At 37.3% G+C, this 72,089-nt stretch overlaps 3 protein-coding genes and 1 long non-coding RNA gene across 4 annotated transcripts; all 4 read left to right on the top strand.

Annotated features, from left to right (window-relative positions):
- Positions 1–32,302: 32,302 nt before the first annotated feature.
- Positions 32,303–34,871, top strand: LOC149407220 (uncharacterized). Its single transcript, XR_016296528.1, has 3 exons — positions 32,303–32,634; positions 33,109–34,014; positions 34,569–34,871. It is a non-coding gene; the product is annotated as an uncharacterized LOC149407220 (long non-coding RNA).
- A 4,503-nt stretch (positions 34,872–39,374) lies between these two features.
- Positions 39,375–40,848, top strand: LOC149407219 (uncharacterized). Its single transcript, XM_089619315.1, has 3 exons — positions 39,375–39,984; positions 40,080–40,698; positions 40,740–40,848. The coding sequence occupies exons 1-3, from the start codon at positions 39,375–39,377 to the stop codon at positions 40,846–40,848; spliced, it is 1,338 nt and encodes a 445-aa protein (XP_089475441.1).
- Positions 40,849–43,249: 2,401 nt separating this feature from the next.
- Positions 43,250–53,356, top strand: LOC149407218 (wall-associated receptor kinase-like 8). The gene is made up of 5 exons (XM_089612088.1): positions 43,250–43,420; positions 43,528–43,660; positions 49,973–50,873; positions 50,986–51,093; positions 51,875–53,356. The coding sequence occupies exons 3-5, from the start codon at positions 49,985–49,987 to the stop codon at positions 53,092–53,094; spliced, it is 2,217 nt and encodes a 738-aa protein (XP_089468214.1). The 5' UTR covers positions 43,250–43,420; positions 43,528–43,660; positions 49,973–49,984; the 3' UTR covers positions 53,095–53,356.
- Positions 53,357–62,604: 9,248 nt separating this feature from the next.
- On the top strand, positions 62,605–63,398 carry LOC149407217 (uncharacterized). Its single transcript, XM_089607499.1, has 2 exons — positions 62,605–63,024; positions 63,104–63,398. Exons 1-2 carry the CDS (start codon positions 62,633–62,635, stop codon positions 63,204–63,206), a joined length of 495 nt encoding a protein of 164 aa, XP_089463625.1. The 5' UTR covers positions 62,605–62,632; the 3' UTR covers positions 63,207–63,398.
- The last annotated feature ends 8,691 nt before the right edge of the window (positions 63,399–72,089 follow it).

Here is a 72,089-nt window from a genome sequence, read left to right as displayed (position 1 = left end):
AAATATTGGATAGTCTAAGTTATTTGGACCAAATATTTATTTACACATATTTACTGCTGAGTTTGGATGTTAGAAGAAAATAATAGTAGTCGACATATTTTGCAGTAAATCTGAGTAAATATTTGATAGTCTAAGATTTTTGGATCAAATATTTATTTACACATATTTACTGCTGAGTTTGGATGTTAGAAGAAAATAATAGTAGTCGACATATTTTGCAGTAAATCTGAGTAAATATCACACCGTCTAAGTTTTTTGACCTTTTCTTTATTTACACATATTTACATCTCAAGAAGAACGGCGAACCAGTTGCAGTGAAGCTTGCCATCAATGAGAGACCAAAACGCGTTATAAAGAAACCAACAATGCTACATTCACCATATTTCACGAAAGCAGGTTGATGAGAATCCAAGCAGCCAGCCTAGTTTCTCACTCAACATCTACGATGTCTAAACCGTTTATCTTGCTTTTTAATTCACCATCAGGATTTCAAAATTTATTCTATTACTTAATGATGTGTATTTTGAGATTAATGTTTGCTAACTCTTTTGGTACTTTGGATTCTTCGTTAATCCAGAGAAACATATATATGAGTAAACTTTGTCATTACTAAGACCTATATATTTTGATGTTATTGGTTAAACTGAAACATGACTTATGTAAATCTGGGTAAATAACCTATCGACGCAAATGTAAAAAGCACAATTTTGCTTCTAGGTTTTGCATCTTTCACAAAGTCCTCCTCAAGGAAATGAGCATTCGTGCTAACGAAAGTCTTATCGTCCTCGGGACTATAGAAAGTAAAACCTTTGGTTTCCTTTGGATATCCCACAAACAGGCACAATTCTGACCTACTAGCCAACTTGCTAGTCTTTTGCCTCAGCACGTGTGCAGGGCAGCCCCAAATTCGGATGCGGCCAAGATTCACTTTACGGCCAGTCCATCGTTCATAAGGAGTACCAGGAACCGTTTTGGACGGAACTTGGTTCAGAATATAGGCGGCTGTTTCAAGGGCATATCCCCAAAAGGAAAGCGGGAGTGATGAGTAACTCATCATTGATCTAACCATCTCCATGAGAGTTCGGTTTCTTCTCTCTGACACTCCGTTTTGTTGAGGTGTGCCAGGTGCGGTAAGCTGAGAAGCGATACCTTCTTCTTTAAGAAAGTCATCGAACTCTCCAGACATATACTCACCACCTCGATCAGATCGAAGGGTTTTGATCACTTTGCCAGTTTGCTTTTCCACTAAAGCCCTAAAGACCTTAAATACGTTAAAGGTCTCGGATTTGTGTTTGAGCAAAATAGACAAACCCATATCGTGAGTAATCATCAGTGAAGGTAACGAAGTATTCGTATCCTCCACGTGCATGTTGGCTGAGGGGACCACATACATCAGAATGTATTAGTTCCAGCAACTCAGTGGCTCTTCGACCCTTATCGGAGAAAAGGTCGCTTAGTCATTTTTCCTTCTATGCAGGATTCACAAGTAGGTAGTGAACCTATTGCAGAGGCTTGGAGTGGACCATCCCTCACAAGTCTCTTAATCCTTTCTAGACTGTTATGACCAAGTCTTAAGTGCCATAGGTGTGTTGATTTTGTTAGATCGGAGGATTCAGAAAGTTTGATCCTCTTTGGCTCCCTAATTAGATCATTATCTATTTCGGTGTCTAAAAGAGAATGTTGAGTGGGATAGATGTAGAAAAGAGCATTCTTCATACATGCATCAGTGACAAAAGAATTATCAGGAAACGAAATACGAATTCCATTCTTTATGAACTTTAAACAATAATCTTGCTCGAGTAGACGAGCAATGGATATTAAGTTCTTCCCAAAGGTAGGAACAAAATAAACGTTATTCAAGTTTAAAGTGTGGTCTTCAAAAGACAGCGTCACGGATCCCACAGCCTTTGCAGACACCAGGCTCCCATCACCCCATTTGAAACAAAACTCGCCTTCCTCTAAGCTTTTGGTTTTCTTGAAACCATTCAAGGAACAACAAATATGGTTAGTAGCAGCGGAGTCAAGAATCCACGTTGATACATTATCAGCTACTAAGCATGCTTCGGTAACTAGTACAATACTATGTTCCTTTGCTTTGAGATAGGCAGGACAGTTCTTTTTATCGGCTTTGTAAGGTCTATTCTTAGTTCCAGAGGCGGAGGCTTTTTGCTCAGTAGCATGTGCCTCTCCTTGATTCCTCTTTCTCTTAGTGAGACCTACAGCAGTGTGAAGTCCCTTCATAAGCTTGGTAACAGTGTACTCCAGCTTGTTTATGAAGTAGTTCATCTTGGAGGTATCAAGAGATGCGGGGAGAGTTTCTAAGATCATATCTATGATATTCTTCCCATCAATCTCAGATCCTAGGATTTCCATTTTATTTAGAAAACTAATGATCAGTATCATGAAGTCTCCAACAGGAGTCCTAGCCTGCATATGACAGTTCATAAACTGTCGGACTGCTTGTAGCCTTGTTTGACGCCTTTGCCCTCCAAACATCTCAAGGAGATTGTAGAGCATGTCAGCGGCAGTTTCGATGTCACGATGTTGCTCTTTCAGCATATTGTTCATAGATGCCAAGATATAGCACCTCACAATCTCATCGGATCGAAGCCTGGCCGCTAAGGCGTCATTGTCCTCTTGAGTTGAATCATCATTCGTCAGAGGAGGACACGGGGTGGTGAGTACCCATTTCTGCTTGTTAACGGAAGGTATTATGTCGAGGTTACGTTTCGAATCTACGTAGTTTTCGTTTTCGAGTTTGATCGAGGAAAGAAAGATAGAGAGATGGTTGAGATATTGCCTATATAAGTTGAAACAAGTTTATGATTAGTCTTTGGTTTAGGATTTAAGTTTTATTAAGACTTTTATAAAATCCAAAGGTGTTATAAACCAAACGATAATTTACTCCCTCAAGAGAAGGCCGCAAAAAATCTCCTTTTATAAGTAAATGACACATCATTAATGCTAAGCCAAGATGTCAATACATCTATTTTGACTAGCCACCTTTTAAATTGGTTTGATCACTCACATCCTTTCGCAGAGCCTCAAGGGAGGATTACTAGGGATTGAGCCTAAGTGTGCAACCAACCACTTAGTCCAAAATGTCAACTTTGAAAAACAATCCCCCAAGGGGAGGCTTTGCCATCATCGTCTCACTCTCGGACGTAGCTCATTGAGCAATGATCGAAGCAATAACGCCTTGGAGTACTCCCATTTAAGTGAGGGTCGCAAGAGCGGCTCTTTGTCCCACGTTAATTGCTTCTTTCATTAGTGTTGGGGATCGTGGGTTACAAACAACAAGTATAACCCTCCCACTTAGTTTTTGGAGTTGGTTCATCGACTCTTATAAGTTCGGAAACGGATTTCCTAGTTAGAGAGCGATAGAGCGGACAACTAGAAGAGAATCCTAGATCGATATGTTCAGAGCAGTATTAGTGCATAAAGGCACAAGGTACATACTCGATCTTTTCCTATTTTCTATTTCGGGAAAGTGCGTGAGGGAAGTGTGAACTTCAACTCACTCGAACACTAGAAAGTTTGAGATTACACATCTTTTTATTTTTCGGCTTGTCTACAAGGAGACCTCCCACTCAAATTTTCAAGAGCATATAGATTTTGAACATATGTGATACAGATATAGTTTTGAAAACATTTTGAAAATTTATTTGATTTGGATGACAAAATATTTTTCAAGTTTGAAAGTGAAAACGGTTTTTCAAAATTCAAACTAGTTTTGTAAAAATTCAATTTCAATTAAACTTTCAAAAATCAAAACATTTTAATCTTACACATCATGTTTATAATCATATGAAAAACATTTTTGCTCAAGAAAATTTTCTCATTAGAGTTCTATAACTCATGGTAGTGGGGTTTGAAAATCCGGATTTCAAAAAAAAACTGGAGTTTCAGACAGCTGCGCACCTCGGAGTAAAAACGCCATATCTGGCGGCTCCGATATCCTTTTGAGCTGAAACCGGTGGCATTGGACAGAGGACAGACAGAGCTTTAATTTTATTCAAGAATCATTAAATTTAGATTTCTGAGAAGAGAGTTATGCCACTTTTAATGCGGGTTTACTCCAGCTCGAAGAAAAAGAAATAAATTAAAGCTTGGTCCTTTTTAGGTGCGAAAAAGAATCGAGTGTAACGGAACGTTTTATGAAGGTTGTTAAAGCTTTTATTTGTGTTTTATTAGCAAGGTAATAACATGATATAAAAGAAATAACAACAAGCATAAAACGATTCAAGTAAAAATAAGAAACTAGCAAGATATCAAAACTAGTCACAAAATTTTACTCGAAAATTCTCAAACCTTTAAAACACGTTTTTCAATATAAAAAACTAAAAACTTTTAGAACTGATTCTAATGTGTTTTAAAAACATCCCAAACTCATAGAAAATCAACATGCTTTTTATTTTAAAGACAAGAGCATTAAATTAAGAAAAAATCTAAGATTACAATTCTAACTTGTCACAAAATTAGTAAACTTTCGAAAACGATTTTCAAGCTCATAATTTTAAAAACATGTACATGGTAATCTTTGACCATAGCTCTGATACCATTTATTGGAATTGATCTAGGGTTTAAGAAAAATATTAAACGCTTCGGGAAGCGACGGAATTTTAAAAAATTTCTTTACAAGTAAAAACAGTTTTTACTAACCTAGACAAAGAGCAAGTACATGTAATTAAAAACTAATATGAGCTAGAAGTATACTAACCTTTCTTGAAGCTTGAAATTTGAAGAAGCTTTTGGAAAGTTTGCAACGCTCGTCTCCCCTCGCAGCACGTCTCTCTTTCTTTCCTCGGCACCTCGAGCAACCACGAAAGTTTCTATCACTAAATCACTCGAAAAGAAGGAATCAGTGAGTGGGCACTTTTAAACACTACGACTTAAGAACGAGTCTCGAAGTCGCAGAGCTAAACACTAGGTCGAGTGAGGACCTAGGTGCCAAGACAAGAAAAAATCGAAAATAAACTAGAGAGAGAGAGGATTTTCGGCCACAAGTTCTAGAGAGAGAGTCTCTCAAATCTCTTAAACTTGGATGAATGAAATGTGAGGAAATGAGGCTCCTATTTATAGGAGAGGTCTCACCTTCTATAAGGTAGTTTCCTCTTCTATAGAATATCACATATTCATGAGCCAATTACCTATTTTCCCACTTGAGATGCTCGGCCAACATAGGCTTCAATAAGCCTTGGATTTGTTTCCTATTTTGTTCCAAGCCTTGCTTTGTCTCTCTCTTGGCCGAAGTTATGCTTTCCTTCTAGAGGAAATTTATTTCCTCTTTTTCTTTTGGCAAGTATCTTGATACATTTATGCACAAAATAAACTCTCTTTCCTTGGGTATTATGGGCGCCTATTCTCATCTAGAATGTGCTTCTAGAAGCTTCTTCATTTGTTCATGACAACATGAGAAAAGCCCATTAAGAATTTTCAATAAAATTCTTATGAAATGAAATTAATTCACAAGGCCCAATAATCAAGTTATGGCCGAGTGACTTTAAGTCATCAAATGAACTTGTCAAAAAATTTATTGACATTCATTTCATCATATGTCTCAAAAGACAAAAATACCATTTTGACTATTTTCGTTCTTGTTTTGACTTAGCTTCCAGTTTAACTATTCCTATCGATGTGATTCGTGACAGTGACCTCATGGACCCAAATGAACAAAGCTTGAGCTAAACACTTGGACTCAAAAGTTCACAAACCTTTTCCAAGTTTAGCTTAATGCCAACTGACTCCACTAAAGAGCTGACACTGAAAATCTCTCGGTTCAAATGAATTTGTTTTCTACTCAAGAATTCGACCTAATTATGATGAGCGGATCCACTGAATATTATCTATGTTTACCCTTCACGAATGTCATCAGCTAGTCGGGATTTACTAAATTACCATTTTACCCTTCTAGCTGTTATTTCCTCAACTCCTTTGTCGCTTGTGAATAAGTTAGAAACAATGTATTGACGAGGAGCTAACAAGTCACATTGTTTCATCCAAAAGAGTCAGGACTCAATTTGGACACTGGCCAGTTCATTTATTCACACTCCAAGGAACAAAGCATTAGGTGACATACATTGCATTTCAGCAATCTTGTACATGAATTCCATATCTATGAGAACTTCATAAAGTTACTCATGACATACTCACAACTTAGTACTTCACCAATAGGCCTTGTTCGGAATCACATAGTGAGTCCGAACTTTGACTTTCTCAAATGAGAATACTAAGGTGTGAAATGGCATGTCTCATTTCAGGATTAAGGTAAGCATGATGCAATTCATACATAGTGACTTCGAGACACAAGAGGTTAAATGGTTTGTTCTTATATTGTCTCTAGAAGTGCACTGGTCAATTCAGTACCTTCGGAAGATACCTAGAAGAACTATAGAGTCCCAAACTCTCAATGCCTCATAACCAGACATCATAGATTCTTCTAACAATCATACTGAGGTCAATAGTCTTTTGACCCTAAGATTGCGAATATATCGTTTTAAGCAAACTACGAAGAGTTTGTTCATGCAAATCTACATTTGTCTCTTCGTAAGTTGTTAAGTTTGTTTATGGACTAAAAGACTAAGGTTTTATCATAAAGCTTCAAACAAAGAAAGAATGAATGAACGTTTCAACTTTATTATTAATGAATAAGCAATTACAAGCAAGAGTCTTCGTAAGACTATATGACATCAAATGTACATAAATAGACACTACTACTCTTCTTGTGGGCACCATTGACAACACATACTTCTATCCATAGTTGCAGCTCTCGATTATGAGATCTGGCAAACGGGTGTCAAGACTGCCTTCCTGAATGGTAATCTTTACGAACGCATTTATATGGCTCAACCAGACGGTTTCATGGAAAAATGTCAAGAGACCAAGATTTGTAAGTTGCTTAAGTCCATTTATGGATTAAAGCAAGCATCTAGGTCTTGGAATATTAGATTTGATGAAAATGTGAAGAGCTTCAGTTTTGAGCAGTCAATAGATGAGCCGTGTGTTTACAAGTTAATACACGAAGACAAAGTTGTGTTTCTGGTACTATATGTCGATGATATATTACTCATAGGTAATGATGTGGGTAAGTTATCTGAGGTTAAGGTCTGGTTTGCAAAGCAATACGATATGAAGGATCTAGGAGAAGCCGCGTACATTCTGGGGATCCAATATTTCGAGATCGGAAGAACCGAACTTTGTCGCTCTCTCAAGCATCTTATATTGATAAGGTGATGGATCGCTTCTCGATGCAAGACTCCAAGAAGGGCCAAACACTCTTTAGGCATGGAGTCTCACTCTCTAAGGACCAGTCTCCCAAGACTGCACAAGAGATTGAGGACATGAGAAAAATTCCTTACGCCTCAGCCGTAGGAAGTCTCATGTATGCTATGCTTTGCATTAGGCCAGATATCTGCTTTGCAGTTGGAGTAATTAGCTGTTTTCAATCTAACCTTGGACCCGAGCACTGGATAGCTGTTAAGCATGTTCTTAAGTATTTTTGGAGAACTAGGAACTTGATGCATACATATTCAGGTACTGACATGACTATGACGGGATATACCGACTCTGATTTTCAAGCGAATAAGGATTCCAGGAAATCCATTTTGGTATCTGTGTTCATCCTCAATGGTGGAGCTGTTGTGTTCATCCAAATGTCGATGAGCCCATGACCCTTTATTATGATAACAGTGGGGTTGTCGCTAACTCAAAGGAACCTCAAAGCCATAAGCGCTCTAAACATATTGAGAGGAAATACCATTTGATTCGCGAGATCGTGTATCGCGGAGACGTGGAGGTGAAGAAGATCTCAACGGTGGACAACCTGGCAGATCCATTCACCAAAAGGTCCTAGCGAACAAGTTCTTCGACCAGCATCGAGAGGGATTAGGCATGAAGGACTACTCCCATCTTCTTTGAGTCAAGTGGGAGTTTGTTGTCAATGGTGACCACAAGAATAGTAGTAGTCTTTACTTATGTACATTTGATGTAATAGAGTCTCATGAAGACTCTTGCTTGTAACTGCTGAATCATTAATAAAAGTTGAAACGTTATTCATTCTTCCTTGTCTGTTTGAAGCTTTATGATAATCTATAGTCTTTAGTCCTTAAACAAACCTAACAACATATGAAGAGACATATGTAGATTTGTATGAACAAACTCTTCATGGTTTGCTTAAAACAAAATATTCGTAATCTAAGGATCAAAGGACTATTGATCTGAGTACAATTGTTATGAGAATCTATGATGTCTGGTTATGGGGCATAGAGAGTTGGAGACTCTATAGTTCTTCTAGGTATCATCTGAAGATACTGAATTGACCAGTGCACTTCTAGAGACAGAATAAGAACAAACCATTTAACCTCTTATGTCTCGAAGTCACTACGTATGAATTGCATCATGCTTAACTCAATCCTGAAATGAGACATGTGATTTCATAGCTTACGTATTCTCATTTGAGAAATTCAGAGTTTGGACTCACTACGTGATTCTTAACAGGACCTATTGGTGAAGTACTTGTTGGGAATATTGCCCACTTGAAGATAATGAATAAATGATTACTAAATTCGATAATAAGATTACTTTATTAGCATTATATGATTAGTGGGTTGAGTTCTAAACAATTAGAATCAATAACAACTATCTTCCATAGCCTCCGTATCTAACTGAGTCACGTTTTGGGCATCTGAGTTCGGGCGGTGTGCTAAAACATGGTCGATGACTGATATACGCCTGGAAAGCTATATCTAAAGTCATATATGTGGAACACATAGGTGAAGGCTGATCACTATGTGGGAGCATTCTACACTTGTGGTAAGTGTACGACCTGGACAGGTCTTGGTGTAGATGTGTCGGTTAAGGACCGTTACGACACACTAACCGAGGCCACTATGATGGTCATAGTGACACTTGATCTAAATCCTGAAGTGATCATGGACACTGGGTTATGTTACTAAGCTCTTTGACTCATTCGCTAAAAGGCTATTCATGCTAATCACAGCTTATGTCTTGGGAGTTTTCTCAGAGCATGATTCGAGTGGGAAGTGATTTACAGATACAGAATCCAGCCTTCCTGAAAGAAAGTTAATGTTCACTCACCTAAGGGTTTACTCCAGAACGGATAGATTGCTAGCACTTTCGAAGTAAGTAACGTTCGAAAGAATCTTTCGCTGGGGAAGCAACAATGCTTAGGGCTGATATGTATCAAGAAAAGTATAACGGAAAAATTGACTTCTCTTGACACGGGTTGAACCTGGAGGATCTTGATCACGAACTGACTATATCAGTGGACACTCGTCACGATGAGTAAATATAATTCTAGTATAAAGGAGAGTTCAGTCTTGGCTTACAAGGTGGAGTATTTGACCAAGATTAGACGAATCGATGGACAAAAGAGAAATGACTATTTCGTCTTTTTCATGGGATTTGTTAAGCTTCTATTACTAGGTCCATAGTCCTCGATTCGGCTCTGATAAAGGCGGATAAGAACTTTCGTATAACAATGTTTATCATTATTAATCTCACTTGCTGTAATTGTGATTGACAGCATTAATTCTGGAAAACGGGTATTCGCAGAATTAAATAAATATTTATGGTAGAATTGTTTATTTATTGTTTGATCAAGTAAATAAACAATTATTAATTATTTGTTTATTGTTGGACCAAGTAAATAAATGATTAATTGGGTTTTAAGCAATTGGGCCTTGCACACATGGAAAATTCGAATTTGGTTATTTGGCACTAGGGTTTGCGCAAATCTCCTTGGCCGTGTGCCATCAAATTCGAAAATACATAATTGGTATTTACCAATATTTTCTCTTTAGTTGTTTAAATAAAGGAGAGAGAAAAATATAAGATATTGTCCTATATTTTCTCCTTATTTAAAGGAAAGTATTTAGGAGAATATTTAGGAGAATAATATATTCTCCTTTATTATCTCAGTAAATAAATTATTCTCTATTTAAATAAAAGAATAATATCTCATAGATATTGATCTGATGGATGAGAGAAAAAGTAGGATTCACTTGTTGAGATCCAATGGCCTAGATTTAATCCACTAGTGTGAACACAATAAAAGGAAATAAAATATTCTGCAAGATTCCATGAATATCTCCTTTACTACTATAAATAGGAGTTCATGAGAAGGCAAAAATAAGCAATTATTTTAAGGAATTTTTGAGAGAAATTTCGTGCATCACTAGCCTCCCTTGGCCGTGCATCTGCCTCTCCCTCCCCTCGGAAATTTGTTTCCATTCTTAGTAAAATAAGAGAGAGATCTCGAAACACCTAGTTTCGTGATCTAGTGAGATAAAGACTGTGCCCACTCATCTTTCTTATTCGTCTCGGAGATTACGTTTCGGAAGACTAAGGTGTCATCCTCGAGTCCTTCATCAAGATGACGTAAGGAGTACGCGATTGGATTGGAGCGTTCTGTAGCTGAACCGAAAATCAATGTAAGTACTCGTTTACTCTTATATCGGTTGCTTGACGTATATGCTCTCGTGAATTAATTAATTAAACATAACTAGATCTTGTTAATTATATCCATAATTTAATTAGCTTATGATGAGCGTAATTAATTATTTTTCCGTATTAATATGGTTATATGGTGGAATCATCTCCAACGAGTCGCATCGGAGCGATTGTTCGTGTCCGATGCGCGCTCGATCCACCGACAAGTGGTATCAGAGCTAGATGTTATGATTAATTAATCGATTCGTTCTTGTAATTAATTTAAATATGGTTTGAATGAAATTATATGTGGATGTGAATTTCATGCAATTCAATATATGATATGTGAATTGTGATTCGTGGTTTGATCGTAGAATATTTGATTCTCGCTTTTCTAGATTTTTTGTAAACCCGAAATTCAAAGGGTATAGGTTTTATGTAATTATTATTATTATTGTTGTAATCCGATGGTGCGACGTTCTTGATCACGACGATCGGCGAGAGACGGACACAAAACGAAGAAGCATGACGGACGAAGAAAGCCTCCACGACTACGCCACAAGAAAACTTGTCACAAAATTTTGTGACAAGTCTCGGCGGTCCTCTTCGTGCCGGGCCGCGCCCTCGTGGCCGCGGCGGTCCGGTGCAGCCTCAAATCTAGTCTTGACCTAGGTCAAGATTAGAGGATTCGTCCGGGCCTCAGCCCGGAAACCCTAGTGGGCCCACGGGCCCACTCAATAAAAAAAAAATTTACCGAAAAAAAAATTAAGTTTTTAAATGTTTTACTTAATTAATTGTATGGGCTGAGCCCTAATGATTTTTATTTAAAACATTACAAAATAAATGATTATGATATCGATTTATTTTAAATGGGACATTAGAATGGGCTCTTACTTAATTAATTTTTCGATAAAAAAATTAGATAAATTAATTTTAATGAATGGGCCCAATTGAATCCATGGGCCAATATGATTGGGCTCATCTTGATTTACTTTATAGAATCAAATAGGAAACGATCAATCCGAATCAAACCATTCTTGCATGCTCTTGCTTGTTTATTTAATTACTATGCCATGCTTGTATGCTATAACTTAGATCATGTATCGTATGATAATGGTTGTCATGGACTTTCATTCATTAAAATTGTCTAATTGGATTAGGATAGTTAATGAATGAGTTGAACGGATCGGAGAGCTCTGTCACCAAGCCGATAAGAGGCTAAGCTGAGAGGTACTTAAGAAGACCTAGTGTCTCACCTTCTCTTCTGGGAGCTTTTTCCGTGATGGAATACTTTTAGGATAATCAAGACTAGATGTCACGAATTCCTAATCACTAAGCTATATCGAAACATCTATTTTTAAGGGTAGCTTAGAAACACTCGAGTTTTTAATATGACTTAGTTAACTCGAGTGGATCACCTAGATTAAAGTTAATGCTAGGAAAATTAAAATACTGAAAGTATATTGAGTCGTAGGTCTCCAACATTGACACAACACCGTGAGGATGAAAGATCCCCTTGTGACCGGCGGTTTTCTAAACATGGTGGTCAGTTCCATTCGGAAGGGCTTTTCTTATTCCAATACCAAGGTTGTGTCTCTGACGATAGGTGGGAGGGTTGATCTCTACGTGTACTAGTGCGTATGAGCTAGATTTCTTTCACTGAAATGTTGGGTTGACTCATGCATGAACCAACCGGTGGTTGCTCATGTGGCCAAAGATTCCTATAAAATTGGTAGTTAGTGAGCATAATTATGAAGGTGCATGTACTATGATTGCTCACTAATCTGAGATGGTTCTCATTTTCACTAGGTGCACTCCGTTACGTCACCAGAGTGAAACGGACTGTGGCTATTAGTCGAATTACCTTGGAATATAAAAACTGGGTTCTTTTGATTAGTATTTTATCCTGTGCATGTTTGCATTATAGTTTTTATTTCCTAAATTATATTGATAGTTGTTTCTTTTCATATTGTTAATAAATGTACTTTTATGTTTTTAGTAATCATGTCGAACCCTATTATGGCCCTGTTGTCGAAAGACGTCCTGACTGGAGATAACTTCTCTAAGTGGAAGTCGAATCTCAACATTGTGCTTGTGAGTGAAAGCATTCGCTTTATCCTCACTGAAGACAGACCTCATCTTCCTGCTCATGGTGTCTCCAAGAACTTGAGGGAGGACTATGACAAGTGGACTACTGCCAATAACAAGGCGGTGGCCTACATGCTCGCAAGCATATCTGATGCATTACGAACTAAGATGGAAGGGAAGGAGACCGCTGTGGAGATCCTTGACTCGTTGCAACAAATGTTTGGGATGCAAAGCGAGCAAGCCCGCATTGAGCTCACCCGTAAGTGCACTAGCACTAGGATGACTGCGGGAACTCCGGTGAGGGATCATGTCATGAAGATGACTAACTACTTCACCGAAGCTGAACTCCATGGGGCACAGATGGATGAGGTTACTTAGGTGGGAATAATCCTGAATTCCTTTTCGAGTGACTTCATACAGTTTACGTCCAACTACATCATGAACAAGTTGACGTATGGACTGTCTCAGCTGTTGAATGAACTACAGACTTTCGAGTCTATCACTCGACATGGGAAGAACAAAGGGTCAGCTCTCTATGCTTACAAGAGTTCTTCGCCTAAAACCAAGAAGATGTTGACTTCTGGTGCTGAGTCATCTAAGGCACGTCCGAATACTTCAAAGGGGAAAGGTCCCGCTAAGAAGGAAAGGAAGAACTTCAAGAGAAGTGGAAAAGGAAAAGAAAAGAAGCGAGAAAGCATTGGTAAATGTCACCACTGCAACACTGAAGGCCATTGGAAGAGGCATTGTCCTTTGTACTTAGCTGAGCTTGAGAAAAACAAGAAGAATGCTGGTATGGTACCTTAAAATTCATGATTAAAGATATCCTAAAAATGTTTTGAGGATAATTATTCATGAGCATACTTCTTTTCTTGTTGCAGAGCAGATCTGATGGAGCACACGTGTGTAGACGAGCTTGCTAAACAATGTCGGATTCAAGCCCGAATTGTAGAGAAGCTCATGCTCCGTTTGAAGATCTAATTTCCCGCTAGTTTTATTACTTTCATTTTTGGATTTATTTTTGAACATGGGATGTGTCATTTAATAATCCGAGGTTTTCTGGACTGTAGCCTTTATGGTTATTCCAGAAAGGATGAATCTTTCTTTCTTTATGTTTTATTACATTATTTATGAACACATGGTTGTGTCTTTAAATATTTCCTTCTATAATTGAATGCCTTGATTGCTTTTATGATATCTGAATATGCATGAATGTTTATGTCCTTATGAAAAAGATATAGAATATGAAGGTCACGTTTTTCCGTTCATATGCTATATAGAAGCACAATAAATAAATATAAATATTTTCTAAGTTATTATCTCTGTTAGAATTTAATTAGCTTTTATTGCTTCATTAAATTCTTATGTTGAATATGTTTTATTGTTTAAGAACTATTTAGAGCTTTGAAAACGTCTAAATAATTATTACCATTATTAGACAATGACTTGTGCGAATAATAAGTAATAAAGGAGGCACAACTAAGAGTCAGTGTTGATGATGAATTAAATTAGTGGGAGCTTCCTTAATTGGAACCTGGTCACTAATATTCGTATTGATTGAGTGGGAGCATCCTTAATTGGAACCTAGCCAGTCTAAAATTCAATAATCGAGTAAGAGCAGCCTTAGCTGGAACCTAGCTACTCTTATTCATTGACTTAGTGGGAGCATCCATAAATGGAACCTAGCCACTAAATAACCAATATTATTGAGTGGGGGTATCCTTAATTGGATTCTAGTCACTATTGTTCAATAAAATAGTGGGAGCTTTCTTTAATGAAATCTAGCCACTTGTTGTTCAATAAATAGCAACATCCTTCATAGGATTAAACCCATAATCGAAGATGGCATCCTTAACCGGAATGTATATGCATTATTCAATAATTAAAGTGGAAGAGTAATCAATGATTACCTTGCCACATAAATTAATGAATTGAAAGGAAGGATAATTTTGAATTATCTTGTCGTTAAAATCAATAACCTAGTGGGAGCATCCTAGAATGGATCCTTGCACTCTCATTAACAATAAACTTTCCTTAATGGAAAGACATGATCTTGAGATATCACTCTCGATCATACTAACTTGTCTAAAATTTATCAGCCCATATTTAATAGATCTACCTGTTAAGCTATTAGCTTAAAGGAATAGAGAGGTCTATAAAAGGATTAATGAAATGGTTTAAGCTTTATAAGCTATAAGGTAAGGGATTGAGCCCTTAAGGAGAGACATTATCATCAATGATACTCTTCTTTCTGATACCCCAAACCACTTCATTAGGGATCTTCAAAATTGAAGATGAACTGTCCTTTGAGGATGAAGTTCCAATAACATAAAGACATGGATCGAAGTAGTTATACTACTAAACCTTTTTAAATATGAAAGGTAGATCCTAAGTACTTAACAAACTAGTCATGATTGTACATGGATGTTTCTTATAATCGATATTTTGAGAATGATCAATAAGTGAAGCTCCTAAACAAGTGTCATGAATAAAGTCATTACTATTATAGTTTTAGACCTCATTATGACACAAATAAATTGACTGAGCTAACTGTTTCTAAAATTAAATTTAGAACGACATGCTCGTTCCATTATGTCTCAAACATACTTATTGATATAAGGTATGAGCTCAATGTTGAGACTATCAACATTGTCTTTAAAAAGGACTAATAATTAGACCTTAGACAATGTCGTATTTTCGAGAATAACTACATGTGTTGTAAACACAGTAACTTCTAGAAATAGTGAGATACTTAGTTATTTAAATATAGTAAATCCTTAAAGTCCTGTGTATATATTGAATATGAACACGACAAACAAGGATGAACTATAAATAATCAAGTAATGGAAATAGGTCAATAAAGTTCTTATTTAAACACGTTCAATAAATCACACTATAGTAAGTGGTGATGAGATCAAACCATGCAATGGTGCAACCTGTTTTGGCACCAAAGGGATGTACACCTTGATAGGGAGATTTGTTATCTATAGATATAAAGTCTGGTGTATAATCTAAAGGTATGCGAAGTGTTAATTTGTTCTAAAGTAAATTTATTTACTATGGACAATTTGACTTGACCTTAAATGGTAAGTCAAAGATCACTTGCAAAAATGCATGAACTAGAATAATGGGACATATGTCAGATCGACATAAATGATAGAGTATAGATAAAAGTGGGAATCCATATGATGGGAATCTCAATCCTGGGTCAAGGTCTAAACCGTCTACAATGATGGCAAAGAATTAAATTGGCTGAAGGAAACTTATCTTCTTTGGTCAAAGTGGGAGATTGTTGGGAATATTGCCCACTTGAAGATAATGAATAAATGATTACTAAATTCGATAATAAGATTACTTTATTAGCATTATATGATTAGTGGGTTAAGTTCTAAACAATTAGAATCAATAACAACTATCTTCCATAGCCTCCGTATCTAACTGAATCACGTGTTGAACACGTGAGTTCGGGCGGTGTGCTAAAACATGGTCGATGACTAATATACGCCTAGAAAGCTATATCTAAAGTCATATATGTGGAACACATAGGTGAATGTTGATCACTATGTAGGAGCATTCTACACTTGTGGTAAGTGTACGACCTGGACAGGTCTTGGTGTAGATATGTCGTTTAAGGACCGTTACGACACACTAACCGAGGCCACTATGATGGTCACAGTGAGACTTGATCTAAATCCTGAAGTGATCATGGACACTGGATTATGTTATTGAGCTCTTTGACTCATTCGCTAAAAGGCTTTTCATGCTAATCACAGCTTATGTCTTGGGAGTTTTCTCAGAGCATGATTCGAGTGGGAAGTGATTTACAGATACGGAATCCAGCCTTCCTGAAAGAAGGTTAATGTTCACTCACCTAAGGGTTGATTCCAGAACCGATAGATTGCTAGCACTTTTGTCACGACCCGCAGGACACCCGTCGCCCTCGGATCGCGACCTTTACCTATACTCATCTACTATCAAATCATTCATTATTTATAAACCACAATTTATGAAAAGAGTAGCATTGAAGTCATGAGCAGTTTGTAGAAAAATACGGTAAAATTTTTCTTTTCTTTTTAAAATGCTTTACAAACTACTTATGACCGCTACTCGTAAACACGGCCTAGGCCTTCAGCGCGTGTTTAAATTTTACAAAACTTTAAGAAAATACTTACTTAATATCAAAAGGACTAGAAATAGGGTTCAAACTGGTTTTAAAGAAAATAAAACCTTACATGTCTTTTCTACATGTATCCGTCCTTGCCGCAGGTCGTCATGAGATCTACGTTGACTAGCACTTTCGCTTCGCCTGAGCTTCCTTCATCTACAGGGAGGGGGGTATTGTGGGGTGAGTCACACCGACTCAGTAAGCAGGATATCTAACCTAGTGCTACATGAGATGCACGAATGCAGATGACAATAGCAGGCAACAGACTTAGAAGAATAACGATCATTCAGCATCAAAGAAATTATCTAACTGGCTAACAAGAGCAATGTCATATCGAAGTTCATTCATTCATTCAGGAATCCGTCATTCTCCGGTTTCCTCAAAATCTCATCCATCTCACGCATCCCGGCGCCTTACATCAGTGGACTGGGCCCAATCGACACTTCAGTCCGCAGCCGCTCATGAGAGATGAGTAGGCTATTCCGAAAACTCGAGCCTAGCTCTCGGAAAGCCGAAGTTTTAACATCTGGGATCCACTAGCACATGTAGGATGGCCTTAGCGCGCGTTTGGTAGAGGGAATCAAACCCTCACCAATCCCTGGTCGATCCAGGGTTCATATTTCCTTTAGGACAGGTAAGCCACCCATCGACTTACCTGAAGCCACCCATCGACTTCCCATTAAAGGGCCTTCGGGAATGCCACTCGCTACATTGCCGACAAGAGTTTGTTATGTTTTACAGGAGCTGTCTACAACCTACCTGTCTATCTTATTACAGGAGGAGATCTTATCGGGATAAAGCCCGTCATTATTATTAATTTCACTGTATGGCTCTTTAAGTATTTTAGAAGGAGTTGTCGACAGCTGTGAGGCTGGACCTTCTCCTAGAACAGTTCCTCTCGGGATTGAATCTGAAGGACACCGTCTTTCCTCCTCCTGTTGTCCTCTCATCAGGACGAAGGGGTAAAACCTATAACAGAAGCTTATCATAGCTTTAAAGGCTTCAAGGTTCTTAACCCGCTAATCGTTTAACCCTATCATTTTATTATCTTATTAGTTAGTGGCCGAAGCCTTATTCGATCATCTTATCTAACTGAGGGTTTCTCTTTGTTTTAGGATTAAACGAAGAAACATAAACAATTATTCTACTAGGCACCATTCCCAGTTGGTGCCTCAAACTTAAATCCCACTTACCCGGAATAGTTCGTCGGAGAACTTGGTGAATTCCGGAGTCTCTTTGCTTTACACGCTTCCCGAGACCTTCTAGCACGTCCTGAAGCGTCGAGAGAAGAGTTTATCGAGCTTTAACTATGATAACTCTTTTCTCGAAAATTTCAAAATCCGTCTTCATTGCCTTTGACTCGTCCGGTTCCCGCTCGTCCGTCTGAATCTCACTTGAAGAGTCAGACTATTTGGACCGTCCTCACTCTTTTTTTCCTCGCCGGAGCTCTAAAGACGCCCGGCGCTTCTCTCCTCTCGACTGGTGGCGCGCGCGCGGCTCGGTGGTGGGGCGGATAGCCGAGCGCAAGTGAAGCAGAAGAAGGGAAGAGGAAAGGATGGCGATGTGGGTTGAGCGACCGAGAGAAATGGCTCGGTGATGGTTGTCTTGGATTTTTTTTTTCTTTGTCTGGTTCTTTCGGCCGAGTGACGCGAAGAAGAAGAGGAAAAAAGAGAGAGAGAGATCGAAAATGAGAGTGAGAAAGAAGGAGAAGAAATCCACGTGGCAAGTTTCTCTTGAGCCACATGTGGACATGTGGCCCACGTCTTAAATGGCCACGTATCTCTCCAAACAGCCCCTTTTCCATTTTTTCCTTTCAATCTCATCCTTTATTTGTTGCACTTTAGTCCCTTCAAAATAAAACCTCACAAACTTGTCCTTAATTAATTGAAAATATTATGGAAAAATAACCGAGAAAATTCCCATTAATTCTCGTTACCTTGAATATGTTTAAGGGATTTCGGAATTAATTTTCACACTTGTGATTTTTAAATCTCCGAGTATGTTCCGAATAATTTTATTCGGAAAAAAAAAAATATCGAGTTTACTCGAATATTCTTATTCCGAAATTTCGTCACCCTTAAATATTATTTATTGATTTTTCTTTCAGAGGCTGACGTGTACAAAGTCGGGTCTCACAACCCCTAACCCCTTAAAGAAGTTTCGTCCTCGAAACTTAGAAAAAATGATGGGTACTTTTTCTTCATTTCTTCTTCGAGTTCCCATGTCGCTTCTTCGACATTGTGCCTTTTGCATTGCACTTTCACCAAGAGGATTAATTTGTTCCTCAAAATTTTCTCTTTCCTGTCGAGAATTGCAACTGCTGGCTCCTCGTACTGCACATTCTCTGAGATCTCCACTTTGTGGACCGGAAGAATGTGAGAAGTGTCCTCTATATATTTCCTTAACATGGAAACGTGGAAGACATTATGCAGATGAGACATTGATGGTGGTAATGCTAAACGATAAGCTACCACTCCAACGCGCTCCAGGATCTCAAAAGGTCTTGTATACCTGGGCTCAACTTACCCTTCATTCCGAATCTCATCACATCACACGTTAGGGAATCATTTAGGAACTCTTTGTCCCGAATTCATGAGAGGTCTTTAACACTTATTTACATTGCTCTTCTGAATACCTTGTTATAATTTCAAAGTAAATCGAGTATCTCGATCAGAACGATCGATGGAGGCACTCCATACATGCGTGCCATCTCGTTGATAACAAAATTTAGCTACTTTATCAACGTAATAGGTGGTTCTTATGGAAAAGAAGTGGGATTTCTTTGTCAACTTGCCTGCAATCACCCAGACCGCATCACAGTCCTGGGGAAACCCAACATGAGATCCATCATGATCTCATCCCACCTTCTATGTGGGACATCCAGGGTTATCATAACCCTACGGGTTTTCGATACTCAGCCTTAACTTGCTGACATGCTAGACGCTTCTAGACGCAAGCTGCCACATTATTTAAGTGCTTAAGAACGAAGGAAATAATATTTAAGGGGGACGAAATTTCGGAATAAGGATATTCGAGTAAACTCGATATTATCTTCCGAATAGAAAATTACTCGGAATGTACCCGGAGATTTAAAAATCTCAAGAGTGAAAATAAATTCCGAAATCCCTTAAATATATTCAAGGTAACGAGAATTAATGAGGATTTTCTCGGTTATTTTTCGAGATTATTTTCAATTAATTAAGGACGAGATTGTGAGGGTTTTTTTTTAGTCTGAAAGGACTAAAGTGCAAGAATTTGAAGGACGAAGTTGTGAAGTTTTATTTTGGAAGGATCTATGTGCAACAAATGAGGGACAAAATAGAAAGAAAAAGTTGAAGAAGGGCTGTTTGGAGAGCTACGTGTCAAAAATTGGGTGGGCCATCTGTCCACATGTGGCTTAAGGAATGGCTGCCACGTGGCTTTGGTTTCTCTCCCTCTCCCTCATTTTCGGCCACACTTCTTTCCTTTTCTTCATTTCTTCTTCGAGTTCCCATGTCGCTTCTTCGACATTGTGCCTTTTGCATTGCACTTTCACCAAGAGGATTAATTTGTTCCTCAAAATTTTCTCTTTCCTGTCGAGAATTGCAACTGCTGGCTCCTCGTACTGCACATTCTCTGAGATCTCCACTTTGTGGACCGGAAGAATGTGAGAAGTGTCCTCTATATATTTCCTTAACATGGAAACGTGGAAGACATTATGCAGATGAGACATTGATGGTGGTAATGCTAAACGATAAGCTACCACTCCAACGCGCTCCAGGATCTCAAAAGGTCTTGTATACCTGGGCTCAACTTACCCTTCTTTCCGAATCTCATCACATCACACGTTAGGGAATCATTTAGGAACTCTTTGTCCCGAATTCATGAGAGGTCTTTAACACTTATTTACATTGCTCTTCTGAATACCTTGTTATAATTTCAAAGTAAATCGAGTATCTCGATCAGAACGATCGATGGAGGCACTCCATACATGCGTGCCATCTCGTTGATAACAAAATTTAGCTACTTTATCAACGTAATAGGTGGTTCTTATGGAAAAGAAGTGGGATTTCTTTGTCAACTTGCCTGCAATCACCCAGACCGCATCACAGTCCTGGGGAAACCCAACATGAGATCCATCATGATCTCATCCCACCTTCTCTGTGGGACATCCAGGGTTACCATAACCCTACGGGTTTTCGATACTCAGCCTTAACTTGCTGACATGCTAGACGCTTCTAGACGCAAGCTGCCACATTTCTCTTCACATCCGGCCACCGATATACCCCTTCCGGGTCTTAATACATCATTTCCACGCCTGGGGAAATAAAGTAAGGAGTTCCATAAGTTCTTTGTAGCGATCGGCCACGAAGATTATCATCGGCAAGCAAATGAATCCCTCCGTGACACATTGCAATTCCATTGTTGTACAGTTGGAACTCGCCCCTTCACTTACCATGGGCGTCAAACCTCTTATCAAACAAATGCACGTCAGCAAAACGCCCTTCTTTGATCTTTATGAGAAGGGTCAGTGCAGTACTAACACGTACTAAACTTCTCCTTATCAACCATAATTGCGTTCTCTAACCCCATTCAACGTCCTTTCCTTAACAAATTATCATTACCAAATCTTTATTTCTTCGGGGGAAATGCAAGAAATGGAGTTGACATTAGACACTCATTACCTTCTGGTAATGTCCACACATTTCTATCGTGGTACACGACCATTTCCCTTAATTCCTTCAATCCATGTTGTGTCATCTATAACTCATTCTTTCAATGAGGACATTACTCAAAGGATTACCTCATCAAGTCAAGACTCACACTTCGAGAGTTTCACGTAGAGTCATTTCCCTTCAGTTCCATTAAAATGATCTTTACATGTTGTTCATGCTCCGCTTTAGTCTTCGAGTATATGAGGATAGTGTCTACAAGAACGATCATGAGTTTATCCAAGAATTCCTCAAACACGTGGTTCATCAGGTCTTTAAACGTTGCAAGGACATTGGTTTATCCAAAAGATATGAAATGGAATCACAATGTCCAACTTGTATTCACTTCGTTGTTGTCAAGGTATCTTCACCTTGAATTTTTAGCTAATGGTACTTTGATCGATTGTTGTTTTTGTTGGCTGATTGAGTAGACCATTGTCAATATAAGAAGCATCCTTAATCTTAATCGTCACTTAATTCGAGACATCACTGCCATTACGAATCTTAGGGTTCTTTTGGCTTACTTAACGTACGAAACATGTTGAGCGAAGGAACCCTTATCCATTTACCTCTTCGAATACCTCTTTGAGTTCTTTCACTACCGTCAAAATCATCTGATACATACCTTATTGTATTGGGGTATTTCGGTGAATCAATGCCATACACATCTTAATTCCTCAATCAGGTGGAAATCTGTTCCCATTGTTTGAGGATACACGCCAAAAAGTCCTTATAGCACGGGTATGTATTAGCTTGATTAATCTTGTTGATGTCGCTTACATTTGTTATGAACTCGAAAGCGTTAATCTGTAGAAACTCCAAGGTTCTTACCTCCAAATTCATCAAAAGGAACAATCTTCAGAGCAATCCATAAAGGTATTACGGCTCACTTCCAAGAGCCTGTAACCTCACCCTTGTCCATGTGATGGTTCACAATTATGTAATACTTATTAATCCATTATGAATATTACGTTATATCGACTCTTCTAGGCTTAACCTAATGAGTTGCTAGGTGTTAACCTTGAACGCAGACAAGTACGTTCTCAATTATAACGTAAATTCTGGAAGATCTTTTCCTGACTAAACATGTTACACGAAGGGTTTAATCTTCAGCACACACGCGCTTATTGCTCAACTTCACACTTCCCTTCTTTGAGTGTTCATTTGTACCACGGAGGCTCCACATTTCTGTATTGAGGTATCTTACCACTTCTTGGGTGGGACCTATAACCAAAATAATTTTCACCTCAACTGTCAAATCGTTGCTCGAAATAATTCTTTCTTGGTCAAATCTTGCAAGCGGTAGCACCACTACCGAAACTGAAATAAAGACTGAGACCTCCAAGTCTCCTTGCCATACATTTTCCATCGTGCTCTGGACTATGAGATCGCAGATCCAGAGTCTGATCTTAGTTCTACTTACTTCACCGACGTGATAACCAACTTATGCATACGCTTGATTTCCTTCGCTTGATAAGTTGAAACTAGAGCTGAAGATAATTGAACTAGTTCACTGATCTCGCATCTTTTCATTGCGTGGATCTATGTGCTCGTGGATCTTCCTTGTCGTAACCACTTCACTTTAACACCTTTTGTTAACAAAATGGCTCTCACGATTATCATCTTGTTCTCATGCATTGCCATGAAAATTCCACTAGCTTATAGGTCCTTTAGACCCACTAGTAAACGACATGCGAAACGTTATGCGCATTCTAGCTACATATAGCCAATAGCGGCTGAATATTTTCACTCAAATTCTCAACAACTGGTGGATCATGACTTATGTTAAACACTGAAGACTCTGCTTCCAGAATTACACGTCCACTGTCTCTTCCACTCAAAGGTCACCTTAGGAAAACGGTAGTGCGGCTTCTTCGCCTTTAATCCCGAAATTAGGTGAAGGGCTCATACGACTCGTATTCGACAGCTGGTCCTTGGACTTGGCCAAACTACCGATCCAGATTGAGCGATCGCATCATCCAGCGAGTTTGTTGCCCCTCTTCTCATCATGACATTTGAGCTCTCTAGTCTGTCATTCCAACGATCGCTCGACTTCAGTTACTCAAGCATCGAGGGTCACACTTCCCTCAACCTGTTTATTCAAAATTTGACCACACCAAGTGATACTAATGTACATTGGAGCGATAACACATACCCTTACACATCACTCAGAATATGTACAATCCTACATGATGGTCTCTTTAACTCGCTTCGGCGAGCATAACCATTTATCTCACAAGGATCCTCCACAAGTTCCTTGGCTATCGACTAGTCTGTTCACAGCTAGTCAAAACTTTTTCTTAAATGAGTAACCATACACTCAAAATTGTTTATACTATCATCCAAAATCATTAGGCGATCATGTCATCTGCAAAGTGATCTTCCGTTGCTGGTCAAGGGCTCTACAACAGATCTTGCTCCTCTTATTCGAAGAAGAGATCATCAATCAGCCAAGAGTGACTAGGAATGGGGTGTGGAGTTACTTTGTCATCACATATCAGGGTACGTCAGTACTACTCATGAGTACAAAGGCCTGCAACATCATGCATCAACCGATACCCCTTCTACGAGGATCTGCTCACAGTCCACGTAGGCATATGTCTCTTTCTAGACTCATTCGTTTAGCTGCTTCAACAGCTGTTGAGGAACTCCTTAATCCGCATTCCACACTCCATAGCTGATTCCCAGCATCATGGGTTAGGCATCTTGCCTTGCGCTCCCTCTTATCCAGGGTGAAACATCGCAGAACACATTGACTTCTCATTTTGGCTACTCTGCCCAAGACCTATTCAAGCCCATCACGACTCCACAGAGCTCTATGCCCGTCAATTTACATGCACGGGACTAATGAAACGGAAATAGGTCACTAGCATACGATGATGGTTTAAGGATGATTGCGTACCTCCTCTGTTGAGGGATTACTCGCGTGCAGCGTTCACTTATCGTGAACTCGGGCTCCTTGCTTCATCTAGAAGGCCTAGGAAAACTTCACATACTTCTCGTAACTAAGCGATCATATGTTCATAAGCCGACAATAAAGAACGAGGGGTACATGACCCAAAATTACTAGTCTTAGAGTCATCGAAGGTCAAGCCAAGAGATCGCTTCATTCGTAAAAAGAAGACCTTCTTGCATCCTCACGCTCTGACGCCTCACAGCTCCCCGAACAACCATTAAAACATGGTTAATACTGTAGATGCTCAAACCGTAAGTGAAGTACCCAGTCAACTGATAGATCTCACAGTCTACAGAAACGACTAAACCTGGGCTCTGATACCAAAAACTTTGTCACGACCCGCAGGACACCCGTCGCCCTCGGATCGCGACCTTTACCTATACTCATCTACTATCAAATCATTCATTATTTATAAACCACAATTTATGAAAAGAGTAGCATTGAAGTCATGAGCAGTTTGTAGAAAAATACGGTAAAATTTTTCTTTTCTTTTTAAAATGCTTTACAAACTACTTATGACCGCTACTCGTAAACACGGCCTAGGCCTTCAGCGCGTGTTTAAATTTTACAAAACTTTAAGAAAATACTTACTTAATATCAAAAGGACTAGAAATAGGGTTCAAACTGGTTTTAAAGAAAATAAAACCTTACATGTATTTTCTACATGTATCCGTCCTTGCCGCAGGTCGTCATGAGCTCTATGTTGACTAGCACTTTCGCTTCGCCTGAGCTTCCTTCATCTACATGGAGGGGGGTATTGTGGGGTGAGTCACACCGACTCAGTAAGCAGGATATCTAACCTAGTGCTACATGAGATGCACGAATGCAGATGACAATAGCAGGCAACAGACTTAGAAGAATAACGATCATTCAGCATCAAAGAAATTATCTAACTGGCTAACAAGAGCAATGTCATATCGAAGTTCATTCATTCATTCAGGAATCCGTCATTCTCCGGTTTCCTCAAAATCTCATCCATCTCACGCATCCCGGCGCCTTACATCAGTGGACTGGGCCCAATCGACACTTCAGTCCGCAGCCGCTCATGAGAGATGAGTAGGTTATTCCGAAAACTCGAGCCTAGCTCTCGGAAAGCCGAAGTTTTAACGTATGGGATCCACTAGCACATGTAGGAGGGCCTTAGCGCGCGTTTGGTAGAGGGAATCAAACCCTCACCAATCCCTGGTCGATCCAGGGTTCATATTTCCTTTAGGACAGGTAAGCCACCCATCGACTTCCCATTAAAGGACCTTCGGGAATGCCACTCGCTACATTGCCGACAAGAGTTTGTTATGTTTTACAGGAGCTGTCTACAGCCTACCTGTTTATCTTATTACAGGATGAGATCTTATCGGGATAAAGCCCGTCATTATTATTAATTTCACTGTATGACTCTTTAAGTATTTTAGAAGGAGTTGTCGACAGCTGTGAGGCTGGACCTTCACCTAGAACAGTTCCTCTCGGGATTGAATCCGAAGGACACCGTCTTTCCTCCTCCTGTTGTCCTCTCATCAGGACGAAGGGGTAAAACCTATAACAGAAGCTTAACATAGCTTTAAAGGCTTCAAGGTTCTTAACCCGCTAATCGTTTAACCCTATCATTTTATTATCTTATTAGTTAGTGGCCGAAGCCTTATTCGATCATCTTGTCTAACTGAGGGTTTCTCTTTGTTTTAGGATTAAACGAAGAAACATAAACAATTATTCTACTAGGCACCATTCCCCGTTGGCGCCTCAAACTTAAATCCCACTTACCCGGAATAGTTCGTCGGAGAACTTGGTAAATTCCGGAGTCTCTTTGCTTTACACGCTTCCCGAGACCTTCTAGCACGTCCTGAAGCGTCGAGAGAAGAGTTTATCGAGCTTTAACTACGATAACTCTTTTCTCGAAAATTTCAAAATCCGGCTTCATTGCCTTTAACTCGTCCGGTTCCCGCTCGTCCGTCTGAATCTCACTTGAAGAGTCAGACTATTTGGACCGTCCTCACTCTTTTTTTCCTCGCCGGAGCTCCAAAGACACCCGACGCTTCTCTCCTCTCGACTAGTGGCGCGCGCGCGGCTCGGTGGTGGGGCGGATAGCCGAGCGCAAGTGAAGCAGAAGAAGGGAAGAGGAAAGGATGGCGATGTGGGTTGAGCGACCGAGAAAAATGGCTCGGTGATGGTTGTCTTGGATTTTTTTTTTCTTTTTCTGGTTCTTTCGGCCGAGTGACGCGAAGAAGAAGAGGGAAAAAGAGAGAGCGAGATCGAAAATGAGAGTGAGAAAGAAGGAGAAGAAATCCACGTGGCAAGTTTCTCTTGAGCCACATGTGGACATGTGGCCCACGTCTTAAATGGCCACGTATCTCTCCAAACAGCCCCTTTTCCATTTTTTCCTTTCAATCTCATCCTTTATTTGTTGCACTTTAGTCCCTTCAAAATAAAACCTCACAAACTTGTCCTTAATTAATTGAAAATATTATGGAAAAATAACCGAGAAAATTCCCATTAATTCTCGTTACCTTGAATATGTTTAAGGGATTTCGGAATTAATTTTCACACTTGAGATTTTTAAATCTCCGAGTATGTTCCGAATAATTTTATTCGGAAAAAAAAATAAAAATAATATCGAGTTTACTCGAATATTCTTATCCCGAAATTTCGTCACCCTTAAATATTATTTATTGATTTTTCTTTCAGAGGCTGACGTGTACAAAGTCGGGTCTCACAACTTTCGAAGTAAGTAACGTTCGAAAGAATCTTTCGCTGGGGAAGCAACAATGCTTAGGGCTGATATGTATCAAGAAAAGTATAACGGAAAAATTGACTTCTCTTGACACGGGTTGAACCTGGAGGATCTTGATCACGAACTGACTATATCAGTGGACACTCGTCACGATGAGTAAATATAATTCTAGTATAAAGGAGAGTTCAGTCTTGGCTTACAAGGTGGAGTATTTGACCAAGATTAGACGAATCGATGGACAAAAGAGAAAGGACTATTTCGTCTTTTTCATGGGATTTGTTAAGCTTCTATTACTAGGTCCATAGTCCCCGATTCGGCTCTGATAAAGGCGGATAAGAACTTTCGTATAATAATGTTTATCATTATTAATCTCACTTGCTGTAATTGTGATTGAAAGCATTAGTTTTGGAAAACGGGTATTCGCGGAATTAAATAAATATTTATGGTAGAATTGTTTATTTATTGTTTGATCAAGTAAATAAACAATTATTAATTATTTGTTTATTGTTGGACCAAGTAAATAAATGATTAATTGGGTTTTAAGCAATTGGGCCTTGCACACATGGAAAATTCGAATTTGGTTATTTGGCACTAGGGTTTGCGCAAATCTCCTTGGCCGTGTGCCATCAAATTCGAAAATACATAATTGGTATTTACCAATATTTTCTCTTTAGTTGTTTAAATAAAGGAGAGAGAAAAATATAAGATATTGTCCTTTATTTTCTCCTTATTTAAAGGAAAGTATTTAGGAGAATATTTAGGAGAATAATATATTCTCCTTTATTATCTCACTAAATAAATTATTCTCTATTTAAATAAAAGAATAATATCTCATAGATATTGATCTGATGGATGAGAGAAAAAGTAGGATTCACTTGTTGAGATCCAATGGTCTAGATTTAATCCACTAGTGTGAACACAATAAAAGGAAATAAAATATTCTAGAAGATTCCATGAATATCTCCTTTTTACTACTATAAATAGGGGTTCATGAGAAGGCAAAAATAAGCAATTATTTTAAGGAATTTTCGAGAGAAATTTCGTGCATCACTAGCCTCCATTGGTCGTGCATCTGCCTCTCCTTCCCCTCGGAAATTCGGTTCCATTCTTAGTAAAATAAGAGAGAGATCTCGAAACACCTAGTTTCGTGATCTAGTGAGATAAAGACTGTGCCCACTCATCTTTCTTATTCGTCTCGGAGATTACGTTTCGGAAGACTAAGGTGTCATCCTCGAGTCCTTCATCAAGACGACGCAAGTAGTACGCGATTGGATTGGAGCATTCTGTAGCTGAACCGAAAATCAATGTAAGTACTCGTTTACTCTTATATCGGTTGCTTGACTTATATGCTCTCGTGAATTAAATTAATTAAACATAACTAGATCTTGTTAATTATAACCATAATTTAATTAGCTTATGATCAGCGTAATTAATTATTTTTCCGCATTAATATGGTTATATGGTGGACTCATCTCCAATGAGTCGCATCGGAGCGATTGTTCGTGTCCGATGCGCGCTCGATCCACCGACAGTACTAAGTTATAAAGATGTCATGAGTAACTTTGTGAAGATCTCATAGATATGGAATTCATGTACAAGATTGCTAAAATGCAATGTATATCACCTCATCCTTTGTTCGTTGGAATGTGAATAAATGAACTGGCTAGTGTCCAAATTGAGTCATGACTCTTTTGGATGAATCAATGTGACTTGTTATCCCCTCGTCAATACATTGTTTCTAACATATTCACAAGCGACAAAGGAGTCGAGGAAATAACAACTAGAAAGGTAAAATTGTAATTTTGTAAATCTCAACTAGTTGATGATATTCACGAAGGGTAAACACAGATAATATTCAGTGGATCCAGTCATCACAATTATGTTGAATTCTTGAGTAGAAAATAAATTCATTTGAACCGAGAGATTCTCAGTGCCAACTCTTTAGTGGAGTCAGTTGACATTAAGCTAAACTTGGAAAAATGTTTGTGAACTTTTGAGTCCAAGTATGTTAGCTCAAGCTTTGTTCATTTGGATCCATGAGGTCACTATCACAAGTCATTTCGAGTAGGATTAGTTAAACTAGAAGCTAACTCAAAACAAAAACTAGACAAGTTTTACGAAAATTGTCTAAAGGGTACTTTTGGCTTTTTTGACGTAGGATGAAATGAATGTCAATAAATAAGTTTTTTGACATTTTCATATGATGACAAATGAAAGATGTACTCGGCCACATTAAGAATGTTGGGCCTTGAGGATTAATTTCATTTTATAGAATTTTACTTGAAAATTCTTAATGGGCTATCCTTACGTTGTCATGAACAAATGAAGAAAAATCTAGAAGCACCTTCTAGAAGGTGTTGCACATCTAACATAGCAAGAGAAAGAGAGTTTATTTTGTGCATTGATGTATGAAGATACTTTCCAAAAGAAAAAGAGGAAATAAATTTCCTATACAAGTCATATAGGATTTCGGCCAAGACAAGAGATGAAGAAAAAGAGGAAACAAATCCAATGCCTTCTAGAAGCATAGTTGGCCGTGTGACATAAGAGAAAGAGAGGCAATATTTGTTCATGAATGTGTGATATTCTATAGAAGAGGAAACTACATTTTTGAAGGTAATCATTCTCCTATAAATAGATCCCTCATTCTCATTGTTTCTCATCTCAAAATTTTAGAGATTGAGAGCTTCTCTCTCTAGAATACTTGGCCGCCCAATTCTCTCTCTCTCTCTCTCTCTCTCTCTCTCTCTCTCTCTAACTCTTTTAATTTTTGTTTTGGAACCTAGGTCCACATTTGACCTAGCTTTGTTTTAGCTCTTCGACTCTAAGACTTGTTCTTAAGTCGTCGTGTTTAAAAGTGCCCACACACTAATTCCTTCTTACCTCGAGTGATTCATGTGATAGAAATTTTCGTGGTTACTCGAACTCCCGAAGAACGAAGAAAGACGAGTTGTGTGCGGCAGACGAGCGATTCAACCTCCATAAGCTTCTCAACGATCAAGCTTCATAAAGGTTAGTAAATGCGTAATCGCTCTTAGGTAGTTTTAATAATAACATGTGCTTGCTCTTTGTCTAGGTTAGTAAAATCGTTTTACTTGTTTAAAGAAAATTTTTATTTTCCGCCGCTTGCTAGAAGCGTTAAATCCTTTCTTAACCCTAGATCAATTCCAACAAGAAGCTCTCAATCTCTAAAATTGTGTGTTGTGAATTGTGAATGAGGTGGGGGTATTAATAGGAGAAAATCTGAGAAAATCTCATTTTCTCTTTTCCTACCCCTTACACGTCCAAGCTTGCTTCTAGAAGGCCTTGGATTTGTTTCCTCATTTGTCTTGCCTCTCTCTTGCCGCCCATATGCATTCCTTGTAGATGAAATTTGTTTCCTCTTTTTCTTTTTGGCAAGTATCTTCATACATCAATGCACAAAATAAACTCTCTTTCTCTCCTTAGGTTGGACGGTTTAGGCTTCTAGAAGGACCTTCTAGATGTTTCTTCATTTGTTCATGACAACATAAGAAAAGCCCATTAAGAATTTTCAAGTAAAATTCCATGAAATTAAATTCAATCCTCAAGGCCTAGCTAATATTCTCAACATGGCCGTGTGACATACTTTCATTTGTCATCATATGACAATGTCAAAAAACTTATTTATTGACGTTCATACCATCCCATGTCCAAAATGACAAAGTTACCCTTCAGACAATTTCTGTAAAACTTGTTTAGTTCTTGTTTTGGCTTAGCTTCTAGTTTAACTAATCCTACTCTAATGACTTGTGGCAGTGACCTCATGGATCCAAATGAACAAAGCTTGAGCTAGCATACTTGGACTCAAAAGTTCACAAACATTTTCCAAGTTCTAGCTTAATGTCAACTGACTCCACTAAATAGTTGACATTGAAAATCTCTTGGTTACATGAATATATTTTCTACTCAAGAATTCTACTTAATTGTAATGAGTGGATCCACTGAATATTATATGTGTTTACCCTTCATGAATATCATCAACTAGATGGGATTTACAAAATTACTATTTTACCTTTCTAGTTGGCATTTCCTCGACTCCTTTGTCGCTTGTGAATAAGTTAGAAACAATGTATTGACGAGGAGCTAACAAGTCACATTGATTCATCCAAAAGAGTCATGACTCAGTTTGGACACTGGCCAGTTCATTTATTCACATTCCAAGGAACAAAGCATGAGGTGATATACAGTGGATTTCAGCAATCTTGTACATGAATTCCATATCTATGAGATCTTCACTAAGTTACTCATGACATCTTCATAACTTAATACTTCACCAATAGGTCTTGCTATATCACATAGTGAATCTAGAACTCTGACATTCTCAAATGAGAATACGTAAGTTATGAAATGACATGTCTCATTTCAGGATTGAGGTAAGCACGATGCAATTCATACGTAGTGACTTTGAGACATAAGAGGTTAAATGGTTTGTTCTTATTCTGTCTCTAGAAGTGCACTGGTCAATTCAGTACCTTCAGAAGATACCTAGGAAGAACTATAGAGTCTCCAACTCTCAATGTCCCATAACCAGACATCGTAGATTCTCCTAACAATCATACTGAGATCAATAACCCTTTGATCCTTAGATTGTGAATATACTATTTTAAGCAAACCATGAAGAGTTTGTTCATGAAAATATATATTTGACTCTTCATTTGTTGTTAGGTTTGTTTAAGGACTAAAGACTATAGTTTATCTGTAGCGACTCGAAGTTTTAAGGTTAATCTTGTAAATTAAGTTAATCAAAGGACGAGGAAATTATGTAAATTAATTTTCTAAGAAGTATTTCCAGTATTTTTGGTTTTGAAATATATTAAGGTAAGGAGAAATCTCGGAATAAAATAAAGGATTTATCGAGTTCGTCGTGAATGATAAATTATTTTCCGATGAGATATTCCGGAATTTAATTTAAGAAAATAAATTCTTAAGGACGAGAATTATTTCCGAGAAACCTTGAATATATTTGAGTTATTTGAGAACGAATGAGAATTTTCTTGATTTTGAAGCTTTTAATTAAAGGTTCGATTGGTTACGGTTGAAGTCGCAAAATTTGTGACAAGGACGTGGTTGTCATATTTTTCTGGGTCTATTTGAAAAACATGTTGAGCTCGGGGTTGGTTTGCAAGAGGTGGAAAATATGAGGAGTTGGTGAGTAAATAAGGAATTGTTGCTTCATATAAATTGAAATTTCTCTCTCTCTCTCTCTCCTCATTTCTCCAGCTCCTTTCTTCTTTACGTTTTCTCTTCCTCTCCTGGTTCTCCTTGCCGCTCGACCTACACCCAAGCAGAGAAGAAAAAAAAAAAACACACAATCACAACGACGCTCGAGAAATCCTCACCACCACCGTCATCTTCTTCACCTTCTTCATCTTCTTCTCATCTTCTCCTTCCTTGAGCGCGCGCCATCCAGCCATCAAACCCGAGCACCGCGCGTCGTGGCCGAGGAGACGAGGACCGCCGCGAGCTCGCCGTGGCCGCCGCCCGAGGAAGAGACGCCGGGAAAGAGCGAGAACTCATCGTGGAGGCCGAATTTCACAGCAAATAGGTGAGAAACACACTTACCCGAATTGATTTGAGATCTAGGGTTTATACGTGAATTTGGGGATTTCGATTGTCTTAAGGAATTTCGGGAAATTGTTGGGCTTTGGATGATTGTTAAGCTCGGTTGATGTTATCTTTTGAAATTGTGAATTGAAATTGTCATTTGGATTTATTTCTTGATTTTTGGCCGAATTTCAAACGAGTTTGGGTTTGTTCATCTGAGAATTGGGGGTTTTGAGCCTTGGACGCGCTTTGATGATTTTGGATTGAGATTATGTTACAAAATTGTGTTTATGATGTGTTGTTTTTGGATTTTTGGCCGTGATGTGGTTTGGCCGTGAGATTTGGCCGTGAATATGGGGTTGTTTTGGCCGTGTGATGTTGATTTGAGATTCTGGTTTTTGGTGATTAATGATTTGAGAATGATTAACTATGGTTTGTTAGCTTGGGTTCGTAGTGGTGATTAGAATTGTGACAGGTTAATGTGTTTTGTCGCTTTGTTGTGAGATTTACTTGTTGAGGGTCTAGACTCGATATAGGCGGGCTACGCAGAGCCCACAGCGGCGGTTCGGGACGACGAAGACGCGGTCCGAGACAACGGAGCTACCGTGCGAGCGTCGATGAGACGAGACCGAGACCGGGTGAATGTCGGCGTTTCGGTTTTGGCTCGGAGGCTCGCGAAGCATCCGTTTAGGATTAGCGAGTTATTTATTTATTATGTTGTAATTTACAGAGTTTAAAGTTATTTTGTACGAATCGGTTCGAGTTAGTATGTTAGTACTTTTTTTTTTAAGTCGGTTTCGATGTAAGTTGAAAAGGAAAAAAAAATATAGATTATTCGTTATTATTATTAAGCTCGTTTATGGATTTTGAGAGTTGAGACTCGATCTTGTTTTAGTGTTCGATTTCTCGGTTATACGAGCTTAATAATAATAAGTTTGGGTACTTTCCTTGAAATCCGGAAAAAAAGGAACGATATTCGTTTGTTGAAAATTATTTTCTAGTTTCATTATGGATAAATGAAATTAGATTCGTTCAAAGTAGAACGAGCTTGCTTATTAGAATTATTTATTGGTCTTGAGATTGATCATAGTTTTTCGTTCGAGTTTACACGTTCTCGTATCGTTTGAAGTTTTGTTTCGAGGATATGTCTTTGGGTTCTACGATTCTTTTAAATCGTACGTTTGAGTTTGAGTATTGTGGATTACTCATAGGATTCTGATTCAAGATCGGTTTGATTTATCGTGATATGACTCAAGACTGAAAGTCGTTTAGAGGGTTCACGGAGTAAGTGAACGTCTGGAGTCTCGGTTGTAGTGAATGTTCAGGCTCACAAGAAGAGCGAACGTCTCGTGGACGAGCGACGTAGACGCTTAATTTCGAGGTAGGTTATTATAACCATTCTCTCCTGATTTTATGGTTTGGCCTCAAGTATATATTATTTTCGAAATGAAAATGTTTGTGAACGTACCACGAAACCCAGAACCGTTTTTAGAAAATGTGGCGGAACTTCAATTCGGTATATCCGATAATGAAGTTGAGAATATTTTCGATATTATACATATATCCCGTATTTACGAAAGGAAATGTTTCGTATATCCTGGACAAGTCGGTTTCACATACACATATTTACGGTGCGGAGAGTGCACCTTGCTCTGATCAGAGGACTGCCACGGGTTAAGTTGGCAGACGGCTCAGGAGATAGTACACGTTTTAGAAGTATCTAGGGACACATTTAAATTTCTGTCATTTATATTTCTGCAATTTACATTTCTGCAAGGTATACTTGTACGTGTATGGTGATTTACACGTGACAAGAATATTATTATTATACGGTAAGTATTATTTTCGAAAATCTTTTTAAAAATCAAACCATTACTATAGCACCTACTGAGCCTCAGGTTCACCCCTATTTCCTCAAATTTTTCTTATAATCAGGATGTGAGAAGTAGAAGGGTTAGGAAGACCTCGGGATTAAGTGTGGTCGAGAGTTTGAAGGTTTTCGCTGGATAGTCTATCAAGTGTCGAAGATTTGTTTTATTTGCGTTTTCTTTCTTTTATCTTTGGACTTGTAAAGTAAATAACTGAGTATGCACCGTGGGTTAGTTTTATAAAGTTTATTATTGTTCGATTATATTCTAATCACACCCCATCTTTCCCGGGGCGTGACATTATCATAAAGCTTCAAACATTGTAAGAATGAATGAACGTTTCAACTTTTATTAATAATTCAGCAGTTAAGAGCAAGAGTCTTCGTGACACTTTATTACATCAAATTTACATAATTAAATACTACTATTCTTCTTGTAGGCACCATTGACAACAACTTGAATTTGTCACTATCTCGCATAAAGTCTGTTAATGTCCCAGGATTATTTTGCTTCAACATGTACAGCTAAGACGGTAACTTCTAGTAGGATTGTTCTGGGTACCCCGCACGTACGCACCAAGCTCTCATATACGATATGTTCACACCCCATCTTGTCTTCACTCCTTCCCTGACTTTATGCACCGAATACTCCGTCATAGAGCTAATTGAGTACTTGTCTTTAAATACGTGACCGATGACTCATGGTGCAGCTCCTCGATGGCCCTCTGTTCGAACAACACGCGCACATGAGATTTTACCCTCGTACGACATAAACTCCCACATATTAGACCACTGCACGGCACCCCTCAACCTCCACGTGCATTTCTCGTCTTTGCATAGAACATACCATCTCTTTTTTTAAGAAGATTTCACTCTATGTTCGAAATTATTTTTCAACGCTTACATGTGGATATGTTTCTTCAATTCAAGTTTGTTTCCAAACTGCTGCCCAATACATATTTCTTCTGAGCTACCTGTTACTTTCAAAGGTTAGTTAAACAATAACTTAACAGATTTTACTTGAAAATTTAAATCCACTTGAGATCTAAATTATCTGTAGAAGAATGACTTGGATAATGACTTGGTTCTTCCTTCACAACATCATTGGCGGTGAACTCGGGTGCTTTCCATGAATAAGGAACGATAGGTGATCCGATTATCGGAGGCTCACGCTGACAATGACCCGATGATTCACAACACAACGACCCGTTGATACTGTAAAAGTTTCCACAAACTCTTCATATTCTTCTGGATTGACGAATACTTCAAATTCTTCACTTATACCATTGTTATCTCCATCATCTCTGTCACTATTCTCTTCATCACCTTTGCCACCTTCGTATTCATCACATTCGCCACATTCGTATTCATCACCTTCGTCACTATTGTGTCCATCATATTCGTCACTCCTGTGACTACAATCTCTATCACCCCTGTATACTTCGTCACCATTTTCGGCACCCTTGTACTCGTTAAACAAGTCATCGTCACATCCATCGTCTTCGTTTTCAATTATAGGATCATTTTTTTTATCATCGATAACAAGAGTATTCTGTCTCTTCTTCGGTTCATTGCGAGACACCTTTTCAACTTCCACATCTTTCCCTTTACATACTCCTCGATACGCAATAGGCACAATGATCTGTTTCGGTACCAAACTTATACAAAGTGGAAATCTATTACGATATCTGTGCTTCATAAAAAACGAAACGTCACCATTGTCCTTCAAAACAGCATGAGCCAACAGAATTGTACCCATTGTGTATGAGACTTTGAGTTTTTAAATTGATCGCGAATCTATCTAACTCGATCTTCTTGTATATAAAATCCACTAACTCCGTGTATGTTATCTCTTTCGGAACTGCGAATGCATGCGTATCTGCATTGGTGAACCTCCATACGTGTCATTCCTTCTCACAAGTGCCGTTAACCATGATAAAAACTGCAAAAAAAAAACAGCCAAACTATGTAAAATTAGCTTATCCATCGTACATCATCGTACAGAATCGTACAACATTGCATCGTACATCATCGTATAGCATCGTACAGACCATAATTTTTTTTTTTTCCAAATTTCATCGTACAAAAAAGTTAAATCTCATCATACCATATCGTATACCATCGTACAAAAAAGTTAAAGCCCATATTTTTTACTATGTTTTTCATATTTGATCGATTTTTATCACTACATTCTATCATATACAATCAAAAGTTATTTAAAATGATTAAGTTAGTAATCTTACCCATGATTCCTTGATATCCACTTAAGTAGATAGGATTTGAGAGAGAGAGAAAAAATTAAAGTGTTAAAATGAATTAATTTTTATGAGTGGATGAGTTATATAGAATCAGATGGGTATTTTTGTCCGTTTTTTGTACAAAAGTCTATTTTTGGATATTTTTCTAAGTTAGGGTCTAATCTTGATATTAGTTCAATTATTAAGTCCAATTAATGAAATTTCTCTTTACAAAACTTAAGTTTGCTATTGGCTATTTAGCTATTGACTCATTTCATGCTTTTTAGCTATTTAAGAATTTTAAACTTTTAGAAAAAGTTATTTTTATTAAACAACTAGAAGAAAGTTAACATCAGTATTCTAAAAAAAATATAAAGTTAAAAGAGCTTTAAAAAAAAAAGCAATAACAATATTAACCCTTAGATATAAGTAATATTGTACGATCTATTGAGTAAAAATATATTATTAACATGTGATACTCACAATTCTGTAAATTTTAGTTTTTCACTGATCGTTTCAGACAAATTATTGGCTATATTTGTAAATGTATCTTCTATTAATCAAAGAACGCTTTATGTATAGCTTCTGATATGTGATTTCAATTTATTTAGTTCAATAAAAAAAATATATGTGTGGTATAGAGTGATTCATATAAAAGATGGGAAGATTATACATTTTTGTGCGAGCTTATTTGCTTCACTCCAAATCAACGTCATTTATGGAATAATATCGAGATATTGAAATCATACTTACAATAAGAATAATAGTGACGTTATTAATTAAAACACGAATGACTTAAATAATTAAGACTTTGACCAGAATAGTCTCCATAATCTTTTTCCACAAAGTGGAAAATTTATCCTGATCTTGTACAAGTCTTGTATCCATAAAGAAAAGTCTTCAAGACAAGCTTGTTTAAATGTGTTGAAGCAGCCAAACGTGAAGATTTTGTTATTGGCGTTATTGGCCTTTGTTGGAGAGAGAGAGAGAGAGAGAGAGAGAGATTGTAGACATAAATTTTGAATTAAAAGTAAATCATATTAAATGAGTATTGGCTGTGGACTTTTTTTTTTTTTTTTTGGTAAATAAATCGCAACAATCTCATGAAGGTTATTTTCGATCTTTAAACATTGGCGTTTCAGTCATATCAGCGAATCTTGCTATTTCTCAAAATAATTTTAAGCATCGGTTAATACACAATTTCAACGTTTGAGTTTGAGTAGTCCGTGTAATTTTTCTATAAAAATTGCCAAAAATCGAATCGAACCAATCCAATTTCAACCCTTATTTCCATAGTTTGTAGGTTCCTCAAATCTTAAATTACTTTGAGTCAATTTTGGAGTATGAGACTCTGATTGGTATATTTATTTTGCGACCACAATGACTAATTTTTTTTTGTTTTTTTTTTTTTTGCCATATGGCCATCTCCGATATACTACAGGTTCGGCGAATTGCGCTCTTAAAATTTTTGTTGCATAGTACTATAGTAGATGCTATCTAGCTAAGCACAGTGGACTAGGTACTCAATAAATTTCTCGGAAAATCCTTTGTGCAAACTGCAAAGTACTTTAACCTTTGTTTCCACGAGTTTCGACCAAGGATTTAAATCCCGGGGGAACCGGACGGGAACCGGTCCGGTTCCCCCTTTTTGGAGCTACCCGGCACCGGAACCACCAAAATCGGAGTTTTCCGTTGGTTCCGGGGGAACCGGACCGGGATCCGGGTAGGAACCCGGTTCCCACTTCCCGGTCCGGTCCTGCTTAAAAAAAACAAAACCGGATTCCCCCTTTTTTTTTAATTTGCGTCGGTAAGCTCTCCTCCAAATTCCGTCGCGCCTCTGTTGATTTCTTCCCAGATCCCGCCCGGATCCCGCCGTGCCTCTAACTTCCCGACGCGCCTCTGTTGAATTCTTCCCAGATCCCCCCGGTTTCATACCTTACCGGTGAGCTTCCCGACCCGGATTTTTTTTTCTTGATTTTGAGTTTAATTTTTCAAAGTACTTGATAATTCTTGAAGATTAAGTATAAATTGATAGTTGTGAACTTAAATGTAGTGTTGATTTAAGGTTTGTGTTCATTATTCTAATTTTTTGTAATTAATCCGAATTATTTGGTAATTTTTTTATTATTTAGTGATGATTAAGGTTATGATGAACTTGTTTATTGATTTATGAAGAAATTTTGTGACTTGTTTTTAATTTTAGAAATTTTGTGTTGATGTTTGTAATTTTTTTGGATTTAATCCGAATTATTTGATAATTTTGTGATTAGTTAGTGATGATTAAGATTATGATGAACTTGTTTATTGATTTATGAAGAAATTTTGTGACTTGTTTTTCATTTTAGAAATTTTGTGTTGATGTTTGTAATTTTTTTGGATTTAATCCGAATTATTTGGTAATTTTGTGATTAGTTAGTGATGATTAAGGTTATGATGAACTTGTTTATTGATTTATGAAGAAATTTTGTGACTTGTTTTTAATTTTAGAAATTTTGTGTTGATGTTTGTAATTTTTTTGGATTTAATCGGAATTATTTGGTAATTTTGATTTTAGAGTTTGTGTATATTACAAGTTGATAATTAGTTAGTGATATTTAGTAAATGTTATTTGTTAATTGTAGATTACAAGTTGCAAGAATGTCGGCCCCCGACCCAGCTAGGAAGTATTGCACACCCATTCCCGGAAAAAGTAGCGGCCACCAGTGCATATTTTGCGAGCACATTATGGGAGGTGGCGGCATCACGAGAGTGAAAAACCACCTAGCCCATGTAGACCCAACGAGGAGTGTCAAATTCTGTGAGAAAGTCCATCCTGAAGTGAAAACAGAAATGCAAGCTTTACTTCAAGGCAATGTCGTAAAAAAGAAGAACAAACAGTCGTTGGAATCTATGCTTCGCAAGACATTGACTAAAAATGTTGGCGTGGAAGAATCAAACGAAGAAGACAACGAAGCGCAATTACGAGCAGTTATGAAGAGGTCAAGACAAGAGGCGGCGCAGACGGAATGGGAGGCTCGGATGATGTCGGGGCCCGGCAGTGGTTCTACATCAAAATCTCCACCAGTTGCTCTGTCATTATATAAGTCAGCGAGTGCGAAGCAAACAAAAATTGATGAGATCATGGATCCGAAGAAGAGAACGTGGCTCAGAAGACACATAACAAAATTCTTTGTTCACCAACATGTGCCGGCGAGTAAGGCCGCCTCGCATGAGTTCAAAAACATGATAGCGTCCGCTCAAGACCTAGGTAATCCTCAATTCGTGATATGTAATTTTATTTTCATATTGTCGAATCGCATGTGTTGTTGAAACGTTAACATGATGTATATTGGCATATTGCAGGTCCAGGCGTTCCTATACCAACTCTGTATGAAATTCATAACAAGTACCTCGATATGGAGGTTGCAGACGCGGAGAACTACCTTGAAGAACAAAAGAAGCGGTGGGTAAAATACGGCTGCACCATACTCACTGATGGTTGGACGGGGCCGACCAGACTCAGCATCATAAACATTATGGTTTATTGTGCTGGTGCAACGGTGTTCTTAAAGTCCGTTGATGCATCAAAGCATACGAAAACAGGGGAGTACATCTACGGAATATTGAGGTCAGCACTCAAAGAAATCGGAAAACAGAATGTCGACCAAGTTGTGACCGACAACGGTTCGAACTATAGGAGTGCCGGGTTGAAATTACAACGCAAGTACCATGTGTACTGGACACCTTGCGCCGCACATTGTCTAGATCTGATGTTTGAAGATATTGGGAAGAGAGATAGTGTTAAGCAAACTATCAAAGCTGCGAGGGATGCGACTAAGTTCATCTACAACCACGGAACTGTGTTGTCCAAGTTACGAGAGACATCCCCAGGTGAAATCATCCGTCCCGGCGCAACAAGATTTTCCACGAACTATCTAGCTCTCAGAAGTCTCCGAGAGAAGAGAGCTGCGTTGAGGACGATGTTATGGTGGGATGATTCCAAATTGAGTGCAACTCCTACAGGTACATCCATATCCGAGACTTGTTTAAATCCCAGATTTTGGCATTCGGTGGACGAAGTGTGTGCCATATTCGAGCCGATGTACACCACTCTTCGATTAGTGGACACTGAGGTGCATCCCACGATGGGATTACTATACTACGTCTTCCACGAGATGAAAAAGAAGTTGGAAGCGATGAGTGGGAAGAAATGGGTTGTCGACATCGTGAACCACAGATGGAGTACTCAAATGGAACATCCACTACACATTGCAGCTTTCTTCCTAAATCCAAAGTTACTGTTTAACTCGGATATCCACATGGACAATACCTACATGGCCGCTGTCACAAGGGTGTTCGACTTCTTGCATCCGGATCTTGATAGGTCAACTCTTGGGAGAGAGGTATAAAACTATAAATTGTTACAAGCTATATCACATTATGAATATATGAGTCTTATTTGATTTTCTAATTACAGTTAATCGCATTTCGAGACGCTCGAGGGGACTTCTCACAAAGAAGTGTTGTTTCGGCACGAGGCACCCTTTGTGCAAGTAAGCTTGTGAGATGAATTGTAATATTGTATGCATTAACTATGTCATGGAATGGTAAGAAATGACATGATATGATTTATGTCACATGATTGCAGGTGAGTGGTGAGAGCTTTACAGAAATTGGACCCCGACTTTACAGACGTTGGCCATTCGAATTTTGTCACAAACTTCATCCGCCTCCGCTTGTGAGAGGAATTGGAGTACATTTGCCCTCGTCCACACAAAACAAAGGAACCGTCTAGCATACAGCAGACTCGAGAAGCTTGTTTTCTGCTCATACAACATGAAGTTGCAGCTCCGTGAAGCAACTCGGATTCACGACAACAACCTCAACCCCCTGGATCCTTTGGATATCATCGAACGAGCTTTCGAACGCTCGGGGAAGGACAATGAGGGAGACGACGAAATGCTCCGCTGGATTGACGAAGTTCACATGGACGACGTCAACCAGAACCCGGATCCGGCAGTAGCTGAAGCGGCTCGAGATATTGGAGTTGATCCGGAGCGAGTGCTGAACGAGGACGTCCAACCTCAACGCGGATCTGGAGACAGTTCGGATTCAGATGGCGGAGGTTCAAGCCGTAGATCAAGCGGAGCAGATGGAGGAGAAGGTGACGGTGGATCAGGGGGAGGTGGTGGAGGTTCATATCGGGCTGGAGGTTCCTTTACTGCTGGAGGCACTTCATTTGGTGATGTCGGCGGTGCTCAACTCGGATACGCACCATCGCAAGAAGATTTCGATCGTCTTCATCACCCTGCCTTTTTTGATTCAGGATACGGGCACGGAGGCCAGGGCGGAGGTATGAATGATGCCATGTCATTTACGTCTAGCAATGACGTTGATGACTTGCCCTACAACTTCGGATCGGTATCAATTGGTCCTCAAGGCACAGAGTCATCTTATGATGACGGATCTTCCAGTTACAACTACCAGGACTCCTATGCATCAAGTTACGCTCCCGAAACGGTGCAACCAGTTCCAGGTTATCCCCTCCACTCCATGTCTGTTGGTTCATCTCAGTATGAGTACGACTATCACTTGGACATGTACTTTAGTGCATATGCTCATTATATGACTTGGTATGATTACTGTATGACCGCTGCATACGGTCGCTTTGAGTAGTCATTTGCATCCCTCCTATGTTGAATTTGTTGAACAATAGTATTTGGTGGATTGTGTTGAACTTTATCATTTTGGTTATTAAACTTACTTTTTGTTGTGTTTGTAATTTCGTATTGTGTTGAAACATTCTACACTATTTTTAATTTTATGAATTTTATCTTACGTACTTTGTATGTTTTTTTTTTGTATATTTCTTTTCTGAATTTCCCTCGGTAAATACGGTATTTGACGGTATTCCTCTACGGTAACGGTAAGTTCAACGGTACCGGTTTCTTTTTTTTTTTCTCGCTTCTCCCGGTATTCCTTTATGGTACGGGGGGTTACCAGTAAATTCGAAGGCTTGGAACGGTAACGGTATTTCGATCCTTGGTTTCGACAACTAGTAATTCACCTACTTAATGAAACTTCATACCTAGTTAGCTTATCAATACAAGAATTTTGAATTTAAGTTCAATTTTCAATGTCTACTGAAGTTAATCATGAGAGTTAGAAATTAGCTAAACGTATTTTCTAAACTTATTTACTTCTTTAACTCCAAATCAAAGGTATTTACTTCTTTAACTATAATATCTCGCATACACAGGGCTGGAATTAATCAACGAAGACTTAGACCATAATAGTCTCCTCCGCAATTATTTTGATAGGTGATCTTAATTTGTTCATGTAAAAGATGGGAAGATTATACATATTTTATTTTTTCTGAACTTATTTGCTTCACATAATATCAAAGATATTTAATATTTAACTAATATCTAGTATAAAATACAGCTGGAATCAATCAATGATGACTTTGACCATAATAGTCTACGACGCGTAGTGGAAAATAAGTACAGGAGACTTTTATCAAGATAAAGGGAAGGTTTCAAGACAAGCTTAACTCAAGTAGAGAGCCTTGAATATTAGGTTGTCCAAAAATCATGTATATTATACATAGTGAAATCAAAACCTGAAGGTCTTGAAACGTTTTCCGTTGCTGAACAACACCATTTCAGTGCAGTACGTTCAAAAGCTTGTGAAAGACTCGTGAGGTAGACAATTTTCTTATTATGTCTATTTACATAATTGATTTGGATTAGTTCTCTATGACTGGCATATAAATTATCCTCCGAGACTGACCAGTATTTTACAATTTCAGATTTATGCTTTCATCGCTTAAGGAGTGCTATGTATTCAGATCCGGCCTTTTGATTATTTTATTTCATCGGCAACAAACTCTCGGTCTCGCACTGTGCGTCAGCTTTCAGAGTTCGACTCCTTACTCTGTTCGGGTATGTGCGTGTGTGTGTGTGTGTATAGATATACATACATACATACCATGTATAGTCTGTTTGGGTATTGGACGTACTTGATCTTAGAGGACGTACCAAATATTGGTTTCAAGACAAGCTTAACTCAAGTAGAGAGCCTTGAATATTAGGTTGTCCAAAAAATATTAAAAATTATTAGCTGAAACAAAAATCAATTCATTTTAAAAAATTATTAGCTGAAACAAAAATATTAATTTGAAATCATCCATGTGTCTGTCTTTTTTTCTTTGAAAAATTTGTTTCAGCTAACCAATCAATTTCATTTTATTAAAAAAAATATTACATCAGATCAAAAAGTAAATTAAATTAACGAAATCAGTTACTTTAATTTACTAAGACTTAGTGTGCTATTTTTTTATAAAATAAAATTTTAGCTATCTTTTAAAAGGAAAACGAGCTATTGATCTACTGAGCTAATTGCTCTTTTCCTTTCATTTCAAATAGATCTTAAAAATTATCAAGAAAAAATCGTTATAACTAGCCAAATAATTATATTCCATTAATTATAATAATTACAAATATTTAGCAAACTAGTCATATTTACACTTTTAAATTACTATTTAGTCAAAGTTTGGTAAATATTTTGATAAATAGCCAATCTTTATTATGGTTACAACTATTTAAAACCATTTTACCCTATTATTTACAACTATTTATAACTGTTATTTACAATTATTTACAATTGATTACACAAAAATTGGTCATTTACCTAAAGATTTACTAAACGTTAACTAAATAGCAAACCATATACGTAAACATGACTATATATTTACGTGATCCTTATAATTATAGTCAAATTATTCAAATATTAAAAAAAAATAGTCAAATGCGTGTCTACGTTTTTATAATATGACGCATGCGTAGGGATGACAATTTGCTCCGGACACGAAACGTTCACGGCACGGTTTAAAACAGATTTGGATCTCAATTAATGGATCGATTCTTAATTGGGTCGAACACGGTAACACGATTAAATAATGAGACAAAACTATACGGTTACGGTAACATGATTAAAATCCGATTAACATGATTATTAAATGGTCGACACGAAACACGATTACGACCCGGACGAATATGACTCAACTAATACGATTAATATTATATGTGTAAAATTATTAATTTATAACTATAAACATAAAATTACTACTAGAAAATATGATGAAATAAAATAAGGTATATTAATATCAATATCAATTCATGTATGATAACATATAGTCAATAGTATATCAATTGACTTCACGAGAGCAATAATAATCTATCGAATTAGTTGTTTTCAATTACTAATTTAAGCAGTTGTCTAGTGACGTTCTCATAATTCACAATTTACAATTAGGGTAATAATAGTCTAATAATGACATATCGTATTCAATTTTATTCGATTTCAATTCAATTCAATTCATATCGAACAATCACAATTTACAATTCACAATCACAATAACAATAGTATTATAATAACGTATTGTATTCTATTTTATTTTATTTAAATTCATATCGAACAATCAAAATTCATAATCACGATTACAATAGTCTCATAATAAGTACTAACGTATAATATTCCATTTTATTTTATTTTCATATCGAACAATCACAATTCACATTTACAATCGCAATAACAATAGTCTTATAATAACGTATCATATTTAATTTTATAATTTGATTTCAATTCAATTCAATTCATATCGAACATTCACAATCACAATAACTACAATAATCATAATAACATATCGTATTCAATTTTACTTGATTTCAATTTTAACTCAATTCATATCAAACAATCACAAGTACTATAATCTCATAAAACATATCGTGTACAATTTTATTTGGTTTCAGTATTAATACAATTCATATCGAACAATCACAATTCACAATCACACTTACTGTAGTATCGTAATAAAGTATCATATTCAATTTTATTTGATTTCAATTTTAATTCAATTAATATCGAACAATCACAATTATTATATAGTCTCATAATGTATCATATTCAATTTTATTTGTTTTCAATTTTAATTCAATTCATATCTAACAATCACAAATCTCACAATAACTATAGTCTCATAATGACCTATGATATTAAATTTTATTTAATTTCAAATCAATCAATTCATATCGAAACATTACAATTTACAATTCAGAATCACAATAACAATAGTCTCATAATAGCGTATCGTATTCGATTTTATTTGTATCGCATTTACTTTTATTTGGTTTAAATTATAGTAAAATGACATATTACTTCCATCTATTTTCGAATTCAATATCTAATTTTTATCCAAAATAAAGACACCAATCTTAACGTTTTAAATTCTTCTAAATATTTTTTTTATTAATTCACTTCATCTTACCAATGTTTTTTTTAATGTAATTAACAAACTATAATTATTTCATATAATTATAAAATTCTATTAATATTTCATTTAACTATAAATTTTTAGTTTAATAATAGGATTTGATATCCCTTCATATATAACATTAACTCCATTTTTTTCCATGAAATTTCAATCTAATATTTTGTTTAACTTTTACCCTCCATTTTCTTTTGATATTTGGCTTAATTTTTGTGTGACGACTATTTTATTTTTATTTTATTAAGACTATTTTTTTTTCTTTTATGACTTCTATGTTTTAACACGAATATGTAATGATTTAATTTAAATGAGTTATATGTCTACCCCTCATAATATAACTAACTTTTCTAGCCATCCCAAAGCAAGACCGACAGGTCAAACTGGGGAGTATAGGATCCCAATTTCAATGAATAAAAAAAAAATATTTATCATGAAAATGTTGATAAATACCCTACATCAAAAATACCCGTTAAATTTTAAATATAGAAAGATATTCATGTTCACAATGTAGAAAATTAAAACGTCATGTAAAGACTACATAAAAATGTTAGAAACCAGGATAATCTAAACATAATGATTGTGCATTTTTTACATGTAAAATGGAAACAAAACGGGTAATTAATTTCGAATTTTTTAAAGTTATTATATATTTTTCTGATTGACTCAAATATTTAAAGATGTATGAGAAAGAAAATAAGATCTTATATTTTGTAAAATTAGATGGAATTTTGACAACATTATCACTAGACACATGTCACTTTCTCAAAATAAATTAAAATCCATAATTTGAAAATTATATTATTAATGAGTTGTGCATGAAATATCGGTCACGAAATCCATAACTCTTTGAAATATTGGTCATGAAATACAGATTGTGTGACAATTAGTAGCTACACATCTGATTTCTTGCATTGGTTTAAAAAATTTATCGCGAAAAATAATGATTTTTAAGTTGTAAACAATATTTCTCTTCATGCTTGTGTGTGTGTATATATATACATATATATATATATATATATATATATATATAATCATTGGTTTATTCTTGTGGGCTCTATATAAGTTTGTTTAATGTTTCATTTATAAGGAAAATTAATATCAAATAGCAGTTTATAATTCGGAAAAACACCATTTTTGAAAGAATTTAAAACCAGTTATTTTGAAAACGTTGAACCTTAATAATAGTATTCTTGTAATTGTCTGCCTATTTTTCTATCATGTAAATGTATTTGGAAATTTTGAAGAATGCAAGAAAGTGGGATACAAAGTCCAATTCTAACATATACTCAAGTTAATAATTACAATTTTATAAATTAAATAAATTTAATTATCCCTCCTTCTAAAGTTAAAAAAAAGGAAAATTGTAGAAAATAGTCATTTGAAACTTATTGATTAGCAAAATAGCCAAAGTTTCAACTTTTCAGCAAAGTAGCCAAATTGGCGTTTTCAAAATTTTTTTAACAGGCAAGATTAAATTTTTTGACGATTATTATAAGCAATTTATCACTTTAAAAAAAATAATATTGAGTTCAAATTTTTTTTTGGAAACCAACTTACTGCACATTTTGATTATTTCGCTAAATTAAAATAAATATTAGCTATTTTGCAAATTCATAATTTTAAATTGGCTATTTAACTGCATCACAAAAAAAAATGCATATACCGTGATTTAGACCTCTATTTTCAATAAATTTATTACCAATGTGAATATATCGGCAACATGATTATTTTGACACGTGAAGCCTATTTGACACGATATAGACCTCTATTTTCAATTACATACAATTTTTTTTTTTAATTAGACATATTTAATTTTAAAAATTTGTGTTTATTTTTATAGTAATAACCCTTAGATTGGACTTGTACCAACTATGCCCTTAAAAATACCTTACGTGTTTAGGCCAATCCAAAAGATAGTGGATAAATACAAAATTACCAAATATTCGTTCTCAGCAAATAAAACGTCATAAAATGTACACATGAGAGGACATAGAAGGTAAAGGAAGAAAGTAGCATAAACATAAGAGTTATTTGCTGCAAAATTACTCAATATATTTGATTTGTTGCAATTTAATACACATTTTTTAAAAGTTGCAGAAAAAATACTCAATATTACAATATCTTTTCACCTTTACTACTTGTCCGCTAAAATATAAAGACACATGTAATTGATTTAAATGAGCACAATTAAAAATAAAATTAATTTTTTTTATTATGTTAAAAAACAAAAAATTAAAATTATGTATTCTCCCATCTCCTCTCTTTTCTCATGAGCATGAGCATGTATATTTTATATATACGGTCTTTTTAGGCAAACTTCATGTTAATAGCAATTTATTTATTATTAATTTTTAATTCTTTTAATGTTGTAGAAAATAAATAATTTTAAATTAAATACATTGCTTCTAGCTCTTTATTTATTGTTAGTTTGATGTGTTTGTAATTTATTTAAAAACAAAGAGTATTCAAACTTTTTCAATATTAAAATAAACTAAAATGTGTTAAAGAGGCACAGAATTTAGGCAAAAAATAAAGAATTTTTGCTGTCAATAAATCTAAAAATAATGAATTGTGCACAATTCACATGTTGAATGTAAACATAAGGGAAAACAGTACCGGTAATTTTTCACATTTAGAATGTAAACATAAGGGAAAACAACACTGGTAGTTTTCTTATAATATGACATATATTTTTCTAATCGAGTTACAGATTCAAGATATTTTAGAAAGAAAAAATCCCATATTTATGAAATTATATTATTGGATTTTATTTTTATCTTTTAGAAAATTTCGTGAATTTATTTAGCCTCGGATAATAAAGACGCAACTCCTTTATTTTCTTGGGCCACACATATAAAATTGTTAACTTCATGGGATTATTCTTAAACTATGATTTTCACACTAGTTTAGGACCAAAATCCGATATGTCTAATTTAATCCAAAACTATGATCACTTATGCAATTATCTTTTTATCTTTTATCATTTTCTTTGCTTTTTTCTCTTATTTCTCTTAAAAACAACTAACCCACGTTATCATAAACCCTACGATTACATAGTCCTACGCGACGAAGAGAAAGCTCACCATGAATTTTATTTTTGAAATCTGGAATGGGAAAAAAAATATATGCGCATTCGTTTAAAGATTTATTGACATTTTTGCCTTTTATTGACATCGATGTCAATAAAAAAGATAACGATGTCAATAAAAAGACAACGATGTCAATAAATCTCTAACGATTTTCCAGATTTTCAGAAATTTTTTACAAGCTTTTTCAGAATTCTAAGAATCGCTCTTGAGCATGAAGTCACTGAAAAATGTCTTCTTAACTAAGCACAAGGAGAGAGAGAGAGAGAGAGAGAGAGAGAGAGAGAGAGAGAGAGAGAGAGAGAGAGAGAGAGAGAGAGAGAGAGAGTAACTAAAACAAAAATAATAATAAAAAATAATGTTTTATTGAGGGTATTTTTGTACCAAAAAATGCAAAGTAGTCATAGTTTTGAATTAAGTTAGACATATTGAATTTTGATCCTAAACTAATGTGGATGTCATAGTTTAGGAATAAATAAAACAAGCCCGCACGCACACATACGCTAATGTTTCAGCTCTCTGTTCATGAAATTGGGGAAGACGGGCTCTTCTGAGCTTCCTACATGATCAAGTGATATTGTTAGATTAAGACCCTTCTGTTTTATTTAAATAACTTTTTAAAAAAAATAGCTATTTTGTCATAAAAAAAGCTTAATAAATTAAACTATGCGTAAAAACTGTAAGACAATTATGACCTTGCCGACATCATAATATTAAACGTAACCCCATTTCAAAATAGTAATATGTTTGATGTCATTATCTCTCTTCTTTATATGTAGTTTATAGATCACCGAACGAATGGATAATAGAGTGTTAATGATCAACATTTTGTTTTGTAGGCGTAGAAAGAAATGGGCGATACTGAGTCGCTATTAGTAATGATCATTGTAAGCTTAATTATACCTTTCGGTAGTCCATCGCAATGGGATGAGATAACAGTGCCGATTGCCAAGGAAGGCTGCGAATCAAAGTGCGGTAATGTGAGCGTCCCATTCCCCTTCGGAATGGGAAACTCAAACTGTTTTCTTGACAACTGGTTCGAAATTACTTGCACTAACCACTCTGTGACTTCACCGAGGCTGCTTCTAAAGCGCACCCACTTGGAAGTCATCGACATAACCTTAGCCTATTCGAGATACGAAAACAATGTTGTGATAAAAGGCCCTATAAGTTTCTTTAATTGCACAGACCACAACAATACTAATCCACCGGGCCTCAATCTATCCGGAACTCCGTTTTCGTTTTCCCCAAAAAACTTGTTTGTTGCAAGTACTTGTGGAGTTCGCGCAAACTTGGAGTCGAGTTCCGGCAACGTTTTCACGCAGATTGGTTGCACATCCGTCTGCTCACCCAGAGATCGCAACACGAGTCTTCGCTGCGACGGCGTGGATTGCTGCAAAACCTCCATTCCTTCGATTCTCGATTCATTTTCCATCAACTTCGACGGCACCGACGTAGATTCCAAAGACGGCGATGACTGCAGATTCGCGCTCGTATCGAGTTCAGACTATTGGTATGATTACATGAATCACTCGAAGAGTTTTGCGGGAATTCGTGATAAGGAGTATGTTCCCCTCGTACTGAATTGGAAACTGGATTATCGTTCGTATTACCACATATTCCAAGAAAATCCGTATTGCAGTGATTCGAGTTACACTGAATCCATTGAATCTGAAATCATTTGCCGCTGCATAAGAGGAATGCGGGGAAATCCGTATCTCCCTAATGGCTGCACTCAAGGTTGAACTTTGATCCCCTCATTCATCATATATATTACTTATTACCTAATTAAAATGCTTATGAAAGGCTACCTATGACTTATTTTTATTTTTATTTTGAATTAAATTATCAGATGTTAATGAATGCGAAGAATACGGCATAATTTGTGATCCCGGATCCACGTGTGTCAATAGTAACGGAAATTACTATTGCAGTAACAAGAGAAGGTTTCTCATTATTGGTACGTCTCTCCCTCTTATCAAAGTTTTCACACCAACACCTGTAAACCGATTTTTTATTGTTTGACTCTAAATTGGGTTCCAGGACTTAGATTTTCAGTGATCACTAATATTCTTGGTTTCAATTCCCAATAAAAAAAAATATTATTTAGTCAGACAGGAATCAAGAGAATATATAACCTAGAAATCAATAGAACAATCTGCATATTGTTTCACCTTATTAGTGGTTGTCTTTTTCTTTTACGCTGTATATGTTCAGCATTGTAATTCCAGAATTTTACGGGTTTTGGCAAACTAACTCCTTTGTTTTTACACTACAGGACATGTTCTAGTTTGCAAGTGACCTTATTTTCTAGGATAAAATGATTAATTCATGTAATTTTTTTTTTCTAGAATCTCATACTTGAAAAAGATACATTTAGAGGACATGTACTGAAAAAAGCGGCGGAATCCCAGCCTCAAAAATCAATTAACCATTAACGGAAAAAAAGTAACTTATACCGTAAAGTTAAGAGAGCACGAGTGCAAATAAGTAGTTGCTTTATCACTGTCATTGATATTCAAAGCTGGGAGTTGCAAGTTACAATTCTACAGTTTTGTAGATTATCCAACTAAAACATTAATATCAAGAAGCAGCGAACTGTATTATGCATTTAAAATTTGAATTTCTGCGTGGTCAATATATGAACAACTTTAAATCGGCATAATAATATTAACAACTTTAAATCAGCATAATAATATTAGTATATATATTTATGCATGCGTATTTGGTTTCATTTATAGGTTTTGGTAGTTCTCTTGGAGCACTGTTTCTGCTATTTGCTTTATGGGGATCATACAAAGGCATAAAGAAAAGAAAAGAGAGAAATCGCAAAAGAAAATTTTTCAAACAAAACGGCGGATTAATTCTACAGCAACAACTATCATCAAATGAGGGTAGTATCGAAAAAACAAAGCTGTTCAGTTCCGATGACTTAGAAAAGGCCACTGATCGATTCAGCACTGATCGAATTTTGGGCAAGGGAGGTCAAGGAACGGTGTACAAAGGAATGCTGGAAGACGGAAAAATTGTCGCAGTGAAAAAATCAATAACTGTGGACGAAAGCAAGCTTTCAGAATTCATAAACGAAGTCGTCATTTTATCGCAGATCAACCACCGAAACGTGGTTCAGCTCTTGGGGTGTTGTCTAGAGACAGAAGTCCCTATCTTGGTTTACGAGTTCATACCAAACGGAACGTTGTCGGAGTACATTCATGAACAAAGCGAAGAATTTCCTTTCACATGGAAAACACGGATACGAATTGCATCAGAAGTCGCCGGAGCCCTCTATTACTTGCACTCAGCAGCAGCTTTTCCGATATACCACCGAGACATCAAGTCTACAAACATACTTCTCGACGAAAAGTACAAAGCAAAAGTGGCTGATTTTGGCACGTCGAGAACGATTTCGCTTGAACAAACCCATTTGACGACTTTAGTCTACGGCACATTCGGCTACTTGGATCCAGAATATTTTCAGTCTTCCCAGTTCACAGAGAAGAGTGACGTGTACAGCTTTGGAGTGGTATTGGCTGAGCTTCTGACTGGACAAAAGGCAATATGTTCAGTTAGGGCTGAAGAAGGAAGAAACTTGGCAACATTTTTCATTATGTCGATGGAAGCAAATGCTTTGTTTGACATACTTGACCCTCAAGTTCTTGAAGACGGTCCAAAAGAAGAAATTGAGGCGATGGCGAATCTTGCCTTGACATGCTTAAGTTTGAGTGGAAGGAATCGGCCAACAATGAAGGAAGTTGCGATGGATTTGGAGGGGATTCATAACAAAGAGAAGAGGTCAGAAGCTCACTCCCATTCACCCAATAACCAAATCAATAATGAGGTTGAATATGTTGGCACAGATTTGATTGAATCTTGGGATGTCACTTTTGCTTCCACTGAGTCAGCCGTGGATCGCTCTTTATTGCTTCAAGAACTTCCGTTGTTGTCTATCGAAACACGCTGACGGAAATGTTTGATCTTTTCGTTTGGAGTTATTTCGTTTTATTTCTTTGAAGAAAGTACTTTGCGTGGTAACACTAGTTTAATCTTTTAATACATATGCACGTTCTTGCTTTATAGAATAGGTTACGCCTTTTGAAAGTAAAAATAAAAATTCAAGAAAATCCTCTTCTTGTTTTGGTTTTTATTTTTTTTTTTTAGGTCAGGAGAATGAAAATGTTGACCATAATGTTGTATGATATTGTGATGATAAAAATAGAACAGTCTTTCCATGTCGTGCATAAATGTGTTGTGTTCGATGAATAGAAAGAGAATAATTACCTCTTGATAGTATACAATATACAGTATATTATATACTGTATCCATTTAAATTTTTACCCTCTTACATGGCTGTGTTTATTATTATGACGGTAGAATATTCTTTTATCGTTCTTTTCGTTTTAATGAGGACATCTTCAACCATAGCACCAAATATTTAATGTTGAAATTACACTATTTTTGGACGTTTTTAGTACCAATTATTTTTTTTCAACCCCAAACACAATACTAAATTTCACACTATTATTATCAATTAATATATTAATAAAGCTAAATGAAATCTTCATAAATATATAAGTTTACTCAATATTATCCCGGTAGTTCAATTATGTTTTATGATTATTTGGTGTGTTTAATTTTAACTTTGTAATATATATATATATATATATATATATATATATATATATATATATATATAAGTTTTTGTGTTTAATTGTACTTTGTTTTGATGTGTTTTTTAAGTCAATTTTTAAGTTATGATATTTTTATGAAAATTTATATGGTTAAATATATAAATATATATATTGATTTATATTCAAATAAAGTACACAAGAGTAATTATAATAAAAAAAATTTACACTATTATACAGTATCACATTAAATTTGGTGTGATATTATACACACGCCATAAAATAGCTTGTGATATGGCGTACAATTGGAGAACAAATCACACCAAATATAGTAATTTGGCGAGTTGGCCCGAAACTCTGTAAAACTAAACTAAATTTTATAAATGTAAGAATAATTATACCTTTACCGGTGATAAACACAAAAATTCCCTTTAAGGGATAAAATCAAGTTTTCAATATAAAAAAACAAAACAATTAACTTTTCCACGTGCAATTTTTCTAAGTTTTGTTCAACATATCATGGGTAAGTTTCGCTCTTCTATTATAGATTTATATGTCTTTTGGTGTAAGTATTAATAGTTTTTTTGTTGAATTTTTAAGAATAAAGGATTTTGTGCATTATTTTTACTTGATAGTCTAACTCTTTCTTTTAATAATTTCAATGAAAGATATACATTTTGGAATTTGAATTTTGCGATTCTTCCCTTTATTTTCAGCAGTTTAATGTTTAAAACATCATTTCTTATTTCAATTTTGAATCAAAGTTTTTAGGGCAGTGTAGCAAAATAACCAAAATGAAACTATGAAATTTGTTTTTAGCCTATGTTTCACAATTTTTAGGGAAATAGCTAACAGACTTACGTGACAATAATTAAGGTTTGATTTACCCTTATTTATTAACAAATTCGTCACTTTTTCTCTCCTACTTTTTTCCTACATTTTTTTACATAAAAACTTCAAAAAACCATATCTATCTCATATGAACTCGAAATTGAGTGATTCCAAATCCTACGAATTCGCGATGCCGAGATCTTCAAAAATAGATCCATTGTGTTTGATGAAAAATCATGTTTAATACCATAGATGTAGAAAAATCACGTTATTACCTTAAATATGGAAATAACTGGAAATTTTTGAAATTATCAAAAAAATAAATGGAAACGTAACTATGATGCATTAAACATAATTTTTCATCAAACACAATAGGTCTATTTTTGAAGATCTCGACGCCACGAATTTGTAGGATCTGAAATCACTCAATTTCGAGTTCGTATGAGAAAAATATGAATTTTTGAAGTTTTAATACAAAAAAAATTATTTGAAAAAAATAGGAGAGAGAAAGTGACGAATTTGTTAATAAATAAGGGCAAATCAGACCTTAATTATTGTCACATAAGTCATTTCTAAAAATTGTCAAACATAAAGTGGCTTAATTACTTACAAATCTCAAGTTTTTATTAGTGCAATTAATTTTAATTTTTTGATCTTCTGTTTCCAAAATTATAGGAATAAGTTATTCTTTCAATTTTTTACTTTGATTTAGGGTTATTTAATATCCTTTTTCAAATTTTAAGGGATCATTCCTTTTTTTTTCAACTTTTTATGTTTATTATGTTCGCAAACTATATTAACTACTATACTATATTATTAACTTATTTAGGCGGTTTTATGTTCGCAAACCATGTTAACTATACTATATAGCATTATCTACTTATTTATCATGTTTATTTTACAGTTAATATGTTTGAACGTCAATGATTGTAATGTACTAGTTCGTTGTTGGTAGTAGATAGTGTATAAATAACAAAATTATGATGTAGATGGTTTTTTATGATCAAGATCTGAAAACGTCGTTTATTAGTAACATAAATCAACATTAAATGTACAATGTTTATTAACTTTATTAATAGGTATTTATAACAACTAAATTTAATACAAACTCAAATTACTTATAAATGGTGTACGTAAATGTTAAAACGTCATTTTTTGGCGCCAAAATGACCTTTATAAAAATAAAATGATACTACTACAAATTCACATTTTTTGTGCGGAAGGATATTAGGTGCGACATGTTGCACCTAAATGTCGCACCTAAGCACATATTAGGTGCGACATGTCGCACCAGATACTCCTCCACATGAATAAAAATTTCGCTAATGTTTAGTGGTATTCGGTGCGATAGTGTCGCACCGGATATTAAAACGTCGCACCGAATACTTTTAGGTGCGACTAAGTCGCACCGAACACTTTTAGGTGCGACAACTGTCGCACCTAATGGTTTTAAAATTCAAAACGTTCAGGAAAACCCCCCTCCGATAAGGGTCGAAGAGCCACTGAGTTGCTGGAACTAGTACATTCTGATGTATGTGGTCTGCTCAGCCAACAGGCACGTGGAGGATACGAATACTTCGTTACCTTCACCGATGATTACTCGCGATATGGTTTTGTCTATTTGCTCAAACACAAATCCGAGACCTTTAACGTATTTAAGGTCTTTAGGGCTTTAGTGGAAAAGCAAACTGGCAAAGTGATCAAAACCCTTCGATCTGATCGAGGTGGTGAGTATATGTCTGGAGAGTTCGATGACTTTCTTAAAGAAGAAGGTATCGCTTCTCAGCTTACCGCACCTGGCACACCTCAACAAAACGGAGTGTCAGAGAGAAGGAACCGAACTCTTATGGAGATGGTTAGATCAATGATGAGTTACTCATCAAACCCTCTTTCATTTTGGGGATATGCCCTCGAAACAGCCGCTTATATTCTGAACCAAGTTCCGTCCAAGACGGTTCCTGGTACTCCTTATGAACGATGGACTGGCCGTAAAGTGAATCTTGGCCGCATCAGAATTTGGGGCTGCCCCGCACACGTGCTGAGGCAAAAGACTAGCAAGTTGGCTAGTAGGTCAGAATTGTGTCTGTTCGTTGGATATCCAAAGGAAACCAAGGGTTTTACTTTCTATAGTCTCGAGGACGATAAGACTTTCGTTAGCACGAATGCTCGTTTCCTTGAGGAAGACTTTATGAAGGATGCAAAACCTAGAAGCAAAATTGTGCTTGAAGAAAAGTTGGGTGAGGAAGCTTCTACCTCATCTGTAAGAATTGTTCTTACCCCAACTGAAACACAACCTAACTCATCAGAATCTCGTCAAGTAGTACTTCGACGTAGTGGGAGGGCTACTCAAAAGCCTGACAGGTACATGTCTTATGGAGACTCTCTCGTAGCCGTCTCCGACATGGATGATCCTGTTTCATATAGCCAAGCGATGGCTTGTTCTGAATCAAACCTTTGGCTTGACGCCATGAAAGTTGAGATGCACTCGATGTATGTCAACAAAGTCTGGAAACTTGTAGACCTTCCTGAAGGGATTAAACCCGTAGGGTGTAAGTGGATATACAAGAAGAAAAGGGGTCCTGATGGGAACGTCGAGACGTTCAAAGCACGACTTGTGGCGAAGGGTTATACCCAACAAGAAGGGATTGACTATGAAGAAACCTTCTCGCCAGTCGCAATGCTTAAATCCATCCGCATACTCCTATCCATAGCTGCAGCTCTCGACTATGAGATCTGGCAAATGGATGTCAAGACAGCCTTCCTGAATGGCAATCATGACGAGCGCATTTACATGGCTCAACCAGACGGTTTCATGGAAGAAGGTCAAGAGACCAAGGTTTGTGAGTTGCTGAAGTCCATTTATGGACTAAAGCAACATCTAGGTCATGGAATATTAGATTCGATGAAACTGTGAAAAGCTTCGGCTTTGAACAGTCAATAGATGAGCCTTGTGTTTACAAGTTAATACACGAAGGCAAAGTTGTGTTTCTGGTACTATATGTCGATGATATACTACTCATTGGTAATGGCGTGGGTAAGTTATCTGAGGTTAAGGTCTGCCTAGCACAGCAATTCGACATGAAGGATCTAGGAGAAGCCGCATACATTCTGGGGATCCAAATCTTTCGAGATAGGAAAAATCGGACCCTGTCGCTCTCTCAAGCATCTTATATTGATAAGGTGATGGATCGCTTCTCGATGCAAGACTCCAAGAAGGGCTAAACACCCTTTAGGCATGGAGTCTCACTCTCTAAGGACCAGTCTCCCAAGACTGCACAAGAGATTGAAGACATGAGGAAAATTCCTTACGCCTCTGCTGTAGGAAGCCTCATGTATGCTATGCTTTGCACTAGACCTGACATCTGTTTCTCCGTTGGCTTAGTTAGCCGTTTCCAATCCAGTCCTGGACCCGAGCACTGGATTGCTGTTAAGCATGTTCTTAAGTATCTTCGATTTTCAGGTACTTGATGCTTACGTACTCAGGTACTGACCTGACTATGATGGGAGATACCGACTTCGATTTTCAAGTGGACAAGGATTCCAGGAAATCCACTTCGGGATATGTGTTCATCCTTAATGGTGGAGCTGTCGTGTGGAGGAGTATTAAGTAATCTTGCATTGCTGACTCCACAATGGAAGCGGAATATGTGGCTGCTTGTGAAGCATCCAAAGAGGCTGTATGGCTTAAAAAATTCCTTAAGTATTTGGAAGTTGTTCCAAACGTCGACGAGCTCATGACCCTTTATTGTCATAATACACTACTACAAATACAGTTTTCCGGTGCGGATGACTTTTGGGTGCGACTTTTCGCACCTAAAAGTCGCACCAAAAAGACTTTCAGGTGCGAATAGTCGGACCCAAAAATCAATTAAGCGCTGGAAAATTTTCGCGAATTTTTTTGAATTTGGGTGCGACTAGTCGCACCCAAAAGTGTGGTAATACTATTGGGTGCGACTTAGTCGCACCCAATACTTTCTCCAAAGTTATAGGTGCGACTAAGTCGCACCTAAATGACCTAAAATTTTCGGCGGCCAAAACTTCCCCCTTTTTTTTTACAAAGGTGTCTTTGGGTGCGACAAAGTCGCACCCAAATTCAAAAGTCTTTATATATAAAGCAGCAGCTCGATCGGGTTTTCATTCAAACACCCAAAAAAAAACCTCTGCGATTTCTCTCTGTCTCCGAGTCTCTCCTGCTCTCCCACCCCGTCGCCGCCACCACTCCGACCGCCACCACTACCACTCTCTCTCAGCCTCCGACCGCCACCACTACGCTCCTCCGACCGCCGCCACGACCCTCTCTCTCTCAGCCTCCGTCACGAGGACCGCCGCCACTACCCTCTCTCTCTCCCACCCCGTCGCAGCCACCACTCCGACCGCCACCACTACCACTCTCTCTCAGCCTCCGACCGCCACCACTACGCTCCTCCGACCGCCGCCACTACCCTCTGTCTCTCTCAGCCTCCGTCACGAGGACCGCCGCCACTACCCTCTCTCTCTCCCACCCCGTCGCAGCCACCACTCCGACCGCCACCACTATCACAAGGTGAGGATTCTTGACCTCGAGTTGATTTTGGATTTTTGAGCTCCGAAATTCAAATTTGGGGTTTCGGATTTCAAAGATGATTTTTGTGAAATTGATTGGTTTTGGTTGCTCATTGAACTCGATTAGTGATGGTTATAGCTTGAATTTGTGGATTGAGTTCGGATTTCCTTGGTTTGTTAGTGATTTGGCCGAAATTTGATGAACTAGGGTTTGAAGTTTCGAATTTTGGGGCTTTTGATTTCTACGTGTTGATTGATTCCGATGAGCCCCTCCACTGCTGCCTCTCCGACCAGCTCCTCCGACTTGTCTCGAGCCTCCGACCAGCCCCTCCGCTTCATTAGGTATTTTTCATAATTTGATTAGTATTTTGATTACTAGTTTAGTTTGATTAGTAGTTTAGTTTATAATTAGTTAGTTAGTTTGTAATTGATTTGTAATGAATTAGTTAATTAGTTTGTAATTAATTTATGAAATGAAATTTGTTCTAATTAGTTTTAGGTTTTTTAGTTTAATACTTACATGTTTAGTTTGTTTAGTTTTGATTAGTTTAGGTTAATTGAAATTGTCAAATTGAAATTGTAATTAGTTTAATAATATGTTTAAGTTGTTTAGTTTAAATTTGTTTAGGTTAATTGAAGTTGTTAAATTGAAATTGTAATTAGTTTAATAATATGTTTAGGTTGTTTAGTTTTGATTAGTTTAGGTTAATTGATAGAAATTGTCAAATTGAAATTGTAATTAGTTTAATAATATGTTTAAGTTGTTTAATTTTAATTTGTTTAGGTTAATTAAAATTGTCAAATTGAAATTGTAATTAGTTTAATAATATGTTTAAGTTGTTTAGTTTAATAATATGTTTAAGTTGTTTAATTTTAATTTGTTTAGGTTAATTAAAATTGTCAAATTGAAATTGTAATTAGTTTAATAATATGTTTAAGTTGTTTAGTTTTGATTAGTTTAGGTGAATTGAAATTGTCAAATTGAAATTGTAATTAGTTTAATTAATAATATGTTTTAAATTGTTAATCATGAAATTAAAATTAGTTAAGTTATTGTATAAATGAGTTGAGAATATTGTATTTTTGTTGTAAACGAGCCACGGAGGTTCTGTTTAGGGTTTAGTTGATTATTAGGATAGTTTTAGATGATTTGTATATGCTTTTAAATGAGTTTGCAGGTTTTTGGTTTGTTAGTATTATAGGGGAAACTCTGCCGAATTTTAGATTGAGTTTCTAGCCTATTATTCTCAAATAACATAAAATTCATAATCTCATCTTCATTCATTGATCTTCGTCCCGTAGCAATAAGTATACGACTTCATTCGTCTTCGTCACTTAGCAACAACTCTTAATAATTGTTCTTTTTCCCTTTCGTTTAGCGAAATCAATGTCCAATCCAAGTAGAGATTGGATCACCGAGAACAATCGGTTGTCCTTGCAGTATAAAATCGGAGTTAATGAATTTATCCGCGCTGCAAGAAGATTTCCGAACGATAATTACGAATATCGATGTCCATGCAAGCTTTGCAACAACGTGAGATGGCACGACATTGGAGTTGTAAGGCATCATCTGCTAAACAAAGGGTTTACCCCGGGCTACACAGAATGGTATCATCATGGCGAGGTCGTGCGTTCTTTCGGTCATCTTGAAGAAGTCCCCATCGGAGAAACAGCCCAGAGAGGAGTAGGAGGAATACATGCTGCTGTGGAGGATATAAGAGATCGCGAGGATTTCGATGGTGTTACGGAGCCGGCTCCGAGCGATGTGCGTGCGGAGGAGCAAGTGGAAGACTTGTTCGCTGAGTTGGAAGCGAAATTGTACCCTGGATGCAAGGAGTTTTCGTCGTTGTCATTCTTGGTTCAGTTGATGCACCTTAAAGTCACGAACCATTGGACGAACAAGTCGTTCACAAAACTGCTGCAGCTTTTGAGGAAGTCTCATCCAGTCGGTAATCGAATACCGGAGAAGCACTACGAGGCAAAAGCGAAGCTGAAGCGTTTTGGCATGGGATACGAGATGATCGACGCGTGCATTAATGACTGTGTCCTATTCCGAAAACATCTCGCGAACGTCGACGTGTGCCCGATATGTAACGAGAGTAGATGGAAGCCAACTGGTAAGAAGATACCGCAGAAGATATTGCGATATTTTCCCTTGAAAGATTGATTGAAGCGACTGTACACATCTCGACACACGGCGCTTCATATGCAGTGGCACGAAAGAGATCGCGTCAGGGAAGCTGGCGTTCTACGACATCCTGCTGATGGTACAGCGTGGAAGAATTTGGACGAGAGATACCCAGGTTTTGTTGCAGAGCCTCGGAACGTGCGGCTTGGGCTAGCTGCAGATGGATTCAACCCGTTTGGGGATATGAGCCTATCATACAGCATGTGGCCTGTAGTATTTATGGCGTACAACTTGCCGCCTTGGTTGTGCATGAAGAAAGAGTACCTGATGCTCACGCTTCTGATCCCGGGGCCCCATTCACCAGGAAAAGATATGGACGTTTTTTTGCAGCCTGTGGTTGAAGAGCTGAAAGAACTGTGGGAGAATGGAGTCCGCGTTCGTGATGGAGCCAGAGATGAAGTGTTTCGGTTGCGTGCCGCGTTACTTTGGACGATAAACGATTTTCCGGCTAGATCGTATTTATCGGGATGGAGCGGCCAGGGGTATCTCGCTTGCCCTACGTGCAACTTTGACACGCCGTCCCTAAAAGTCAGAAACAAGATCGTCTACTACGACCATCGTCGGTTCTTAAAAAGGCGTCACCGATTGAGGAAAAGCAACGATCACTACAAAGATAAGCACGAGAAACGAAATAAACCCGAGAAGTTAACTTCGCAAGACATACTCGCTCAGTTAGCTGGTGTTTCTTGCACGACTACTGGCAAACACGCTGCCTCTATAGGCAAAAAACGAAAGCGAGCTGAGTGCGAACTGAATTGAACCAAGAAAAGCATCTTTTACGAGTTGCCGTACTGGTCTGAGTAGCAGTTGAAACACAACATGGACGTGATGCACGTAGAGAAGAACGTGTGTGAGAATCTTCTCGGGACGATGCTCAGCTTGGAAAAGAAGAACTATGACACCGAGAAGGCGAGGCTTGACTTGATGGACTTGGGCATCAAGACCGCTTTGCACTTGGAACAAAATGGGGGTGGGTATTACAAACTGCGAGCGTCGTACGTTTTGACCCTTGAGCAGAGACAGCGATTTACAGAGTACTTAAAATCTGTCAAATTTCCCGATGGTCTCGCTGGGAATATAAAAAAAAAAATGTGACAACTGATGGGAAGCTCACAGGTTTGAAGTCGCATGATTGCCACGTGATCTTGCAAAGATTGTTGGCTGTTGGTATTCGTCCTTTTGTGCCACAACCAATACATGATACGATCACTGAGCTTTGCAACTTTTTCAAGTTGATAAGTTCGAGAACATTAAGAGCCGAAGATCTTGAAAGAGCGCAAGAGTCTATCGTCGAGATCTTATGTAAGCTTGAGATGATATTTCCACCTGCTTTTTTCACGATCATGGTTCACGTGGCGATGCATCTACCAGAGGAAGCGTTGCACGGCGGCCCGGTGCATATGCGGTGGATGTACCCTTTTGAGAGATACCTTGGGACGTTAAAACATTTTGTCAAAAATAGAGCTAGACCAGAAGGCTCTATTGCAGAAGCTTATGTTGTAGAAGAAGCTCTAACGTTCATTGCAAGGTATATTGAAGATAAGAAAGTAGTTGAAGAAGTTCAAGTGCGAGAGCTCTCCGTTTTTCGATCCGAGATGTGTGTGCCTTATGGGATGATGAACGCGATAGTATTAGACGATGAGCAAAGAGAAAAAGCGGAGTGGTACATCTATACCAACTGTCCTGAAGTGGATCCGTATTTGGTGTAAGTAATCGATCCACTTGCTTCTCTAACTTATTTCATTGTTGTATTTTCTTTAAGCAATGTTTTAAACATGCAACAGCGAGCATTTGGATTTCCTGAACGAATCTGGAGTTCGCGATATTGAAGCGGAGCATAGAAAGGGATTCAAAGATTGGTTTGCGAACAAGGTAATAACACAATAACCCGTTTTTTTATAAACACACAAGTGCTAACCAATACTTTGTTTCGTAATAACCAGATTTTTGAAATGAAAGCTAGTGGCTCTGACGTGTCTGACGAGATCTACTCGCTTTCTATCGGTTCCCTTCAAGTCGCTTATCAATATCCATGCTGCTTTGTTAACGGCGTGAAGTTCATTACTCATCGTCGCGATAATCAACGAGTCACTCAAAATAGCGATGTATGTGTGCCTGTGGATGATTTCACTTACTACGGTCGTATGGAAGACGTCATAGTGCTGAATTATAGGTACGACTGTCGTGTTGTGTTATTCAAATGTATATGGTACGGTGACAAGCACGATTCTCGGCGACTAGTTCACAACGATAAGACTACTGGAGAAACGAGTGCTTTTACCGCGAAACAGTGGTTTACAGAGGAGCCGTACATACTCGCAATTCAAGCGAAACAAGTCTTTTACATCAAAGATCTTGTTTTAGGTGGTAACTAGGAAATCGTTCAGGAATGCAATCATCGAGGGATTTGGGACGTTCCTGAAGTCGACCCCACCACCTCAGCCTCGATTCCGTTGACAATAGAATTGTCAAACATCGATCGTCTGAATCATCGACATGAAATCGAAGATGCTGAGCTAGTAAATATCGTCGACGATGGTGAGGAAGACGATGATGATCATGAGGAATGCATCGTTTTTGAGGGAGAAGATGTTGATGTTGATGTTGATGTTGATATAGGTAGTGATGACGATGAATGAGAACTATCTATGTAACCAAGATTTTCCTCCGCCATATGTGAGGTTTTATAATAAAATATATCCGTGGTGTCACCCACGTTTTTGTATGATGTTGTTTCCTTTTGTTTTGTTATGTATGTTCACAAATGTTGTTTTATTTTATACGATGTCAATTTACAAATGTTGTTTTCATTTTATAGGATGTCGACCGCTTCAGGTTCTGGTGGAGATTCGCCACAGAGACCGGATTCTCAAGGTCCGCCACAGGAACCTGATTCCCAAGGTCATAAGAAATCAAAGGGACCAACAACCGGCTCGACGTCGGCGCGAGCAACACAGGGTGTACCGGGTGCGAAGGTGGTCAAGTGGGACCCAACAAACCAAACATTCTATCAAGACGTAAGGATAGAAAATAAAAAGGTTGGACTATTTAACAACCGCCTCGGTGCTTTGCTGAAAGTACATATCCCGCCTACGACTCGTGATTGGAGTGAAGTGACGCCCCAGATGTTGGCTGCTATTTTGAGCGCACTTCATTCCGAGTTCAGATTTGTGTACACGGATCCTGACACCGGCGAGGATCTGCCTGCAGATTGCTATCAGAATACGATTGATCAGACTATCATTCGGAATGCCAAGATCAGGCGACGCAACCAGAAGTCCAAGCTATCAGAGAAGTTCAGGTTGGAGTTTTGTGGGAGCACAGAAAACGCTAAGGCGGAAACACCACCGGGATATAAGAAAGAGGATTGGGAGGCGGTGGTAGACGAGTTCACAACTGACGATTGGAAGGTACGTAATGTATGATTGTAATAAATCACAATATCTTTATCAGATTGAATAATGACAAAATTAATTATTTGCAGAAAAAATCTAATCGCAACAAGGAGAATTCGAAGAAGAAGAAGACGAGGTCGACTCAAGGATCTCTTTCTTTCTTGGCTTATCGTCATTTGAACGTAAGTTATTCTAATTTTGAAATACTTAATTTGAAATAAATTCAGTACTTATATTTTCATAACAATTGCAGAGTAAGGATGATGGGATTTTGGGCTCCGCGTTAACGACGTGGGAGCAAAAACACCATAATAGAAAAGGTGAATGGACGACAAATTGGGCGAGACGAGCACATGTAAGTCATATGTGATAATTAAGTGTACGTTACTTACATAATAATTAATTTTTAATAAATTTTTTTATGTGTAAAGGCGCAGATAGTTACTCTACTGGCGGATCTTCAGCGACAAGCAGAAGAGCAAGGCGTAGTCTTTAACCAGGACGCCGCAGAGGAGCACGCGATGCTAGAAATTCTCGGGAACCGTCAAGATTGGTACGTTGGAATAGGTCCAGCGGTCCCGAGAACATCTTGGGCTATTGCTCAGGCTCAGGACGAAAGCTCGTCGTCAGGCTCAGGCTCGTCGCGGCGCCACGTTCCAGATCCAGTGGTTGGCGAGCTCCAAGCTCAGGTGGCGGCACAACAACTCGCTATGGATGAGATGAGGCGAGCGAACCAACAACAGATGGAGGAGGTGCAGCGACAACTGTTTGCGTTCAGGCAACAGTTTTCGCCCTTGCCTCAGATGTCGCCCGGCACGATGCCACAGATGCCTCAGATGTCGCCCGGCATGATGCCAAAGATGCCTCAGACGACGCCGTCGCCTCAGATGCACCCTATGCATCAGACAACGCCGCCATCAGTTTCAATGGCAGATGCTCAGACGACGCCGCCAGCTTCAGCAGATTACCAGCGAGAGCGTACGAGCGGCAGTGGACGAGGAGGTAGCAACAGTTCTGGAGGAAGATTTGGCGGAAGAGGGAGTAAACTGTTCAAGGATTGGTTTACAAACCGAGGAAAAGGAAAGGGAAAAGAATGAACATTTATTTTAATTATTTGTCGTACATTATAATAATTATTGTAATCGAACAACAAATGGTTAGTTTTTATTATTATTATAAATATTAATTAATGAATTTTCTAATTAATAAACTATTTAGTTATTTGATTACAATTATAGAATTCATATGAATAAAAAATAAAAAAAAATCTTAAAAAAACTATCGGGTGCGACTAGTCGCACCCATAAATTTGGCGCGAAGGCCATTGGGTGCGACTAGTCGCACCTAAAGACTTGGCGCGAAGGCCATTGGGTGCGACTAGTCGCACCCAAAGACTTGGCGCGAAGGCCATTGGGTGCGACTAGTCGCACCCAAAAACTTGGTGGGTAGACCAACGGGTGCGACTAGTCGCACCTAAAGGTATCAATGGGTGCGACTTTCGACCTTTAGATGCGAAAAAAGTCGCACCCAATGCTGTTTTTTGTACTAGTGATAGTGGGGCTGTCGCTAACTTAAAGGAACCTCGAAGCCATAAGCGCTCTAAACATATTGAGAGGAAATACCATTTGATTCGAGAGATCGTGCAGCGCGGAGATGTGGAAGTGAAGAAGATCTCAACGGTGGATAACCTAGCAGATCCATTCACCAAGGCCCTAGCGAACAAGGTCTTCGACCAACATCGAGAGGGATTGGGCATGAAGGACTACACACATCTTCTTTGAGTCAAGTAGGAGTTTGTTGTCAATGGTGCCCACAAGAACAGTTGTAGTCTTTATATTGTACATTTGATGTAATAAAGTCTCATGAAGACTCTTGCTTGTAATTGCTTATTCATTAATAAAAAGTTGAAACGTTCATTCATTATTCTGTGTCTGTTTGAAGCTTTATGATAAAACATTAGTCATTAGTCCATAAACAAACTAAACAACTTACGAAGAGACAAATGTAGATTTGCATGAACAAACTCTTCGTAGTTTGCTTAAAACGATATATTCGCAATCTAAGGGTCAAAGGACTATTGACCTCAGTACGATTGTTAGAAGAATCTATGATGTCTGGTCATGAGGCATTGAGAGTTGGAGACTCTATAGTTCTTCTAGGTATCTTCCGAAGGTACTGAATTGACCAGTGCACTTCTAGAGACAAGATAAGAACAAACCATTTAACCTCTTATGTCTCGAAGTCACTACGTATGAATTGCATCGTGCTTACCTGAATCCTAAAATGAGACATGTCGTTTCACACCTTAGTATTCTCATTTGAGAAAGTCAGAGTTCGGACTCACTATGTGATTCCGAACAAGGCCTATTGGTGAAGTACTAAGTTGTGAGAATGTCATGAGTAACTTTGTGAAGTTCTCATAGATATGGAATTCATGTACAAGATTGCTTAAATGCAATGTATATCACCTCATGCTTTGTTCCTTGGAATGTGAATAATTGAACTGGCCAGTGTCCAAATTGAGTCCTGACTCTTTTGGATGAAACAATGTGACTTGTTAGCTCCTCGTCAATACATTGTTTCTAACTTATTCACAAGCGACAAAGGAGTTGAGGAAATAACAGCTAGAAGGGTAAAATGGTAATTTTGTAAATCCCGACTAGCTGATTGATATTCATGAAGGGTAAACACTGATAATATTCTGTGGATCCGCTCATTACAATTAGGTTGAATTCTTGAGTAGAAAATAAATTCATTTGAACTGAGAGATTTTCAGTGTCAACTCTTTAGTGGAGTCAGTTGACATTAAGCTAAACTTGGAAAAGGTTTGTGAACTTTTGAGTCCAAGTGTTTAGCTCAAGCTTTGTTCATTTGGATCCATGAGGTCACTGTCACGAATCACATCGAGTAGGAATAGTTAAACTAGAAGCTAAGTCAAAACAAAAACGAGACAAGTTTTACGAAAATTGTCAAAAGGGTATTTTTGTCTTTTGAGACATAGGATGAAATGAATGTCAATAATTTTTTGACATGGTCATTTGATGACAAGTAACACTCGGCCAAAATTAGATTTATTGGGCCTTGTGGATTAATTTTATTTCATAAGAATTTTATTGAAAATTCTTAATGGACCTTTTTCATGTTGTCATGAACAAATGGAAAAGCTTCCAGATGCCTACTACCCAAGAGAAAGAGAGAATATTTTGTGCATAAATGTATCAAGATACTTGCCAAAAGAAAAAGAGGAAACAACTTTCCTATGCATGGCATAGGGGAAATTCGGCCAAGACAAGTCAAAGGAGAAGAAAACATAAAAGGAAACAAATCCAAGGGTTTTCTAGAAGCTCCTTGGCCGTGTGACTCTAGGGGCTAATTGGCAAATTTGGCTCATGAATATGTGATATTCTATAGAAGAGGAAACTACCTTATTGAAGGTAATCCCTCCCCTATAAATAGAGGCCTTATTCTTCTCATTTCATTCATCCAAGTTTAAGAGATTTGAGAGACTCTCTCTCTAGAACTTGGCCGATCCTCTCTCTCTCTCTCTCTAGTTAATTTTCGGTTTTTGTTTTGGCACCTAGGTCCTCATTTGACCTAGTGTTTAGCTCTGCGACTTCAAGACTCGTTCTTAAGTCGTAGTGTTTAAAAGTGCCCACTCACTAATTCCTTTTCTCTCGAGTGATTTAGTGATAGAAACTTTCGTGGTTGCTCGAGTTGCCGAGGAAGGAAGAGAGACGTGCTGCGAGGGGAGACGAACGTTGCGACCTTTTCCAAAAGCTTCTCAACGTTCAAGCTTCTAAAAAGGTTAGTAATCTTTTATGCTCATATTAGTTTTTATTTACATGTGCTTGCGCTTTGTCTAGGTTAGTAAAAACTGTTTTACTTGAAAAAGAAAATTTTTAAAATTCCGCCGCTTAACGAAGCGTTAAACTTTTTCTTAAACCCTAGATCAATTCCAACACCAAGCTCGCCTTGATCGAAATCCACCAGCGAGCTTGAGGGGGAGTATAGAATTCCGGGTATTAGGAGTTGACGTGTTAGTCAAGTCTCTTAGTATTTGAAACAACTTAGTAGTAAAATAGAAAACCCTAGAGGTCTACTAATTAGCATTCTGTCCTACCAAGAAAAAACCATATTGGTGACTCCATGAATCATCTTACATTTTTGAGGTACATTTCATTTTCTGGACTTAAGTAAATGAACTTGTTATTTACACAATATTAAAATTGAACTTTTATCATGTTTTTTTTTAACAAAAATGCCAATGAAACATTTTGGATTCCTCGAGGACTATCAAAAGTTGAACCATCAAAACCCATCTTGAATAATAGGAACTTGTCTCAAACCATCTTATAAAATTGAAAATCATCCTAAAATTTCTAAAAAAACGAATTTGTTTGTTAAACAAATCTTCATACTTGCGAACTTTTTCAATAATTTCAAAGTTTATCAGACATATGAAAAGGTTTTTCGACATTTTCGAAGTTCATTTTATATTTTCATTGTTTTTCGACATTTTCAGTCTCTGTTGGACAGTTTGAATTTTTTGGTTTTATTCGAACTTCCTGGATTTTGTTATCAAGTTACTAGTTTTTTTTAATTATTTTTTTAAAAACTTTTCGTCTCAATTTTTTGTTTTGTTTTGTTTTTTAAGATATAACAAATAAAAAAATTGAGAAATAATTTTTTTTATTTTGTGTATTTTTTTTTTAATTTGGGAGAATCAGGTACATAGCTCATTTAAACTCACTACATTAAGATTATAATCAAATTTTCTAAAAATTAAGAAAATAGCTCAAGCTCATACAAGACACATGCACCGTATTATGGTGACGTAGACATAAGTTGAGATATTTTTTAATATTTAAATAGTTGGATTATAAATGTAATTGAAGGTAGTCATTTGTCTAATAACAACAATTTTTTTTTTTATATATTCGTTTATTTTTAAAATTTATTTCGATTTTTTTTTTATATTTTTACAAAATCAATTGAGATATATCAATTCCAAAAGTTCTATATAAAATCTAAAAAAGTACAAAAATTAAAAATGTCCAGAAGACTTTGGAAATGTGAAAATAAAATAAAAACCTAAAATTTTGGAAATGTCGAAACAAAATGGGTATTATAGCTATATAGCAATTTTAAAACCTTAAATTTGTATATAGCCAACATTTGGTTAGTTGTACTAAATTAGCCATTGCTTCTATTAAGATCAAATATTAGACTCTTTTGCCCAAAACCGTTTTCCCTCCGAAAAATGTTTCAATTAAGGTTTTTAAAATAATTAAGAGTTAATTAAAGTCTTCAATCTATGAAATAATGATATTGACACACAACCAAATCAAAGCACATTTATTTTTGGAAAACATATCTAAGGTTCGGGGGGAAAAAAAACTTGCTCCCTTTCACCTCCAAATTGTCTGGCACCACCTCCTACTCTTCTCCACCGGCCTCTGCCTCCATGACCATGTTGTCTCCAAAATCCACAAGCTCTTGGAGGGTCTGGCGCTTGATAATTTTCACGCATACGCCCTTCAAGATGTCGGAGAAGTAGTACCGAAACCAAAACATGTGGAGCGGAGGAAGAAGGCGAGCCATGTTGCGGAGGAGCAAGAGGATCTCAACGGCGCCAAGAGTGTACACCAAGCACTGCGAGTCAGAGGAGAAGGCTGATCCGCCTCCAACAATGGGCTGGGATTTTCTATGCTGCTTTTCATGAATTTGTTCAGCATGGTGCCGTTGATCCATGAGGGAAGTAGGAGCGTGGGGGAGGAACAGGGGTGCCCGGGAAACGAGTAAATGACATGGTATTTTTTTATGAGGATTATTATTATTATTATTCTTTTTTGTTTGTTTCTTAGGTTTGATAATCATCCATATCCAGAAATGTTTAAAACTGGTTGCATGTTTCAAAGTATTATTCTAAAATTGAATTTTATCGTGTTTACTATTAATGCGGTTCTTCGTGCCACATTTACGACGTATGTATCATGGAGGAGTCCAGTCATGTACGCCGTGGGAGGATGCGATTGTCCTTCCTTAGTCTCAAGAATAATCATATTACGGGGTCGGGACCCGATAGTTGCAACAATTCTCAAGATTTTTCGGAAAGGATCAATCGTGTTGATGGTAGTGCTCCAGGTGATCTCTTCAATCGCGAGAAGACCATGGTTTATGGGGACTAGCCAGAATGAAACTATGATCCCCAAGGGGCCTTAGGAACACCGAACTAGTCGAAAAGTTTCCGAGTAGCCTTCTCTTGTGGATGAGGGTGGTATGTTTTTTGTGGCTCCTTTTTGTAATGCCAAACGATGAGAAAATAGCAAAGTGATGTAATGCTCTTCTTTGTGGGTTGGGGTGTTGAGAATAAAGTGTCAAAAAGCTCATAAGTCCCTTAGAGAGGGTAAATAATGTGGCATCACGATGAGCCTGGAATTATGTAAGTATGTAAAGTGTGAAAAAGATGATAAGAGTGTTTTTCCTACAATTCTAGAGATAATGGAAGTAAAATGCTTCTCTTTTTCACTACTACAAAAGACACTTTTAGATGTGGACAGTTGTTGTATTCGACTGAATTTCATAAAAAAAAAATTGATTTATGTTGGATTTTAAATCTTTAGATGCGTCATGTCACATCCAAAGGTCCTAATAGGTATTAGAAGCAACAAATGTTGCCTCCAAAAATAAAAAAATATAGCGGGCGTTATGTTCCTCCTTTATTTCGTTTATATTGAGAGGTGGCCAACTTTTCACCCTTTTTAATTTTGTGTCACTGGGTATTAATTCTAATGTATATAGTCATCTTTTCTTCTACTTCTTTCTTTCCTCTATGTCAACTCTTAGCAAATATATATATATATATATATATATATATATATATATATTTTGCTTTCTCTTTCTCTCTCTCTCACTTCACTTTACATCGGTCTCTCTCTAGTGCTCCCTCGACCTCGTTGAGCTGTGATCACTGCGTTCCCCTGACCTCGCAACTGCCACCCCTAACATGATCATTCTCCAAATCCATCGCCTCATCGTTTAGTTCTACGTTCACGACTAGGGCTGAACAAAAAAATCGAATAATCGGTCAACCGAACCGAACCGATTCAAACCAAACCAAATTTCAATGCCACGTCAGCATCCGAAAATTCGGTTTGGTTAACTGAAACCGAATTTAAGAACCGGTTCGGTTATCGGTTCTCGAAAATATTGAATTTGGTTGATCAGAACTGAACCGAATTATATGATAAATAATTACATAGGCTAACATATTAAAAGTTTGGTCTGATGGCAAGGGGATTACTCACTCGCTTTGCACCCTGGGTTTGAATCCAAGTTACACATTTACTTTCATATTAAATTTAACCCGTATTTT

Source organism: Urtica dioica, chromosome 1 (genome assembly GCF_054948205.1).
Source record: "Urtica dioica subsp. dioica isolate 48M chromosome 1, U.dioica_male_clone48M_v1_H2, whole genome shotgun sequence".
NCBI lineage: Eukaryota > Viridiplantae > Streptophyta > Magnoliopsida > Rosales > Urticaceae > Urtica > Urtica dioica.
Note: the sequence above shows the minus strand (reverse complement) of the source record. Positions and strands in the feature narration are given on the sequence as shown.

Coding starts and splice junctions, on each gene's coding strand:
- LOC149407219 (XM_089619315.1), top strand. CDS start 39,375: ATGTCGGCCCCCGACCCAGCTAGGAAGTATTGCACACCCATTCCCGGA. Junction 39,985..40,079: donor AGCGTCCGCTCAAGACCTAG/GTAATCCTCAAT, acceptor GGCATATTGCAG/GTCCAGGCGTTCCTATACCA. Junction 40,699..40,739: donor AGAGCTGCGTTGAGGACGAT/GTTATGGTGGGA, acceptor CAACTCCTACAG/GTACATCCATATCCGAGACT.
- LOC149407218 (XM_089612088.1), top strand. CDS start 49,985: ATGGGCGATACTGAGTCGCTATTAGTAATGATCATTGTAAGCTTAATT. Junction 50,874..50,985: donor CCCTAATGGCTGCACTCAAG/GTTGAACTTTGA, acceptor TTAAATTATCAG/ATGTTAATGAATGCGAAGAA. Junction 51,094..51,874: donor GAGAAGGTTTCTCATTATTG/GTACGTCTCTCC, acceptor TTTCATTTATAG/GTTTTGGTAGTTCTCTTGGA.
- LOC149407217 (XM_089607499.1), top strand. CDS start 62,633: ATGATATTTCCACCTGCTTTTTTCACGATCATGGTTCACGTGGCGATG. Junction 63,025..63,103: donor GAAGTGGATCCGTATTTGGT/GTAAGTAATCGA, acceptor AACATGCAACAG/CGAGCATTTGGATTTCCTGA.